We start from the raw sequence: 72,089 nt of genomic DNA, 5'->3' as shown, positions 1-72,089 counted from the left end.
ATTGGCAAAAGTGAACAGATGAAGAGAGGGCAGGATTCAGGACCCTCTTCTATGATGGGCAAGCTGAGAGGAACTTCTCACTAAGGGCAAGCAAAGAGTTCATTTATTCTTAATAGATTATTGTCATAATTGTGAAACAAACTGGACCAGCTGAGGGTGGTGGTGCACCCCTTTAATCTCAGTGCTCAGAAGGCAAAGGTAGGTCAATGTCTGAGTTCAATACCAGCCTAGTCTACAGAGTGAGTTCCAGGACAGCCAGAACTACCTAGTAAGACCCTGTCTCAATCTCAAAACAACAGAAAACAAAACCTGAAGATCACCAGTACCAGCTGAACCTTAGATTAAAACTGAGCATCACTGAATGTTGTACCTAGTGGAGGAAGACTCAGATCGTCACAGATAGGAGAACACGTTCACAGAAATGACTGGAATCTAGAGTGTATGAGATGTTTAAGAATTAAGTGTTGCTCAGCGCCGGGGTAGCGGGAGCGCAGGGTTGCCTGACACCCACCAGCTATCCACGACCCCCGCCGCAGGATTTTGGGACTGCTGGTGAGTGGAACACAGCTTCTGCTCCAATCCAATTGCGCGGGACCTGAGACTGCATTAGTTAGGGAAGCAGAAACCGGCCTGAGTAGGGCCACAGGCCTCATCCGGCCGGATCAGCGCCGGGGTAGCGGGAGCGCAGGGTTGCCTGACACCCGCCAGCTACCCACGACCCCCGCCGCAGGATTTTGGGACTGCTGGTGAGTGGAACACAGCTTCTGCTCCAGTCCAATCACGCGGGACCTGAGACTGCTCTGGTTGGGGAGAGAGAAATCCGGCCTACATAGGGCCACAACCCTCTTCTGGTCAGAAAAGCACCGGGGCAGCTGGGGCGCAGGGTCTGCTGACACTCGCCAGCTACCCACAACACCCGCCACAGGATCTTAAGATTTCTGGTGAGTGGAGCACAGCTTCTGCTCCAATCCAATTGCGCGGGACCTGAGACTGCATTAGTTAGGGAAGCAGAAACCGGCCTGAGTAGGACCACAGGCCTCATCCGGCTGGATCAGCGCCGGGGTAGCGGGAGCGCAGGGTTGCCTGACACCCGCCAGCTACCCACGACCCCCGCCGCAGGAGTTTGGGACTGCTGGTGAGTGGAACACAGCTTCTGCTCCAATCCAATTGCGCGGGACCTGAGACTGCATTAGTTAGGGAAGCAGAAAAACGGCCTGAGTAGGACCACAGGCCTCTTCCGGCTGGACCAGCACCGGGGTACCGTCAGCTACCCACGACCCCCGCCGCAGGATTTAGAGACTGCTGGTGAGTGGAACACAGCTTCTGCTCCAGTCCAATCACGCGGGACCTGAGACTGCTCTGGTTGGGGAGAGAGAAATCCGGCCTACATAGGGCCACAACCCTCTTCCGGTCAGAAAAGCACCAGGGCAGCTGGGGCGCAGGGTCGGCTGACACTCACCAGCTACCCACAACACCCACCACAGGATCTTAAGACTTCTGGAGAGTGGAACACAGCTTCTGCTCCAATCCAATTGCACGCGGGACCAGAGACTGCATTAGTTAGGGAAGCAGAAAAACGGCCTGAGTAGGACCACAGGCCTCTTCCGGCTGGACCAGCACCGGGGTACCGTCAGCTACCCACGACCCCCGCCGCAGGATTTAGAGACTGCTGGTGAGTGGAACACAGCTTCTGCTCCAATCTTTAAACAGTGACAACGATAACAACTAACCCCAGAGATTACCAGATGGCGAAAGGTAAACGTAATAATCTTACTAACAGAAACCAAGACCACTCACCATCATCAGAACCCAGCACCCCCACTTCGCCCAGTCCAGGGCACCCCAACACACTGGAAAAGCTAGACACGGATTTAAAAGCATATCTCCTGATGATGATAGAGGACTTCAAGAAGGACTTTAATAACACACTTAAAGAAATGCAGGAGAACACTGCTAAACAGGCAGAAGACAATAAAGAGGAAGCACAAAAATCCCTTAAAGAATTGCAGGAGAACACTGCTAAAGAGTTACAAATCCTTAAAGAAAAACACGATAACATAATCAAACAGGTAGAAGTCCTCACAGAAAATAGGAAAACACATCCAAACAGATGATGGAAATGAACAAAACCATACTAGACCTAAAAAGGGAAGTAGACACAATAAAGAAAACCCAAAATGAGGCAACACTGGAGATAGAAACCCTAGGAAAGAAATCTGGAACCATAGATACGAGCATCAGCAACAGAATACAAGAGATGGAAGAGAGAATCTCAGGTGCAGAAGATTCCATAGAGAACATCGGCACAACAATCAAGGAAAATGTAAAATGCAAAAAGATCCTAACTCAAAACATCCAAGAAATACAGGACACAATGAGAAGACCAAACCTACGGATAATAGGAGTGGATGAGAATGAAGATTTTCAACTCAAAGGACCAGCAAACATCTTCAACAAAATTATAGAAGAAAACTTCCCAAATCTAAAGAAAGAGATGCCCATGAACATACAAGAAGCCTACAGAACTCCAAATAGACTGGACCAGAAAAGAAATACCTCCCGACACATAATAATCAGAACAACAAATGCTCTAAATAAAGATAGAATACTAAAAGCAGTAAGAGAAAAAGGCCAAGTAACATATAAAGGCAAGCCTATCAGAATTACACCAGATTTTTCACCAGAGACTATGAAAGCCAGAAGATCCTGGACGGATGTTATACAGACACTAAAAGAACACAAATTCCAGCCCAGGCTACTATACCCAGCCAAACTCTCAATTAACATAGATGGAGAAACCAAAGTATTCCACGACAAAACCAAATTCACACATTATCTCTCCACGAATCCAGCCCTTCAAAGGATAATAACAGAAAAAAACCAATACAAGGACAGGAACCACGCCCTAGAAACAACAAGAAGGTAATCCCTCAACAAACCTAAAAGAAGACAGCCACAAGAACAAAATGCCAACTTTAACAACAAAAATAACAGGAAACAACAATTACTTTTCCTTAATATCTCTTAATATCAATGGACTCAACTCCCCGATAAAAAGACATAGACTAACAAACTGGCTACACAAACAAGACCCAACATTTTGCTGCTTACAGGAAACTCATCTCAGAGAAAAGGATAGACACTACCTCAGAATGAAAGGCTGGAAAACAATTTTCCAAGCAAATGGCATGAAGAAACAAGCTGGAGTAGCCATTCTAATATCTGATAAGATTGACTTCCAACGCAAAGTCATTAAAAAAGACAGGGAGGGACACTTCATACTCATCAAAGGTAAAATCCTCCAAGAGGAACTATCAATCCTGAATATCTATGCTCCAAATACAAAGGCAGCCACATTCATTAAAGAAACTTTAGTAAAGCTCAAAGCACACATTGCACCTCATACAATAATAGTGGGAGACTTCAACACACCACTTTCACCAATGGACAGATCATGGAAACAGAAACTAAACAGGGACACAGTGAAACTAAGAGAAATTATGAATCAAATGGATCTGGCAGATATCTACAGAACATTCTATCCTAAAACAAAAGGATATACCTTCTTCTCAGCACCTCATGGTACCTTCTCCAAAATTGACCACATAATTGGTCACAAAGCAGGCCTCAACAGATATAAAAATATTGAAATTGTCCCATGCATCCTATCAGATCACCATGGACTAAGGCTGATCTTCAATAACAAAATAAATAATAGAAAGCCAACCTTCACGTGGAAACTGAACAACACTCTTCTCAATGATACCTTGGTCAAGGAAGGAATAAAGAAAGAAATTAAGGACTTTTTAGAGTTCAATGAAAATGAAGCCACAACATACCCAAACTTATGGGACGCAATGAAAGCATTTCTAAGAGGAAAACTCATAGCTCTGAGTGCCTCCAAAAGGAAACTAGAGAGAGCACACATTAGCAGCTTGACAACATACCTAAAAGCACTAGAACAAAAGGAAGCAAATTCACCCAAGAGGAGTAGAGGGCAGGAAATAATCAAACTCAGGGGCGAAATCAACCAAGTGGAAACAAGAAAAACTATTCAAAGAATCAACCAATCAAGGAGCTGGTTCTTTGAGAAAATCAACAAGATAGATAAACCCTTAGCCAGACTCACTAGAGGGCACAGGGAAAGCATCCTAATTAACAAAATCAGAAATGAAAAAGGAGACATAACAACAGATCCTGAAGACATCGAAACCACCATCAGATCCTTCTACAAAAGTCTATACTCAACAAAACTGGAGAACCTGGATGAAATGGAGAAGTTCCTAGACAGATACCAGGTACCAAAGTTGAATCAAGATCAGGTTAATGATCTAAACAGCCCTATATCCCCCAAAGAAATAGAAGCAGTCATTAATAGTCTCCCAACTAAAAAAAGCCCAGGACCAGATGGGTTTAGTGCAGAGTTCTATCAGACCTTCAAAGAAGATCTAATCCCAGTTCTTCACAAACTATTCCACAAAATAGAAACAGAAGGTACTCTACCCAACTCATTCTATGAAGCCACAATTACTCTGATACCTAAACCACAAAAAGACCCAACAAAGATAGAAAACTTCAGACCAATATCCCTTATGAATATTGATGCAAAAATCCTCAATAAAGTTCTTGCTAACCGAATCCAAGAACACATCAAAACAATCATCCATCCTGACCAAGTAGGTTTCATCCCAGGGATGCAGGGATGGTTCAATATACGGAAATCCATCAACGTAATCCAGTATATAAACAAACTCAAAGACAAAAACCACATGGTCATCTCGTTAGATGAGGAAAAAGCATTTGACAAGATCCAACACCCATTCATGATAAAAGTCTTGGAAAGATCAGGAATTCAAGGCCCATACCTAAACATGATAAAAGCAATCTACAGCAAACCAGTAGCCAACATCAAAGTAAATGGTCAGAAGCTTGAAGCAATCCCTCTAAAATCAGGGACTAGACAAGGCTGTCCACTTTCTCCATACCTATTCAACATTGTACTTGAAGTCCTAGCCAGAGCAATTCGACAACAAAAGGAGATCAAAGGGATACAAATTGGAAAAGATGAAGTCAAAATATCACTCTTTGCAGATGATATGATAGTATATATAAGTGACCCTAAAAATTCCACCAGAGAACTCCTAAGCCTGATAAACAGCTTCGGTGAAGTAGCTGGATATAAAATTAACTCAAACAAATCAATGGCCTTTCTCTACACAAAGAATAAACAGGCTGAGAAAGAAATTAGGGAAACAACACCCTTCTCAATAGTCACAAATAATATAAAATATCTTGGCATGACTCTAACTAAGGAAGTGAAAGATCTGTATAATAAAAACTTCAAGTCTCTGAAGAAAGAAATTATAGAAGATCTCAGAAGATGGAAAGATCTCCCATGCTCATGGATTGGCAGGATCAACATTGTAAAAATGGCTATCTTGCCAAAAGCAATCTACAGATTCAATGCAATCCCCATCAAAATTCCAAATCAATTCTTCAACGAATTAGAAAGTGCAATCTGCAAATTCATCTGGAATAACAAAAAACCTAGGATAGCAAAAACTCTTCTCAAGGATAAAAGAACCTCTGGTGGAATCACCATGCCGGACATAAAGCTTTACTACAGAGCAATTGTGGTAAAAACTGCATGGTACTGGTATAGTGACAGACAAATAGACCAATGGAATAGAATTGAAGACCCAGAAATGAACCCACACACCTACGGTCACTTGATCTTCGACAAGGGAGCTAAAACCATCCAGTGGAAGAAAGACAGCATTTTCAACAAATGGTGCTGGCACAACTGGTTGTTAACATGTAGAAGAATGTGAATCGATCCATTCCTATCTCCTTGTACTAAGGTCAAGTCTAAGTGGATGAAGGAACTTCACATAAAACCAGAGACACTGAAACTTATAGAGGAGAAAGTGGGGAAAAGCCTTGAAGATATGGGCACAGGGGAAAAATTCCTGAATAGAACAGTAATGGCTTGTGCTGTAAGATCGAGAATTGACAAGTGGGACCTCATGAAACTACAAAGCTTCTGCAAGGCTAAAGACACCATCAATAAGACAAAAAAACCACCAACAGATTGGGAAAGGATCTTCACCTATCCTAAATCAGATAAGGGACTAATATCCAATATATATAAAGAACTCAAGAAGGTGGACTCCAGAAAGTCAAATAACCCCATTAAAAAATGGGGCTCAGAACTGAACAAAGAATTCTCACCTGAGGAATACCGAATGGCAGAGAAGCACCTGAAAAAATGTTCAACATCCTTAATCATCAGGGAAATGCAAATCAAAACAACCCTGAGATTCCACCTCACACCAGTCAGAATGGCTAAGATCAAAAATTCAGGTGACAGCAGATGCTGGCGAGGATGTGGAGAAAGAGGAACACTCCTCCATTGTTGGTGGGATTGCAAGCTTGTACAACCACTCTGGAAATCAGTCTGGCGGTTCCTCAGAAAATTGGACATAGTACTACCGGAGGATCCAGCAATACCTCTCCTGGGCATATATCCAGAAGATGTCCCAACCGGTAAAAAGGACACATGCTCCACTATGTTCATAGCAGCCCTATTTATAATAGCCAGAAGCTGGAAAGAACCCAGATGTCCCTCAACAGAGGAATGGATACAGAAATTATGGTACATTTACACAATGGAGTACTACTCAGCTATTAAAAAGAATGAATTTATGAAATTCCTAGCCAAATGGATGGACCTGGAGGGCATCATCTTGAGTGAAGTAACACAATCACAAAAGAACTCACACAATATGTATTCATTGATAAGTCGATATTAGCCCAAAACTTGGGATACCCAAGATATAAGATACAATTTGCTAAACGCATGAAACTCAAGAAGAATGAAGACCAAAGTGTGGACACTGTGCACCTTCTTAGAATTGGGAACAAAACACCCAGGGAAGGAGTTACAGAGACAAAGTTCGTAGCTGTGATGAAAGGATGGACCATTTAGAGACTGCTGTATCCAGGGATCCGTCCCGTAATCAGCTTCTAAACGCTGACACCATTGCATACACTAGCAAGATTTTGCTGAAAGGACCCAAATATAGCTGTCTCTTGTGAGACGATGCCGGGGCCTAGCAAACACAGGAGTGGATGTTCACAGTCAGCTATTGGATGTATCACAGGGCTCCCAATGGAGAAGCTAGAGAAAGTACCCAAGGAGCTAAAGGGATCTGCAACCCTATTGTTGGAACAACATGATGTACTAACCAGAACCCTGGAGCTTTTGTCTCTAACTGCATATGTATCGAAAGATGGCCTAGTCGGCCATCAATGGAAAGAGAGGCCCATTGGACTTGCAAACTTTATATGCCCCAATATAGGGGAATGCCAGGGCCAAAAGAATGGGAATGGTTGGGTAGGGAAGTGGGGGGCGCTATGGGGGACTTTTGGGATAGTATTGGAAATGTAATTGAGGAAAATATGTAATAAAAATATTAAAAAAAAAAAAGAATTAAGTGTTAGCCGGGCATGGTGGTGCAAGCTGTTAATCCCAGCACTCGGGAGGCAGAGGCACGTGGATTTCTGAGTTTGAGGCAAGCCTGGTCTACAAAGTGAGTTCCAGGACAGCTAGGACTATCCAGAGAAACCCTGTCTCAAAAAAAAAAAAAAAAAAAAAAAAAAAACCAACAAAAACAAAAAACAAAAACGAACAAACAAACAAACAAAAAAGAATTATGTGTTGTGCTGGGTGTCAGTGGTGCATACCTTTAATCCCAGCACTAGTGAGGCAGAGGCAGGCAGATCTCAGTGAGTTCCAGGATAGCCTGATCTACAGAGTGAGTTTCAGGACAGGTAGAGCTACAAAGAGAAACCCTGCCTCAAACACAACCACCACCACCACCACCACCACCACCACCACCACCACCACCACCCCCACCACCACCACCACCACCACCAAAACAAACCAAAAAAATTAAATGCTGTTGCTGCAGAAGAGGGTGCCTGCATATATAATGTTATAAGTTAGAACATCTAAATGCGAGGATTTTGTAGCAAAAGGCCGCACTGAGCAGTCAGCTGGAGGTCAGCTAGAAGTGAAGGCACTTCCCAGGACACTGGATTGAAAGAGATAATAATAAAAAAATATAATAAGATAATGGGAAAATTAGCAGACTTCAGTTGAATAGATTCTTTTTGGAACTTCGTTGCTGGGGAAGTCTCAGAATCACACAGAGAATGAACAAGAAATGTGAGGAATGTTGTTGTTTTGTTTTGTTTGTTGTTTATTTTTGTTACAGAACATGTCAACTAGTAACAAAGTTTCAAGTTTAGTACTAGAGTTCAAGTGACACCTGAGAAACGGGGAGTTTTCTTGTCTTCCAGCCAGACCAAAAAAAAAAAAAAAAGAGAGAGAGAGAGAGAGAGAGAGAGAGAGACAGACAGACCTTCTTTACCACAGTTCTCACTTTCTTTGAGAGTTTAAGTGGTGACTTCAGATCAGCTACTGGCCATCAACAAAGGATAGAGAAAATTACACGATATTTTCCTGTTAGACAAGACGTCTGTGGGAATCCTGTTACAGCCATGATACCCTGCCAGGGTTTACAGATAACAAGGCCTCTTGGATCTTATTACACCAACTTAGAAAGGTAGCAACCTGCACTGTCAATCATGATGTAAGGACACTGGAAGAACATTAAAATCAGCTTAGAAATAAGACAGAATATGATAAAACAATAGATGAGATCTTATAAACGTGGGCTCTACAAAGAATAATATAGATATTAAGAAATATTTTGGCCAATGGGTGGCGGTATATGCCTTTAATCCCAGCACTCAGAAGGCAGAGAGGCAGCAGATCTCTGAGTTCAAGGCCAGCCTCATCTATAGAGGGAGTTCTAGGAATAAATAGCCAGAGCTACACCTGTCATGGAAAAAATATGTTTTGATACCCATTTCTTTTTTTTAAATAAAATTAACCCATTCCTTGAGGCTTGGTGGCAGACATTTTTGATCCGAGCACTCGGGAAGTAGAGACAGGCAGCTCTCTGTGAGTTTGAGGCTAGCCTGGTCTACCCATTGCATTTGAAGATAGTTCTTGTACTGGCTATTTTTGTGTCAACTTGACACAGCTGAGTTATCACAGAGAAAGGAGCTTCAGTTGAGGAAATGCCTCCATGAGATCCAACTGTAAGGCATTTTCTCAATTAGTGATCAAGGGGGAAAGGCCCCTTGTGGGTGGGACCATCCCTGGGCTGGTAGTCTTGGGTTCTATAAGAGAGCAGGCTGAGCAAGCCAGGGGAAGCAAGCCAGTAAAGAACATCCCTCCATGGCCTCTGCATCAGCTCCTGCTTCCTGACCTGCTTGAGTTCCAGTCCTGACTTCCTTGGTGATGAACAGCAGCATGGAAGTGTAAGCCAAATAAACCCTTTCCTCCCCAACTTGCTTCTTGGTCATGGTGTTTGTGCAGGAATAGAAACCCTGACTAAGACAAATTGGTACCAGCAGAGTGGGGTATTCCTGTGACAACCTGACCATGTTTTGTGGAGGACTGTGGAAGGACTTTGGAACTTTGGGCTTGAAGATCAATTCGTTGTTAAGAGCTCTGTCAGATGTTGTGTAGGAGCTTGGAAGATAATGTTGAGAACAGTGCAGAAGATGGAGGTCTGGTTTGTGAAATTTCAGAGGGAAAATTAAAGACTCTTTTCAGGGCCGTTGCTGTTTTGATTGTGAAGATTTTGTAGTTCTGGTTAGCTGGGGCTGAAGAATCAGCTGTGATTAACAAGATACCAGAACTACTAAAGCAAAAACTTTGCATTACTGGGACTATCGATGCTGGTTAGCTGGAGCTAAGAAATTAGCGGTGATTAAGAAGAGACCAGCATCGTTGAGGTGACATCTTCTGGGAAGTGTTTTCTGAAAGCACAAAGAGGCTGTGTTCCAGAGATAGGCAAGGTTGTACTCCTTCTGCAGTGGGACTTGGTAATGTGTAAGGGTCACCCAGGTGGTACTGGTTTTGAAGGCATGAAGGGGTCTTGCAGAGCAGCTGAGGCTAAGCACTGTGAGAGGCCATGGAAGGCCATTGGTGAAGGTGCAGCCTCAGTTGTAATTGAAGGCCCAGGACTGAAGGGGTCATGCAGTGTTTTGGAGATGCCAGTACCACGAGATGACCACCAAGAGCAGCAGCAGCAGTGGAGTACAGGCATCTGGAGCCCAGAGGACGACGTGTGTGCTACAAAGGGCATGGCTGGAGAAGTGACCCAAGCCCTTGGAGGAGCCCAGAAGATCGTGAGTTGGATCCCAGACGTTGGACGGTTGGAGATTGATTTTTGCTTTGATTGTGACTGTGCCCTGATATTTTCCCTCTTGAAGGAAGAAACTGTTTTAGTGGAGCCCACAGTTAAGAGACTTTTAATTGTAAAAAGACTTTGGATTTTAAAAGAGATGGATATTTTAAAGAGTTTCAAATTTTAAGAATATGTAAAGACTGTGGGACTTTTAAAGTTATTTAGATCTTGGGGATGAATAAGAATGTAAGGGTTGAGGCTTACTAGTGATGTGTTTGTGTGTCAAGTTGACAAGGGGTCAATTGTACTGGCTATTTTTGTGTCAACTTGACACAGCTGAGTTATCACAGAGAAAGGAGCTTCAGTTGAGGAAATGCCTCCATGAGATCCAACTGTAAGGCATTTTCTCAATTAGTGATCAAGGGGGAAAGGCCCCTTGTGGGTGGGACCATCCCTGGGCTGGTAGTCTTGGGTTCTATAAGAGAGCAGGCTGAGCAAGCCAGGGGAAGCAAGCCAGTAAAGAACATCCCTCCATGGCCTCTGCATCAGCTCCTGCTTCCTGACCTGCTTGAGTTCCAGTCCTGACTTCCTTGGTGATGAACAGCAGCATGGAAGTGTAAGCCAAATAAACCCTTTCCTCCCCAACTTGCTTCTTGGCCATGGTGTTTGTGCAGGAATAGAAACCCTGACTAAGACAGTTCTATTATATTTTTTATCTTTTATTTGAGACAAAAATGTTTTTTTTTCTTCTAGAAGAGGAAGTGGAACTTTGGACATGTCTTGCACAGTAGCTGTTCAGCCTCAGTTTCTATAATCTGCCCAGGTCTTCCATTCTATGGGTTAAACAAACCCAGGTTGAAGTGTGTACCTAACGTGTTTCCTAGCAGCCTCACCTCTGATACTAACTCACTTGATTACTGTGAGGTATGACTAGCCCAGACTAGGAGGGTTTGTGCCTCTTTTGTTCTCAGTACCACGCTGCCGTTCATGCACTTCTTTTTTGATAGCTGCATCCTTCAGACACAAGAGCTTAGACTCACCATGGAATGGTGCAGGCCAGTGATGGTGTCTACTTTCATGTTCATAAAGGACTGGCTATAGAACCGGCCTTCATAAGTGCCATCCTGGGGAATCGGCCATGTTTATTCAAGATGTCCCCAAAGACTCTATAACAAGCAGAGAACAGACAGAGTGTAGAGTCAGGCTATACCTGTCTAGTATTGTTTAATGGGTTTTAACATTTCAAGTAGAAGATAGAATTCCTGAAGTCAGAGTGTCTTCAACGCTCTGCTACTTTTGCCCTAGACCTTTATCACAGCGTCTAATGGCTGAAGTGTATACATAGGACATCCATCTTTCACATACACGAGCTCTAACTAAAGCTCACGTGGACATTTCACATTAACTGTGGATCAAAGATGCTCTTACTCCCATGAAAAGGAGAAAGAACCACCCAGGACTGGGAACAGTGGCCACAGGATCAGCCCACGCTAGATCTGTTCTTCTCTCTCTTCTCTTGTGAGAGCATGCCAAAACCCTAAACAAACAAATACCCTGACCTGAAACCCTATAGTCGAAGAGAAGTTATCTACGTTCTTTCAGCATGTGCTGTCACATGATGAAGAGGTTCATCGTGCAAGAGTGGACATCATCCCTCCACTTCGATATCCTTAAATGCTCTCGAAACCCTTGGTAACTTTCGTGATTTTCTTTTTGAATTTGTCACATTTAAAACCAGCTTTGTATAAGGCTTCGTACTTCTCTATATGGTGGCCATTTAAAGTAAGCGGGACAATGAAAACTGTCTTATTAAGTAATTGCATTGAATACATCCTTTCAAAAACACTTGTTTTTGAATTTTAGGCACTCACACATTACATTTTCTTAAAAGAACGTTCACCTGATTGTTATACATTGGAAATTATTGGTACCTAAGGTTTTGATGATTTAATCAGAATAACTATTATATTTGAATATGATATGTAATAACACTTCAATTAATTTTGCTAGTCATGAAGGCCTTAGCCAGGCAGTGGTGATGCATGCCTTTAATCCCAGCACTTGGGAGGCAGAGGCAGGCGGATTTTGAGTTCGAGGCCAGCCTGGTCTACAGAGTGAGTTCCAGGACAGCCAGGGCTATCCAGAGAAACCCTGTCTCGAAAAAAACAAAACAAACAAAAAACCAAAAACAAACAAACAAAAAAAACCAACTTCCCCCCAAAGCCCCAAAAAAACCAAAAAGAAAAAAAAAGAAAAAAGAAGGCCTTGCCTTGGAGCAGTGCTTGTGAATTAGCCCCTGTGGTGTTTACTAATACCAGTCATGCGATGGCTCGGTGCTTATGAGTGCTTGCTCTTCTTGAAGAGGACCAGCATTTGGTTCCCAGTACTCACATATTTTGGCTCACAACAATTTGATACCTTCTGCTGGCCTCTTCAGAAATTACATGCACATATGAATATATACTCTCAGTATACATACCCCCTACCAACATGTACACAAAGGCTAAGCAGAGCCCTGGCTTCAGGATCCTTTGAGTACTTAATGACTCTTTCTGTATATTAAAACATTACTAGGTACGATACTCGAATAATGGTGCAATTGTGTTTCTATAGGTCCAGAGACTTGCTACAAAGTAACAGGTGTGTATGTTATAAACATTGTAACAGGCTGTGATATGATGTATATGCTCTTTGTAGTTGTTTGAATGAGAAATGCCCCCGATAGGTTCAGTTATTTGAACACTTGGTCCTCAGTTGGTGACTCTTTTTTGGGGACGTTATGGATCCTTCAGGAGCTGGAGTATATTGCATATATATATATATATATATATATATGAAGTATACATATGTATTTAAGGATGTCAAAGTGGAGAGATGATGTCCACTCTTGCATGATGAACCTCTTCACCATGTATATACTTATATGAAGTATATTATATGTAATGTATGTGTGTGTATATATATATATATATATATATATATATGTATACAGATACACATATATGTCCTGATGGAAGAAGTATGTTTATGTATTTATGTACATACACACACACACACACACACAAATGCGTGCGTGCACGCACAGACACAAACACGCAGAGGCTCTGAGCATATAACTCACTCCACTTCTTGCTGTCTCTTGCTCTGCTCCCTGTGTGTGGACAACATGTGATCTACTTCTTCTTCCTGCTACCATGCCAGGACATTCCACCATTAATGAACTCTAGTGCTCTGGAACTACTAGCTGAAAAAAATGCCTTTTGTCCTTAAATTGCTCTTGATCATAATAGTTTATCACAGCAATGGAAAACTAACACTGTTAATACCCTCTTAAAAGAAAGCCATGGAGACCAAGGGGATAGCTCAGTGGTAGAGTACAAGACCCTGGGTTGGATCCTCAGCACTTCAAACAAAGCAAAAATCAGCAAACAAAAAAGTTGTGGGACTTCATCACTTCAGTTTAGAAAGGCCTTAGTATATTGAAATGGTTTATATAATTTGTATCTTTCTACTTTCAGAATCTTTAACATTGGGTTATTATCAAATAATAATGCTGTGATGATGCACAGTATAAGAGAGTTTCACTGTCTCTTCCTAAATTTTCTAATGTTCTACATGAATCTGTGTTAACATATAGCCATAAAAACAAACAAACAAACAAACAAAAGAACCAAAGATAAGAACTGAAGGATGTGTACTAGAGCTTGACATGTTTTTTTATGAGTGAACTGACAGCTGGGTTCATCACTCATGCAATATGGCTCAGGGAGGAATCCAGGAACTCAGCCAAGGGCAAGTTAAGTTTTCCAACAGGAAGCGACATGGAATCTGCTTTGGCTATCCGAGGTTGCTGGTGCAAAGCTCCAGATCTTCTGGGGAAAGATGATGCCTTCCTTTGTAGTCAGAATGTCGTGCAGAGATGCAGTTGGGAGCCAGCTTTGTGTAGGGTGCTCAGTTTCACTGACAGGCAGAACCAGACCGAACTAGTTGGTTTTAGCATGCACTATGACATTTAGTGCCAGATAGGATCAAGAACAGATCAATGCTTCTAGGCCATAGTGCTTCTATGTGCCTATCACCAAGTATCTTGTCTCCACTGGATCATGCCTACAAGTGAAAGCACCTTTTTTCATTCATTACAAAAGGTTACATTGGAGGAGACACTAGCAATTTGTTTACTAAAATATCCATGTGACGCCAGGCCTGAAAATCCCAGCTACTCAGGTTGTTGAGTCCTGATACTCAGGTGAGCCCACAACTCAAGGCTTGCCTAGTCTACAGACTGAGTTCCAGGCCAGCTTGAGTTAATTTAGTTGGATTATCTCAGAATAGAAAGTAAAAACTGGGCTGGAGATGACCATAGCTCAGTGTGAGACTGCTTGCCTGGTGTGCCTGAGGCCCTGGGCTCAATGGCCAGGGCTATAAACACAAGCAAGAAATAAACGTTTTTCTGGGGCTGTGAGAGGCTTTCTCTGATGCTTTCATAGGCGTCCTTCGAGATAGGCTGTGTTCTGTAACTTGGCAGCCTGCTGCCTTGACTCTTTTGTATACTGTCCTCCTTTCTTTTCAACCTTGAATTCTTCAAGAATTTGCATCAGAACAAGTCTACAGCAGGCCTCAGCCTTGGCTATCCTTAGCCAGCACGAGTTTAGATTGTAACTTTTACCCAGACTTTACTGCTAAGAAATATAGATGTGATTCCTGTATGGATCCTCTGGTCTAGCAGAAGAGATGGGCATTACTTAACTATAACCACACAAATGAAAACGGTATATGTGGGCAAGTGTGTCAGAGAAAAGGCAGAGTCCTCTCTAAAGAGGAGTGCACTTCACGGAGGGAGTTAAGACAAGACTTCCAGCAGAAGTGACAACAGAGAGGGCAGGTCCTGGATTCTGGGCAGTCATAGATAAGGGAAACAGAAAAGATGCATAGGGCTGAAGGCAGAGTGTGAGGAGGCAAGGTCCGAAGCAGGGTCAGGCTCTGAAAGAGAGAACAGCATGGGAGTAACGAAATCAAGACAGGCCTTGAGGAGAACCACAGGATTTAAGCAGGCGAATGAGTACAAGTGTCTGCAGGTACACTAAACGTGCTTAATAGAGCAGGTGCCATAGCCATAGGAACAAAGAAAGTGTGTGCAGACTGAAAGGAAGGACTTTGTAAACTAGACAAATTTATGATCTTTAATTTTACAAAGATTTATTGTGTATATGCATATATGTATACACATATGTATATGCATATACTCTAATGCATGCATGTCAGTGTGCATGCAGTGTCCACAGAGTTCATGGGTCCCCCAGAACTAGAGTTATAAACAGCTGTTAGCTGTCATGTGGGTACTAGGAACCTAATCTAGGTTTTCCAGAAGAGCAGCCAGTGCTCTGTTGACCCATCTCTCCAGCCCCATAAACATATTTTTTTTAATAAAAAATAAGAATGGGAAGCAACATCTACCACAAAATGTTAGATAGATGTTCAGTACACATTATTACTAGCCCAAAGTGAAAACAACCCACATATCTATCAACTATAAGATGATGAGTAAAATATATTATATGCATAGACTAGGATCATTATGTCATTAAAAAGAAATGAAATCCTGATTCATGTTTTTACCTGGATGGCCCTTGAGGATAATGGACTAAGTGAGTAAACTGACAAAAGGTCATAAGCTATTTAATTTCATGAATATTAAATACCCAGATTAGGCAAGTTTGTAGAGACAAAGATTATTAACACTTGCTTAGGACTGAGGGTGAGATCGGGGATTACTGGATGCTAATGGGTGTTTTTGAAAAACGGGAGGACAAAGTCAGTTTGAAAATTAGATTACAATGCAGTTTATTAGATTACAACACAGTTCTGTGAATATACAAAAGACATGAAAATGCATGACATGTAAGTTATATTGGAGTAAAACTACATATATGTATATATTTATATACATGCATGTGTATGTGTGTATGTAAAAGATGTTTTGAAAGACTCTAAGAACTAAGGATTCTATAGGAGCTCTTGCATTTCTTTTCGCTTTATGTCCGTCCATAGCATTCCAAACAGCTAGCACAGGGACCACAATCACTTCCCTGCTAGAGTAAGTTCGGATGATTTATGATCCCGTTAATATGTTTGGAAGGTAGAGTTGAGTCCTCTGTTTGTCTAAATTAGCAATACCAAGCAGCTGCTTCTATTAATCATTATGAGAGCTGCAGATTCCAAAAAAGCACTCCAAACTAGCCTTTAGAATAACCCTATTTGAAGGAGTGGGGAATTGTTTTTTAAAGGCCTTGTTAAAATAATACTTCTGGCACATTTTTCCCTTCTTACAAAGTAACCTTAAATCTTATTAAAAGTAAGGTGTTAACTTTCAGATGTTGTCTTGTTTTGATCAGGCTCATGGCAATGTTTTGGATGTAACAGTGATTTGCAGTGGCTCCAGAGGAAGGGACCATGGGGCTGAGCAGGTGGCCCTACTTCCGTTTTCACACCCAGCATTTCTGAGGCCAGAATTTCTGAGGAAAGCATTCCTGGTATCTGGCTCACAGTTACAGTCTCTCAGTTGGTGTGTGAGGTCCGATTTCACTTGGCCTGCTCAGCCCGCTGACTCTTGAGTCTTTCAGAAAAGTTCATTTCCCTCTCCGGCTTACTCTGCCAGGGCAAGCTTGACAAAATGGAATTCAGTCTTAGCCAGCCTGTGTGGAGACCAAATGGCCTTGTTTTATGTACCAGGAAGTTGAAACTCAGGACCATAAAGAGGCTTGCTTTGTGCTTGTCACTAGTTAGTGGAGTGTTTACTTCCTTATTTCTTTCGTTTTTAATTAAACTCTTTTTTTTTTTTCAGCCTCCAACCCCTCCTTTCTAATCTTACTCCAATAAATATCTACAAAGAACACCATTTTATGTTTGTTTAGAGTTAACTTAGAGATGCGGCTACCTGTGTAGTGAAAATGGAGGACAGAAAGCCAAAGTCAAGAGGCCTCTCAGGCCATTCGCTTCTCAAGTAGTTTAAAACAACAAAATGATTTAAAAAAAATCTACGTATTTTAAATACAAGTCAGCAGCCAGCACTTAGGGCTCTGACTTAACACATTTTGGAGACTGTCAAGGTCATTGAAAATTGGTTCTCACAGGATTGTCTCTCACCTAGTTCCTTGTTGCTTCAGCTTCTGTAAAATTCACTCTCTACAGGGAAGAGCTTACTACTTTTTTTTTTTTTTAAGCTAATTGTTATTGTTCCCCCTTTAAGAAAAGCAAGTCTTCAAAGCTTTTCATTGTAGACTAAACTCCCAGTTCTTTTCTTGGTTGATGAAGCAGTAAGGGAATCTAGCCTCTATTATCATCCCAAGTTTATTTCTTGTTATTCAAATGTGCTAGATTAGATCCCGATTTGGGGCTTGTGAACTATCATCCTACTTTCTGCTAGCCATGTAGGGCTGCTATCCAAATCACTGCCTGAATCTTTCCTCCCACAAGGGCACCACCCCCAAGCAGTGGCCCAGTTGTAACCACCACCATCAGATGATGATAATCTGCGAGTTAACGCCTACAGATATCCACCCCCCCCACCCCGCCCCAGCTCTCAACAACCTAGTCTATTTGTCTTCATAGTGTTCAATAGACAACCTGGAATTATGCCTCAAACGTGTAAGGAAAGCAGCCAAAGGCTGTTGAAGAGAACGAAGATATGACTGTACTCTTTCTTGTCTCTTTCCCCTAAAGAGGATAAAACAAATAAGGAGCATCTACTTCAAAATGTCTTTCTCATCTCTCGGCCAGTTTGAGGACCGTATGTCCTTGAGGAGACCATGCAACATGACTGCACTGATCCCTCCGATTTAAACAAGGAATCACACAGCTTGTCACCCAAGGCTAGGCTTCTTGGTGGTCAAAGCCTTATTTTCCAATTTCAATGGCCGGTGGGGTTGGGAAGTGCACTGCCCTTTAGAATGACTCCAGAGGTTCCGATTGGGCCCAAGGCTTTCCCAGTGGTTTTCCCTGGTGATGTTGGGAACCGGGCAGACCCATTCTGAAGGATGGGCTGTGCCTGGACCCCTGATGTCGTGGGCTGCCACTGGCTGTGGGAAACCAGCCCCAGGAAGGTCTAAGGGTGGCGGATGGGATGACAGCATCCTGGGCTCGGGCGCTTGCCAGAGGAAAGGGTTAAGCCGTTCCCAAGGCAACGCACCAGGAAGCGCGCAAGACGTCAGCCGAGAGTTCGTAGGTCAGCTCGAGGTTTAAAGCTCCCACGGGCCAAGGGCCGCCTGGCCAATGGAGAGGGCGCCTCCGTGTCACGTGACGGGCGACCCGCAGCTTTGCCCTCCAGAGCACGTGGGAAGATATTTCCCCCCACCCCTTGTTCCTTTTGCGCGGGCTCGGCCACGGGGTCGTTCTCGCGAGAGGTGCGACGGCTCTCGCGAGATTGAGTGGGCGGCGTGGGGAGGCGGCGGCGGTGGCGTCGCGGGCTGGGGCGGGCAAGGGGGAGCGCCGCTGCGCTGCGGCTCGCGCCACCGGGCGTTGCGGGCCGTGACGAGAGGCTGACATGCCCGGGAGCTGAGAGGCTGCGTCGCCGGGTGAGCGGGGCAGGGACCGGGGAGCCAGAGGGCCGGGTCCAGACTGCGGCCGGGCGCCGTGGCCTCGCTGCGTGGGGCGCGGGCAGGAGGACGGTGCACTTTGTCCTCCGCAGCAGCATCCTTCCCTGTCAGCGTCCGAGCCCGGGTCCCTGGCGCTGCCCTAACCCCAGATGCCGCTGTTTGCATCGCTGTCACGTCGCCTCCAGGCTGGCCAAGCATCCGAATTGCGCTATCAAATAGAAAATGGGCTGGCCAGACCACAGTGTCGGTACAGTCTAAACCCCTGGTATGGCTTGGTGACAGCCCTTTAGCTCTGCTTACGGTCTTTAAAAAGAAAAGAAAAAAAACCCTATTAGTTGGAGGTGGCTTAGCTTTAGGCATTAAGGCATTTCGCGGTGAGCAATACTGCTGAGACACATCGCTAATGGCCTTGGCGCATACTGGAGTTAATATTCGCAGTTCTTTATAGCCTTGTGATTATTCATTTGCTTCTAAATCGCTTGTTTTCCTTTGCATCTTTCTCACCTTGTTAGCAGTGTTATTTATATTGGTACTCAATTTTTTTATGTATGAAAATATTTAAAAATAAGGGTATCAGGAAAGATGGAGTATTTATTCATGCAAAGGTGATATTGTTTTAATGTCTTCGCTTTTGCTTGGTGTGTGTGTGTGTTGGTGTGTGTGTTGGTAAAAGGCAGCCCAGTGCCTGGTATGATTGATGTCATTTTAAATAGTGCCACCTAATCTTTCAAACTATAGAAGCATTTTTTTTTTCAAGGAATAACCTGGTTATTCATACTTGATTGTGTTTTCCAGGCAGGACTGTGAATCATGGGTTGGCAGTAAATTAAGCAATTAGTTGTGTAGTTAGCAACTGACTTATGAGGGATAAAGGGATGTGAGGGAATTGGGGAAGACATGGGTTTATAAGCTGAGCTGTGGCTAATGTAGATAGCTACAGAACTGCTCAACTGATCTGCCTGGAAAGGAATTGGCAGTATATACTCTGTGCCCAGTGATGTTTCTCAGTTGTTGAAGATACTGAAGTTGGAGGCCTAGAACTGTAGTGAGAGATTTGCTAGCCTTCTCAAGCCTCTGAATTCCAGGGCTTCGTCTAGGAAACAGAAGAAAATCCTCTGGGAGAAAGGATGGTACATTTTATTTTAACTCCAAAGACTTAGTGTCTGGGAAAGGAACTCAGCCAATTCCGATCATAATGCAGCAGGTTGTGTAAAGGGAAATTTCCAGTTATAAATAGGGGAATTCTAGTTCGCACAGGAAGATATGAAAGACTTAGGTGAATGGGCAAAGGAGATAGCAAAAGTTAAAGTGAGAAAGAAAGACTTTGTTGCTAGTCTTTCTAACTTGTGGCAAGGGTTTCAGACTTTTAGAGCAATGGTTGCTTTGTCTTGTGTTTGGAAAGCAAATTGAAGTAACTTTGGATGGAGCAATTACTTAGGTAAAGTGTTGTTTTTTGTATTTTTTTTTTCACTTTTTCTTTTTGTGAAGTGGCCCCAATAGTTAATAAATAAATAAATAAAATAAAAATTAACCACTCAGAGAGAATGAGTGTTGAGCCAGGTTAGAGAACTCTTGAGTTTAGCTTGTGTGGAAGTTGGGCATACCCTCGAATTCTGGCACAGGGAAAACATGCTTTACCATCTTAAAAGCAAATCCATATATTTTCATTTTTTTCTGTTCATGCTTACAGAAAGAAATTAGTTGAACATGACCTCCTGGAGATAAGCATTTAGAATGTATGGGTTATTGACTAGACTTGACAGAAGGAGGAAGCATACAGATTTTGGATTAGCCTCTGCTTACTTGGAGCTTTTTCTTTGACCCTCCTTAATGGTTTGAGGATTATTTGGCTGCCAGAATCAAAAAGCCATTAGAATTAGCTTACTTGAAAAAGGCATTTGTCATATTGTTAGAGCACTGATGCTGAGGTCCAGTTTGTGATTCTAGCTCAGTGGCCTGGAGACCGGAAAGTCTTGAGGTTGAAAGGCACCAAGTTTTCTCTTCGTTCTTTACTACTAGTTGCATGCTCTATTCAGTTGTCAAACACTGGCCTTCTCCTGAGACCTCGTGGGCTTTTTCTTTGGTTTGCAAGAGTGTTCACATCAGACCCACCTTGACTTTGCATCATGATTTCTAACAGAGCTCTTCCACTCTCAGTTCTTAATGTCTGTGTATCGAGAGAATGTCGTGGTCAGCTTTCCACTTCTTGTCAGGTTGGTTGTAGCGTGGATTAGGAAGATGGGACTAGGAGATGGAGGGTGGGGAGCCTTTCAGACTGCTTCAGCAAGGTCTTTAACATGGGGATTTCTGGAGTTGGGAGGAGATGATGGATACCTATGGTGTACTGTAGTATCTTGGAGTTTGAGTTCTTGCCCCAAGCCCAGCATTTCCCTGGGTCTCAGCTATGTAGAGTTGTAAACTGCATTCAGTGGTCCCTTTCCAGGACAGGTTATCTTGGGTTTGTTAGGTTGTACAGGCTGCTTAAAACAGTTTATATAATGGGCATAATGCTACCGTGAGAATTCTAGATGCACATGTGTAAACTGTTGTTTCCAGCTGGCAGATGGCAGTTATGGTGCAGAAGTATGTTGTGTACTGTCTTGTTGCTGACTGTGGACTGGGCGTCTGGAGTGTTCAGAGAAGAAATTGGCATTTTTCTTTTCAGTCTAGTGCTGTGCTGACCATACAATGGTTTAAGAACTATTTCTTAAAAATTTCTACCACCTGTGTTTTAGATTGCCACGTAATTGTGGTTCCCCATTGCTCTCTTCTTCTTTTTACCTGCCTTGAACCATTGATGGTAGATTATTCCTTTAGATTTTGGTTAATCTCATATTCTCTTCTACTGTCTTGGCTCAGCTTTAAATTCTGGATATGTGAATGATCCTGAGAGTAACGTTTCCAGGTTTAACAAGTCTGTTCATTAGTTCATCTTTGGATACTACCATATTGATGGAAAGCACCATCTTCCAGTCATTGAGTAATTGGTGAAGGCTCTGCTTTTCTTTTTTTTTTTTTAAAGATTTTATTTTTATTTATATGAGTACACTGTAGCCATCTTCACACAAACACCAGAAGAGTGCATCGAACCCCATTACAGATGGTTATGAGCCACCATGTGGTTGCTGGGAATTGAACTCAGTACCTCTGGAAGAGCAGTCGGTGCTCTTAACTGCTGAGCCATCTCTCCAGCCCCTCCTCTGCTTTTCTTAGGTTCAAACCTTAACTTCATATTTCACACTTTTCCTTTTTTAATTGCTCCTTATATATCCTATTAGTGAATGCCCTATGTGCAGGCTTGTATGGGCTCTCCTGTGAGCCAAGCAGCACGCCTTGTGTGTCAGATTCACTCACTGAGTTTTGCTCCTCAAAGCCAGGGGCAGAGGCTTTCTGTATCTGCAGTGTTTTTCATTAATGTTCGTTAAGTCAGGGAGTTGCAGGTGTTCCATGATTCGAAAAATCTACCAGGATTTTGTTTAGAAACAATCTTGTAGAGGATAATGCATAATATTAAGAACATAACTGTGTGGTCTTGACAGCATGATCACACTGATAATAACTCTTTTTTGTTTGTTTGGTTTATCGAGACAGGGTTTCTCTATGTAAACCCTGGCTGTCCTGGAACTCACTCTGTAGACCAGGCTGGCCTCGAACTCAGAAACCCACCTGCCTCTGTCTCCCAAGTGCTGGGATTAAAGGTGTGCGCCACCACCGCCTGGCTGACAATAACTCTTAAGGTTTAAGTTTGTGTATTTTCTTTTTGAAGTTGTATTTACAATCGCTTTAGAGGGAGTTACAGTTCATACTTAATATCTGTCAAAAGGCCCCGATACTTGAAACATCAGTGGCTGGCTGTGCTTAAAGAGAAGCCAGACCTGGAATGCAGTGGGAAGGCCAGTGACATTTTTCTGTTTAAGAAAACAAATATGGTTACCTTCAAACAGTTCTTGTCTAAGTGCCTGGCTTGTCATTCAGTGATGTCACCTGTTAGCACATGTCTCTCAATTTCATATGCTTGACACTTCCTTCATCTTCCGGTTTGTTCAGTTCAGTAAGTATGGTTTTGTTTTTGATAAGGCCTTTGAGGAGTGCAGAGAGATAAGTAAGGCCTGGCCTTGGGTCTAAGTGAACTCTTGATTGAAAGGCTTTCTGCTGGTGTATCTTAGCCACAGTTACTTAGATACTTAAGGACTGGCAGGTGAGTGTTGCTAGTCGTTAATGCAAGGCATAGATGTGTCCATTTAATTGTAATACAAGGCACCATAGTTGTAAGTGCTAAAGTTAGCTCTGCTCCGCCAGCTACTTGAGATGACTTCTGGAGAGTTGATTCTCACAGCTGGGTGGGTCTGCTGGCATCCAGAGGACAGATAGGTCCACCCCTTCAGCAAAGACTGATCTAGCCTAGCCGTTACGGTGGTAAGAATAAGATGTATCTTGTACATGCAGGAATGGGTTGACTTAGGAGTAAAATATAAAAAGCCAGAAACTATCAGAAAGCAAATGTCTTAGTCATTGTAGAAATGTTCTTTCTTCTTAATATAATTGGCTATTGTTTTGGAAGGCAGAGGATAGTTGTGGTATTTTTAGATTTAGTAAGTCAAGCAGCAGGTCTGTGCCTGAGGGAGGAACCAGCTTGTGAGTCCTGCCTTTCCATGCTATTGTCAAGCCGTGAGGTGAGGTGAGCCTTAGCCTTGTCTCTGCAGGAGAGGATGGCATCACTCGCATCCTCCCACTGCTCACTGTTTTTGTTAATTCTGTTGGTTTCTCTGGTGGTCACTGTAGGGTTTATAGCTTTAGCTCCGCACAGCCTGTTTTCACACAATACATTTCATACATGACATTGCATCTAATGGCTGACTTCTCACTGCTCACCCACCACATCCTTTGTTCTCTCTGTCGTGCTTTTCACTTCAGTGTTTAATCAATTGCTATTTTTATCGTTATTATTTTAAAAGCAACTACGAACTGAGGAAATAGTCTTATATCTCTGTTTTTAACATTTCATCCTTCATTATGACTTTGGTAGGTCCAGGTTCCATCTGGTATTGTTTTTATTTGTCTGAAGAATTTCTTTTCATAGTTAATTTCTTGTGATCAGCTGATGATGAATCCTCACAGCTCTTTGAGTAGTGAGAAGAATTTTATTTTGTCTTAATCTTTGATAGGTAATTTTTTTAACATGTGTGTCTGTTAACACTTTCCCCTCTTTCCATTGTTAGAGCTGATGTCATTGGCCTGCTTCGGGCTGCCTAGGTGTCAGGCCTGCTGGCCCCCTCACTCTCTTTCCTCATTGCTGGGAAAATGGTCTTTTGTTTCTAGCAATTTGGTTATGATTCACATGGGTGGTTTTTAATTTGTTAAAATATTTATTGGATTTTCTTGGATCTGCCATTATTTTCATCAAATTTGGTGCATTCTAGACCAATTCTATACTGCTTTGCCTTCCTGCTTTTGATTCTGTCCTCCATCCGACCTTTAGGAGACCATGTACCTACCTTTTTTTTTTATGATGCTTAATAGATTCTGATGCCGTGGAATTGCCTGTTTTTAAATTCCTGTGTTTTGCTGAGATATTTTCTATTATATTATCTACAATTTTACTTCAATATATAAAGTTAATGCATCTAGTATGTTTTTCATTTTAGAGATACTTCCCTTATTTTTAACGTTTTTATTAATATAGGAATTACACAATGTCACGACAGTTTTGTACATGAATATGATGTATTAATCATATTCACTCCATTAACTTATGTCCTCCCACTCCTGGTGACTCCCTTTCTCTTTCCAACTCGTCTCTTTCTACTTTGATGACTTTTTGGTGACCCAGTGAGTTTCAGTAGGGTTGCTTACATAATATAGGTGAGGCATTGTTTGCAGGACTGTAGCTCCTCACCAGTGACTACAACACTAAAGGAAATCTCTCACTGTCCCTCCCTCATCAACCATTTACTGCCTATCCGTTGTTGGTGAGGGGGAGGTCTTGTGGGGCCCTATTCCATCACTACTTTTAACTGCTTATAAATCCTCAGGGAGGGCTTGAGCCTTGTGAGTCCCTTCTTTGAAACAAATGTCGATGGTCTAAGTCAGTACAGCTTCTTTGAGTTCAAGAGTGCCATGCCAAGTCATGTAGGGAGTACAGCATCCTCTCTGTTGATGTTCTCTGAGTTAGAAGGATAATGTAGATCTCCTGAGCATTCAGTAGTCAGTTATTCTCATCATTGTCTGGTTGTTAGGCTGAGTTTATCACTGTCCATCATTGATCTGTGTAGCTAAACAGAGTATTTAGAAGATAATGTGGTGGGCACATCATTCTGTAAAACTATAGCTATAGCTTCCTCACTAGAGCCTGTGACCCACCAGCTATTAGGGCCTTTGGTTTGCAGTACCAGATGTGAACTCCCTCTCGTTCCAGTTAGAAAGCCATTGGTTATTCCCATAATTTGCCTTTATTGCATCAGTGGGCAGATCTTGCCTGGCAGGTTAGTAATGTAGTACAGATGAGTAAGCCTGTTGATGAAAATTCACCCCCAACAACCTACATAGCACCTTCCAGCACTATTAGAGCTAACCAGCAGGGAGGAAACTTCTATTTCAGTTCCATGCGGTATCTTCAGTAATATGGCCTACCAGCAACCACCAGCAGAGGCAGTTACCTGTATTGTTTTGTTGGCTGTAGAAACTCCTTGACTAACAACTCATAAGGAGGTATCCCACCCTGGCATTGAATTGTTCACTTAATAACCTGTGCAGGCTGCCTCTTCATACTCAGTTTTATCAAGCATGTATATGGCATTTTTCATAATCTTTGGTTTTGTTTAACCCTTCACCTCATCCTCTTTCCCATCTCCCCACCCACTCCTCTCAGCTTAATCTGCTCATCTGCAGGGTTCCCCTTCTTGCATTCCCAGAAGTTCTGCTTTAGTCTGCTGTCTTGTGTTTCTTCTTTTATCGTGATCATGTTTTCTTCCTTCTTGACTGTATGGAGCACAGTGTATTAATTGATTCTCTAGAGGAACATAATCTATTGAATGTGTTTATGTATATTAAAGGGAGATTTATTAGTGTGGCGTACAGGATGTGGACTGGCTGTCCAAAAGTGGCCACTCCTAAAGAAAAATCCCAAAGTCTAGTAGTTGTTCAGACCTTGATGTTTACTGTCTGGCTAGTCTTCAGTCCACGCTGGAATCCTGCAGAAGTAGGCGCTAATATCAATTCTAGGTGTGCAGTTGTTGCCCATTTTTCTCTCCCTGTTAGATTTCTCTCCTTTGCATATTGTCTGCCCACCCTTGAGTTTTTCCTTATTGCTTCCTTGAAGTGTATTTTTCCAGAGAGCTGGCTGCAGTTGGAATGCACAGTTAGATTATTTGTACTCTGTAGGGTTGTTTCAAGGTCCATGTTTAGGTTTTGTTAGTGGTGACGCTTGGATTTCCTAATGTGGACAGCTTCTGTGGAGGCTGCATGTTGTCTGATGGGCTACAGGAGTTTTGCTTTTCCCTACTCAGTTGGGGAGAGTATGAAGTATTCCAAACCCTGTTTGGTCCTAAGTGTGGCTTGGTATACTGCTCTTGGATCCCTTCTCAACCTCAGATGCTCAGTGTGTATTTAGCTAACAGTTCCAGGAAACCGTTCTTCAGACCTCTGCAGCACTTGCTGCCATTGCGTTCTTCCTTTAATACGCTGTTCTATAACATGAGCCAGCATTGTCTCCAAGACTCACTGTGTTGTGACCTGGAAGTAGCTGGCAGGCAGTGTTTCCTTTCTGAGGGATCAGCTACACCCTGCCTTGCTGCTGTCTGATGTTTAAAAAACCAATGTTTTATGTGTATGTTGTACTGATTTATTGTAGTTCAATGGAAAGTTAAATTTAACACTTGGCCATTTGGTACGTGTTGAAATATATTTAGAACATTTATTACATATCTCAAACATAGTAGAACCTGCTAATAAACTTAAAAAGACATTAAATGTAGGCATACCTATTTGAACATTTAAGTATACTTTGCACTTTAAATAAGATTACTTTTTTTTGAGAGTCTTGCCTAGACCAGTCTTGACCTCTTAGTCCAGCTTCAACCCTGAACCTAACATTACAAATGTATGCAATCATAAGATTGCTTTTTATTTAGCAAGCAGTTGAGTCCTACCATTTTCAAATACAAATTTAATCTCCTGAGTCACAAAAGAGATGTGTACAAACAGTGGCCCGGAAGAGTAACGGATAAACCACTGGAGAGCATAGAGGACATGGTGAGTGATAGGAAAGATGAGGGATGAGGTAAGCTTTCCTCAGAGGTCCTGGAAGATGCATGAAAAGTGAGTGGACTTTTAGAGCATAATAGATGAGGGATTTGTAACTGATTAGCTGAGATCACCAGTAAGGATTGAGGGAAAATCATGCTTGACTATAGAGTTGATTTGCTGGTTTATAATGAGATAACAATGGAGAGTGTTTAAAGAAGCTCTACCCAGGTTTTAAGCATACTTTTTGGTTTTTCGAGACAGGGTTTCTCTGTATAGCCCTGGCTATCCTGGAACTCACTTTGTAGACCAGGCTGGCCTTGAACTCAGAAATCCACCTGTCTCTGCCTCCCAAGTGCTGGGATTAAAGGCGTGCACCACCACTGCCTGGCTAAGCATACTTTTTAATTCACATTTGTCTATTTAGGACACAGGGTTTTTCTGTGTGGTTCTAGCTGTCCTAGAACTCCCTCTAGGGATCAGGGTGGCCTTGAACTCAGAGATCCACCTGCCTCTCTGTCTTCCAGTGCAGGGATTAAAGGTTGTGCAACCACACCTGGCTTTAAACATAGTTATTTTCATTAAACTATACTTGGCTTAGTCTGTTTTGTGTTGCTCTAACAAAATACTTGAGGTGAGTTGTTTTCTAGAGAGAATAGATTTATTTAGCTCACAAATTTAGAGAATGAAAGTCCCATTTTTGAGCAGTTCCACCTTTGAGCCCCTGGTCAGGGCTTTCTGGGTAACTCACTACATAGTAGATAGTATCATGGCCTGTGTGTGTGCGAGGGGAAGAGATTGAGTGGTGGGACTGGAAGCCAGAGAGCTGGAAGGAGCTTTTTTATAGCAGCCCTTGGAGTGCTTGCTGTGGTCCAGTGGGAGCAAGAACTGCCGTGGAGCAGCACTAATTCATTTGTGATGCAGTGCCTCCGGGGCCTAGAGGTCCCCAGAGTCCCAGCTCTACCATTCCACCACCTCTACCATACTGGTGACCAGCTCTCTAGGATGTGAGCCTCTGGGGAACAGCCCGCATCCAAACCATAGCAAAGATCCTTCCATGTTTAGTTAGAACGTTTAGATAAGAGGAATTAAAACTAAAGCATGGGATTGAACTGAAACTCTAAACTAGGAACTTAATTGTGTAGTTCAAACCACAGGTAAAGTATCTTTGGAAAACTAAGTAGAAAAAAACCAATGGGGACAAGGAATTAAAAACAAAAGTGTTAAGCTGGGTGTGGTGGCGCACGCCTTTAATCCCAGCACTCGGGAGGCAGAGGCAGGCGGATTTCTGAGTTCGAGGCCAGCCTGGTCTACAAAGTGAGTTCCAGGACAGCCAGGGCTATACAGAGAAACCTTGTCTCGAAAAACCAAAAAAAAAAACAAAAAAAAAAAACAAAAAAACAAAAAGTGTTAAAGCTGGACGGAGGCTTGAAGTGCTAGAATGGGGGTCCCCATAGGGGGGAATAAGGGGAGGACTGTGGAGGGGGGCCAGTGAGCGGGATGTAAAGTGAATGAATAAAATAAATAAACAAAGAATAGAATTGATGAAATTGGATCTTGTGTTTGGCGTTAGAAACAATCTGATTTTCAAGTTGTTATTTGAGAGATAGTGCAAAGGGGTGAGTCATGGGGTACAGTTACTGTTAGAAGGTGTTTTACACCTGAGTCCTGATTATAAAAAAGGTCAAGTTACAGGTGCTATTGACTTGAATGGTTCTTAAGCTAGAGATGAGGTAGGAAGGCGTAGGAAGTTGTGTTTGTTTTTCATTTGTAATCGTTAAGGAATTCATTTGCTTCTAGACAATTACAAGATAAGTTTGTCCCCATAACCTGTTCCCCCCCCAAAAAAAAAAAAAGCCAGAGGCCCACCTGGGGTGGGTGGGCAGAAAATATCCAGAGGCATGCAGGCTACTAAGCCATGTGGCAGGGGTGGGCTGAAGACACCAAGAGACCCACTGGCTGCATGGCTTGTCCTCGGCCAGAGCCACTACAGGTGTGTTGGACTGGGGGGAAAGACAGAGAGGTGGAACTGGAGACTCAGGAGGAGAGGAATAACCTGATGTGAGGAGCCTGCCCCACCTCCTGAGGCAGGCCATGGGGAAGTCCCAGCTTCATGAAGCAGTAGGGGTCTGTGTCAGTGTATGTGACCCATTAAAAGCAAAGGCCATGTGGATGATCTTAGTCTGGGCTGTTTCTTGGGACAATGTTGTAGTTCAAGGGCTGTGCAGAGCTGGCCCTACCTCTCACTGGCTGCAACACTCTGGAAAGCTGACCATGCCCCTCAGTGGCTACAGTACTTGGGAGAGTGGCTGGGCACTTTGCTTAGGCAGCACAGTAGAGCTGACTCTGGTGTTGGCAGCATGGGTGAGCTGGCTAGAGGATATGAGCACAGGAGAGCTGGCTCCACCCCTCATCTGCTGCATGGTGATGTGGGATGGGGGCAGTGCCCTTCTCTACTTTGCTCTTGCCAACTGCAGCAGACTGGAGAGCTGACCCCAGGCTCATAAGAGCTGAAGAACAGGTCCTGCCCCTCATTAGCTGCAGCACTCTGCACCTTTCCTGAACAGCACATTTAGAAGCTGGCCCAGCCCCTTGTCTGTGGCATTGGGTGAGCTAGCCTGGGCAGTGCTGGAAAGCTTAGCGTGGTAGTGTGGGTTGGGGAAAGCTGGTGGGCTGACCAACTCAGCTGCTACCCAGGCCCAGATCCAGGGCTTTGATCAAAGTTGACTCACTCCAACATCTACCTCAACTAGGATCTGCTGAATGGCATGAAGGTGCTGCTTCCACAAATCCAAAGTTGCAGGATATCCATGACACAGGACAGTGGGATATCTGAGAGAAGTCCTGGTGGTGATACAGTATAGCAGAAGCCAGAAGCCTCAGACCAGACCAATTGCAATGAACATTTGCAAGTAAAGATGTGTAGACAAAAGGGTGTACTGTGAGACACACTGACACCAGCTTCCAACGAAATTTTTGTTTGTTTTTGTTGTTTTGAAGATTTATTTATTTTTATGGATGCTCTTTCTGCATGTGTACCTGTGTGCCTTGCCACAAGAGGGCATCAGATCCCATTATAGATGGTAATGAGCCATCAATCATATGATAGCCAGGGAATTGAACTCAGGGCCTATGGAAGAGCAGCCAGTGCTCTTAACCACTGAGCCATCTCTTCAGCCCCATTTTTTATACTCTTTTGTGGGGGAAGGTTGTGAGGACTGAGGGCAGATATGAAGTGACAGGGAGATGAGTGAGATTGGGTGCATGATGTGAAATTCATGAAGAATCTATGAAAAAATTAAAAAACCCCACTACCTGTACCTATTTATAGTGTGTATATATGTATATGTATGTATCTATGTACAATATATATTTTTTACATACTTATATTTTATATTTATACATACTTAAAGATTTTACACTGAATGGGATAATGGATACATCCTGGAACTGGCATTATTTTGATAATTTATCATCTTCCCATAAATCGGATAGGTGAAATTTTGTAACATAAAAATAATCCTCATTATCGGTTTCCAGCACTGTCTTCAAGATGTTTCCTATGCTTGTGCAAATATTCATATATAATGATGTCAGTCTGCTAATCTGAAGTCATTTGTAGCATTTTGCAAACCTGCTTCTTCACTTCATGTGTACTATCAAACTCATCATTTCCCGCTGCTGGGTAATATATAATATGTGAATTTATTTGGATCAATGAGAAATTAGATTATTTTTAGGTTTTGTTTCTGGTTCAGTGACTAGCCTTCCACTGTGCTATATTTGGCACTGTATTTTGCAAAAGCATGTGTGAAGGGAGGTTTCAGGGTTGTGAAGGGATGCGAAGTTGCAGGATCGGAGGTGTGCATATTTGTTCAGTGCCCTGTAGCTCTGGTCTTTGTTTTTTATAGTTGTTTCTCTGATTGTTTTCATGTCTCTTTATAAATTTTGTGATTTTTTTTTAAATTCTAGATATGTATGTATGGTTAACAAATGTGTTAAACTTGTTTTTCCCGATGAATATTGCTTTTGTACTGTTCCTCAGGAAATTTACTTTATTGGTGGTGTTTTATTTTCTGGGTTTTGCCTGAGCTCTAGCCATTCCACTTCCAGTTGTTGCTCTTCTGCGTGGCTTGTCTCTGATGACACAAGCAGGCCTTCGGTGTGGCACTTGCGATGGCAGTAGTTTAAGGGAAGATGCATGTTTGCTCGTGTGCAACTGTAACTTAGGAGTCTTCCTAGATCTACAGCTTGAGGGAATCAGCCCTCGCTATTTCTCTTTGTCCTCTACATGCTTTTGGATTTGCAAAGGCTTTTTTCTCTTTTTAAGAAGAGTGCCATGTTATTCCAAACTGGTTCTCTCTTACATTGCACAGATAGTCTTTTGGTAGGTGTTTGGCTTAAATTAAATACAAAGTGACATGGCCCCATGTTCCTCACCGTGATGATAATTGACTAAATACCCGAAACTCTAAGCAAGCCCTCAGTCAAATGCTTTCTTTTACAATAGCTGCCTTGGTCATGGTGTCTCTTCACAGCAGTAGGGCAGTGACTGAGATGATGGGCTCATACCTCTGTAGTAAGAGTATGAAAATAGAATATAAAATTAGAACCTTAGTAAAATTTAGCCTTTTTAAATTCTGGGGCGGGGACTAGGATGAAGTTGTGCTGAAGACACTGTCTTGGATCCCTCAAATAGGCATGCCTTGAAGTTTGGTTAACTGAAGATAATTGAAATTTATGTGAGATTTTCTTAAATATTTATTGCTATAATTTTCTGTATTTTGTTACTTAGAATTCAGTTTTCTACTTCCAGGCCTTTACTATAATCAGATATTTCCCTCCAAGGCTTGGGTCCAACAAGACCGCTGTCTTCTCACCATCCTCACTGTGTGTGGTACAGGCAGACCTTAGTGAACAGATAGTTTTCTACACTGAGATAGAACAGTTGGCTGGCTGTGTAGTGTTTGAGTCCATTGAAGTCCCCAAAAATTTTTATGAAAGCATCATGTAGAAGTGAGTATTGAGGAGTTCTGTGTGTAAGGTATATAGCTCTACAGCTCGTTTTCTGAGTTCTAGTCACTGGTATACTCCGAAACTTCCAGATAACAATTGTGTTTGTGTTCATCTGTCATTTTATAATATATGTACAAATTTTACATTCTTATTTATATAGTTCTAAAGCCTTTTGTTGAAGGGGTAATAGTACCTGCCCCATTTAGTGTTGCTTCGGGGATAGATGAGTGACTCGGGCTATGAAAATGGCTTCCTTCTGTGACAGTATCCAAGTTTATAAACGTTTTCCCAGTGATATTTGTTAAGATTCTGCAGCTAAGGTGGCAGTGCAATTGAATGTAATAGCAAACTATAGTTGTGATTCTAAAAATATTTCATAATACTTTTGTATTTCATTAAGGTGCTCAGATTCACCTTTCATCCCCTCCCCCATGTCCATATCCATGGGTGCCAAAGAGGCTTTTAGGTCTTAGTGTTTGTGTTCAGGGTTTTCTTTAAATGCCTACATTTGAAGAGATGATGGAGCATAAAATGCGTGCTTGAATCACACAGATGAGTAAGTTGTTTTCTTTACTATTCTCCTTTAGGTGTTGTGTGGATTTACTCTTCAACAATATTGTACACTGCAGTACTACAGTTATGGCGGCTTTCCAGCCTCTCAGGAATCGTCACCTAAGGAGTAAAGCGTCTGTCCGAAAAGTAAGTCCTTGTCTCAGGTTAAACATGTGGGTTTGGTTCTTTTAGAGTTTTTAAATGAATCTTAGTATTTATGTAAATTATAACATTAAAATACTCTGAAGACGAACGTGTATGAAAGTAGTGATGTCAATCATTACAGTACAGTACCTCTGCCCCATTTCTTCTTCACACATCTTTTTTACCTTTTTTATAAAAAAGTAAACTGTCCCAGGCAGTGGTGGCGCAAGACTTTAATCCCAGCACTCGGGAGGCAGAGGCAGGTAGATTTCTGAATTCGAGGCCAGCCTGGTCTATGGAATGAGTTCCAGGACAGCCAGGGCTACACAGAGAAACCCTGTCTCGAAAAACCAAAAAAAAAAAGGTCAACTGTCTTACATACTGTTAGAACTACCGTAAAGGTGTATAAGAAGTATTGAACACTCATGTATTCAGTATCAGTGCATTTGAATGCTTATGACTTGTCATACTACACTAGATGGTGAGCCAATGAAAATTTACTTTTCTTGTGTTTGTTGTACCGTGGATTAAACTCAGGGCCTTGTACATGCTACATAAACTGCTCTACCACTGAGCTGTGTTCCTAGTTCCCACTTTACATCCTCTTCCTTCTTGACTTCTTTTGATAGAAAGTACATTAACTAGGCTGGCTTTGAAGTAGCTCTTTATCTCAGAAAAGACTTGAGCTTGCCATTGCTTCTGCCTAATCCTCTCAAATAACCAGGACTAAAAACCTGGACTGACAGCCTTGGTCATTCTTCCTTCATGAAGATCTTCCTTTGCCCGCAAAGACCATCTTTGAGTTTCATGAAGTTGTTTTCTTTGCTTTTTTTATTCTTTTCTCTTTTGACAGCATTTATAAAGGGAGAAGATAGTACACCTAAGGATGGGTAAAGGCCTTTTAATTGCCAGTTTATGACTTGTCACTTCTTGTGCTGGCAAGTACATAGTTACCCTCCCCCACTTCTTAGTCATTTGTATTCCTCTGGACTCACAGGCTTTTACAATTCTGTATTTATTTGTAGCGATTTCTGCCTATAAATACCATTTGTTTTAGAGTGTCATGAATTTATTCATATTGGTAGTTGAAGTTCATGATTTATTTGTGTGTGTATATTTACAAATTAATGTGAAAACCTCTATTCATTAATGAAAACAAAACTATAAATACTAATGTTTTAAAGTCTACCAAAGTTGGGAAAAAACTCAGAACAATGCACAACTCATACATTTTTTTACCTTCTGTTAACATCTTTTTACAACCATTCTCTTCTCTCTTTACACCTCCATTTCCCTTTATAATTGTGTGTGTGTGTTACTGTCATTACCACTTCTAAGAAAACCTTCATCTGTAACTTCATCTGACGTGTAATCTGATAAGTTCCCCCCAACTTGTCTCAAAATTTTTCTTGTAAACCTTTAACTTTTTCTTGTTCCTTTTTTGTTTTTGTTTTTCAAGACAGAGTTTCTCTGTATTGTCCTGGAACTCACTCTGTAGACCAGCTGGCCTGGAACTCAGAAATTCGCCTGCCTCTGCCTCCCAAGTGCTGGGATTAAAGGTGTGCACCACCATTCCCAGCTTTTTTCTTGTTTCTTATCTAGAGTCTCCTCAAGGTTTGTTACATACTGCATTGAATATTTTGGTTACCTCATTCTGGAACCAGTCCAGTGGTCTAGATCCTATTTTCATGACACTATATCTTTGGAAAAATCTGAGCTAGCTCTCCTGTAGAATATACCACATTGGTTTTCACTGTAGTTTGTCAGGAACATCTCAGAGGTTTCCTGGTCTTCATTGCTCTCACGTCAGGGCAAGAGGTAATATCGTCAGTGCTCTTGAGGAAGTGGTCAAGGTTGTAACCATCTGCTGTCTCCAATATAAATGCAAAATAACTTTGATTAAATGCTAAGTTAAGGAAGCTATGTGATGATAGTTTGAGAAATGTAAGTAGCATATCTCCCAATAGCTTTTAACTTCATAGATTTAGAATATACTAATAATTCTTTCCAAATCAGTATGTTTAGCCTTACAAAGAGGATGTTCTAATGGAATCAGCTTGCCCCTATTTGTCATCCAGCAATCATAGGCAAAGAACACTATGACTGAACTCAGGAGTTAGGATGCATTACCATTTCTGTTCTTTTTGGTGCCCTGCTTGTTCCAGATGTAGCCAATGGGGATTCCTGAATAATACAGTGACTTCTGTGTTCTTTTGAAATTGCTCAATTTAGTCTTTGAGCACTTCTCTGTATTCTGGCACAGTTTGATGGTATAGTTTCTTTTGTATGTTCTCTCTGTCCACGATCTGGAACCAGACATTTTTCTGAGGAGCTCTGGTTCTTTTAATTGCTGGTTTGTGTTTAGAAACCACAATCTGGATATGTGATCTGCTCATTGTTATTTGAGGGTTATTGATTCTAAGACCCTGCATTAGAAAAGGTAGTATTTTAAAAATATAGGCACATCTTGATAGGTGAGATTGAAATTTAACGTTACATACCTTTTTCTTGAATTCCTTAATATTATCTCTTAGATTACAGATTTGAGTTATATGAACTTTTTATGGTTAGCAGCTGTTTGTTGACTTGATATAAAATGTGAGGAGATAAAGTGAATGGAATATTATAGTTTTTGTGATACAGTTCAGTGAGCAGAGAAGATATACATATGAATATTGTAATTACAATATGTTATAATACAGATCAAGTGACCTTAATCTGCAAACAGTAAAGGAGAAATTTAGACTAAAGGGTGAGGACATCGTCTTCAGCCTTGGTGTGATAGGGTTCTATAGGGCAGGATTGTGGTATAAGGCAGTCCCACAGGTGAGGAAAGCAGGTCACATATGAGAAGAGGAATACTGGAGTTAGTGGGAAGTTAGTGTTATCTTTCTGTCCGACTGTAATATTCATTGTCTCCTGCATGCACTTGGCATTTTTGACAACTTTCTTTCCCAGACACGGAGTGTCTTACCTTATTTTTGTTATATAGCTGCTTTAAGACCACTAGGAAGTCTTATTTTTAGACTTTTATTTTTTCCTCTGTCTTTTAAGGGAAGAATAGTTGATGCTAATGTACCCTTTTCTAGCTACATCATTTCACTCAGTATACAAATTGTTTCTGTTCTGCTAGTGACTTGGAAATAATATATGCAGTTTGCTAATTTTAGTGTAAGGCAAAAATTTTAACCTGTTCTCTCTTGACCCCCTTTGTGTGTGGGGGTCACATCTGTATTATCCTACATATCAGATATTTGTATTATGATTCATAATAGTAGCAAAATTACAGTTATGAAGTAGCAATGAAATAATTTTATGGTTGAGGGTCACTACAGCATGAGGAGCTGTATTAAAGGGTCACAGCATTAGGAGGGTTGAGAAGCACTGGTGTAAGAGGTAAGTCTAAGTGAATCTGGAGTATAGGTCTGTATGGTTTTCCAGTAACTTGAATTTTCTTCTCAGCAGAATTGAGCTTAACAGATAATTTAAAAAATATTAATTGGTGAATGAGTAACTGTAAAACTTAAATATCTGCAAGTTTTCTTACTTGTCTTAGAGTTAAATTGTCTTGTTTATTTATTCCACAGAGCTTCAGTGAAGATGTGTTCCAGTCTGTAAAGGCTTTATTACAGAGTGAGAAGGAGCTATGCAGTGTATCAGGAGGAGAGTGTTTAAACCAGGATGAGCACCCCCAGTTAACTGAGGTTTGCCATATGCCTTTCTGAACCCTTTTGCAATTGTGCACAATATGTTTTCATGGTCTTCGTATAACTTCAGGGTCTGTTTTTAAAAGCTGTACATAATACTAGTGATTGGGAAGCAGTTGGGTTATTTTGAGGGTATGACTTGTAGGTTGACAGTGCCCTCAGACAGGCCTCATAGTGGAAAGTATTTGGGCAACACAAATTGAACCTGAATTTTTTTTTTTTTTATGATACCACCATGTTAGGTGGGTATGGGGTTGGGAATGAATCTGGGATTAATTGGGGAGGGCAAATATGCTCAAAATACATTGTATGAAATTCTTAAATAATGAATAACAATGTTATTTGAAAAGAAGTATCTTTTAAATAATAGCTAACATCATTGACCAACTGTTACATTAGCCTTTTTATAAGTGTACAGGTCTTACTGACCTCTCACTGGGCAGGTAGGGCTTATTCAGTGGCTACTACTTTAATGCTGTTTCTTTAATTCTGAAACAAAGTACATTTATTTCATGTAATCACTTTTTAAATCCTTAAAAAGGGATCAGAAATGGGTCAGAAATCTTTCCTATCCTTTCAAGTTTCCTCGATGAACACAAAAGAGAAAATACGATGACCTTGGGTCCTGGAGGTGCCAAGGGAGCCTGTTCCTTCAGGTGATATGGAAGGTCTCATAGAGCAGGCTAGAAGGACAGCATGAGGACAACTAGGGATCCGGGCTACAAAGCTGAGGGTGTGTGTGTGGTATATTTTACATATACATCTTGCTTGCTATTTCTCTGCAATAGCATTTTTCTTCATCTTTGTTTGAATTCGTTGTTATTAAAAGGAGTGATTTTTTTTTTTAAAAACAGCATCTGTAGTCCATCATCACATTCATATTACAAACTGGAATCTGGTATAGGGGGCTGAGAGTATAACTTAAGAGTAGATCATTTGCCTAGCATGTGCAAAGCCCCAAGGTTAGTATTAGATCTTCACAGCTTAAAATTGGTTCTCCTATCTAGATCTGTCCTTTTTGAAGGCAGGTTTGTAATAAACCTTGATTTCTTCCTGGGTGGGAGGTTTCTGTTCTTGGAGGAATTCTTTACTTGAAAAGCTTCTTTCCCTAGAAAGAGGAGCAGGCCTGCTAAGTGAGTAGTGTTCTGCCATCTGGGTCTCCCCCTTGCTTTCTCTCCTCTGCCTCCCTCTTCTACTCTGTCTCTGTAGGGCAGAGCTGCTCTTCCTCCGCCTCCTGCCCAGCCCTCAGCTTTGTAGCCCGGATCCCTAGTTGCCATCATGCTGTCCTTCCAACCTGCTCTATGAGACCTTCCATATCACCTGAAGGAGCAGGCTCCCTTGGCATCTCCAGGACCCAAGGTCATCGTATTTTCTCTTTGTGTTCAAGGAAGCTTGAAAGGATAGGAGAGATTTCTGACCCATTTTAGGGTATACATATCTCACATATCTAAGTTTTGGGTTTTTTTTTTTTTCTTTCCAGTTATACTGGTTCATTTTAAGTCAAGTACCTGAGCTGACTTAAATATTTTGTTGTTGTTTTCAGTTTCATCTATCTATCTATCTATCTATCTATCTATCTATCTATCTATCTATCTATCTATCTATCTATTACCTGAAAAAATCTCTCCCTAGAAAGAGGAGCAGACCTCTCATATATACATATAATATATGTATTTCAAATCAAATTCATATATATAATTTCAAATCTGTACTTTAAATCCCCTACCTTCCCTTCTCTTCTGTTAGCCTCTGTTTCTCTAGACCATTTTACTTCTCCTTTTATTTAATACATGAATACATGCTTTTATGTAATTGTATAAAATCTATGCACTAAATATCTGTTTCAAAAAAGGAAAGAAATTAGTGTCTATGTTTTAGGGAGGGATGCTCTATTGCCTGGAAGTGTTCTGAGGAAACAGGCTGCTTCTCCTGGAGAACAGATTGCTAGATGCCTAGAGGGCACCTAACACTCCACTGGGTTAGTAGCCGTAATTAATAAAGTGCCAGGGTAATTTAGATTCTGACTGGCTTCTTAGTCATCAGAAAGAAATCAAAGTATATTCAATGTAGTCTTAGATTTTAACCATCCAGTTTCTCTCCAGTATTATTAATTGCTATTATTTAAATATTTTGTATTTCTAGACACAGCACTTACTTGGTAGATCATTTACTTTTTTCCCCCTAATCAAAGGGGGCTAGCATGATGACAAGTATATAAATATAATCTAAAAAAATAACTTTTCAGTCTCTGTTCTTTGTAGGAAAATGAGAGTACTGAAAAATTTAAAAAGAAAGTGCATATTCTTTATCCAGTGAATTAGGTAAAGGAGCACACAGACAGAAGGAGAGGAAAATTAGGCCACAGGAAGCTTTCCAGTTAGTCACTGCTAAATAGTCCAGTGTATTGCTTTTCACTATTATTTTTCATGTATGTGTTTTTAAGAATAAGGAAGAAATTATTTGCATAACACATCTTTTTTAGAACTTGTTCTTCTTACTTACTTTTACTTAGAGCTGCCATAGATATTTGAATTGTATAACGGTGTGTAGGGAGTAGTAGATCTGTAAGAGTGTTAAAGGGAATATTGATAGAATCATCTAGTGAGGAGGGAGCCTGGGGGAATCTACAGAGGGAAGGATGGTCTCTAAGGAGGCTGCTGGAACTTACAGGAACTTGCAGAATGAAGAGGAGCCAGGCCTAGATGTGTCTGAGGAAGAGCTTTATTCCAAGGGGACACCACTGCAAGAACCTCAAGTAGTCATGCACAGGGCATGTGCTAGATGTAGAAAGGGGTCTCATGGGTTTGAATGAAATGAGGACAGGCTGAAGGCATCCATTAACAACCATGGCAAATGGACAAGTGGCATGGCTGTGGACAGGTCCAGTGATGGTGGAAGTAAGAGTGCATGGCAGTGATGATGGGGATGAGGAGGGCAAGGGAAAAGTGAATGGTGAGGTTCAAGAGCTACAGTGTGGTAGAAACCTTGGTCTTTAGGAACACTGCCTGCCCTGCCCAGTGTTTAGTGCCTTGCTTATTGTGCCTTGTCCACATTCTGACCCAGGACTTAAACACAGTAAACTAATGGAGATTTTTTTTTTTTTTAATTCAGGTCACGTTTCTGGGCTTTAATGAAGAAACAGATGCTGCTCATATGCAGGTGGGGTCAGTTTATTGAATGGCAGATTGTGGGGGACTACTTAAATTTTGAAGACTGAAAACTTTACTTTAGTACTCAAATTTTACACTGATTATAAGGTATCTTTTAAAGCTAAAAGATGCTATTTGAAGCCAGGCATCATGGTGCATTCCTTTAATTCCAGCACTCAGGAAGCAAAGGCAGGCTGAACTTTAGTTCAGGACCAGTGGCTGGTCTGTACAGTGTGTTCTGGGCCAACCAGGGCTACGTAGTGAGTCCCTGTCCCTACCCTGATCCCCTCAAAACAAAGATAACATTTGAGTGTGGTTTGTACATCTTCAATTTCAGTATTTTTATTAAGGATTCCTTTGTTGTTATTTGTGAGACAAGGTCTTGTCAGATATCCTTGCTGTGGCCTTAAACTTGTTGAAAGCTTCTGCCTCCATCTCCCAACTGCTGGGATAACAACTGTGTGCTACCACCACTAGCTTTTGTTGATATAATTTTTGCTAAGGAAAGCAGATTTAGATTTCACAATTAAAATCATTTATCTGAAATCTTTAAACCACAGGCTGTTTATTTCATTCTGTTCATTATATTGCATGTAACATTTGTATATTTTAATGGCTTTCACAATTTGATTTCAGTAGTAAGGTTCTTGTATTTTTAGTGAAGTAGAATTAAATATAAAAGATCAGATTTGTAAAAGGTCTCAATTTTTGCATATTTATAGATTTGTGTACAAGTTTATAGCCCGTTTCATTTAGGCATTTATAGGGAACTGATACTTGAGGTCAGGATCAATGAAAGGTTGCCTGACAGTTGCACAGATCACTGCAGATAGTTTTTCCTTGTGCTGCTGCTGCTGCTGGAACACTGGCAATTCTGCATTAGTTCTCTCTGGTGAATATACCTGCAAACTCTGTAGTCTGGAGGGAACCCTGCGCTGGAAAAAAATGCCTTTAAAGAAAAGGCAACAGAAAAGAAAGCTAGCTTTCCTTAAACCTGCATAAACTCTTTGAAAGCTTACTACAATATCTTTGGAAAAAGTAAACTTATATTTTAAAGAGCTAAAACTCAGTCTCTGAAGAAGGGTGTTCAGTAGCTAAGAATTCTATATGAAGAACTCCAGCATCAACCCAGAAGACCTGAGGGTGACAACTACTAAAAGCATTTAAATGCTGATCATTATGGGTGTGTGAGGTGTCCTGTTTAAGATTGATGAGGTAGCTCAGTAGCAAAATGTTCGAAAGGCTACAATACAAAGCATTAGTAAGTGACCTGTGCTTTATTTGTGAGTTAAAAATGACTCTGTAGATAAACTGTGTGTGTATGTGAGCTGTTACAAAGCAGACAATTTATTGACCAGTACATTTCATGAGTTTTGGGATGTGGACACCATTGTGGAAACCTTGACAGTGTTACTCTGTAGTATTGTTCATTACTGTCACTGTCACTGTTATTTAAAATTAGGATCTAGCTGCAGTTTCACTGGAACTTCCAGATCTTCTGAATTCGCTCCATTTCTGCAGTCTAAGTGAAAATGAAATCATTTGTATGAAGGATACCAGTAAATCGTCCAATGTAAGCAGTAGTCCTCTAAATCAGGTAACTGGTGGATCATTTCTCATCTGCTTTTTCAGGGCAGGTTTTTAGTATATTTGCTCAGTAATAGTGATCGAAGCGTTTCTTGATTTAATTTAGTCTCCAGGAAATGGTATGGATGAAAAGTCTCTCGCGCAAAGCATTGCCAGCCTTGAAGTATAAAATAATTTTGATCATGGCTTTTAAACTAAATTCCTGCCAATGAAGTACTGTCAGTGGTATGCAAACTTTTAGTGAAATATTTCTGTTCAGATGTCTTGGATGACTGGAGGGACTGCTCCTGCTTTATGGCCATTCCACATTTGTATGTGTTGCAAGCTGAATGCTATAGAAAATGGACTTCCAGTTAACTTTCTGATTAAAGACCTTCCATGTAAAATGTTGTTTTCATAAAACAGTCTTTAGTTCATCACTAATTATTTTTGATAATGTATCAAAGAAAAAGGTTTTATGGAGTAAGACATTTACAGTTGTATGAGTATGTTTACAATTTGGAGAACTTACTCCAGCTATGAAATAGTGCTTTGTCCTTTGTGAGCTCTAGTGATTAGAGCTATGCCTTGTTTCCTGGATTGTGTTACTCAGTCTTAAAAAACACTTGCTTTATTTGCTAGGACATAAAGGGCAATTAGCTGTTATATTTGGTTTCTTTTTTTTTTTTAATTATTTATCAATGTCTGCATTTAAAATGCATTGTGTGTGTGGGGAAAACTAATGGCTGTGTTCTTAATCAAAGCTATAACCATGATTGTATGTTTTAATAATGGAGAAATACAAGTCAAGAAATAAGGACAGTTCTTTTGTGGTAGAATGGAAGGTGACATGTTGGGAGCTACAGGAAAATGGAATAAACAAGTAAACTTTCTGTCCATCCATAGTGTTGTAGTAGGTGAGATTGGCAAATATTAAAGAGGACATATTACAGACATACAGTAATAAAAAAATTGCCCAAGAGACTAGAGCGATAGTAGGTTCTATAACATCCAAGGGGTTAGATTGGGGAGACTTTGGGTACATAAGAGAAAAAAGATTGGAAAGGAAAAATAGTAAAAGTGAGATTTAAATAAAAACAAATATATATCTTTAGATAACTTCAGGAAATTAATTAAAATTATTAAACATTATAGAATGAAGGAACCTTTCAGGGTGCATGCATTTCTTGCCTCCCCCACCCCCCTTGAGGTTTATTTTTAGACTTCACTTCCAGAAGATGTTTTATATTTAAAATTAAAACTGATTTTTATCATCTTTCATCTCTCCCAAGAGTCATCATTCGGGAATGCTTTGTGTCATGAGAGTGTCACCTACATTACCAGGACTCAGAATTGATTTTATCTTTAGTCTCCTAAGTAAATATGCTGCTGGCATAAGACACACCCTGGACATGCACGAGCATCAGCAGCACCACCTTGAGACCACTGATGAAGATGATGATGATACCAACCAGTCTGTGTCTTCCATAGAGGATGACTTTGTCACTGCTTTTGAGCAGTTAGAGGAGGAAGAGAATGCAAAGCTATATAATGATGGTGTGTGCCTTTTCTTAGACTTTTCCTAAAAATAGATTGAAGTTGAAAGTTCGGTTTTGAAGTTTTTAAGGAGACTTAACAATTGAAATTTATTTTGAAAGTTGACCTAGATTATACGTTTAAATAGGTTTTTTATTAAAGGAATTCATTTTCCTGTGATATTTAAGGTCATTGTAATGATTGTATTGTTCAAGCCTTGATTACCTCATAACCTAGTATCTAGCACTTTGCTGTGTTCAAATGTCAGAGCGGTTAGCTGGCAGTCACTAGTAATTTTTCTAACAAGGAGTTGACTTTCCCATAGGCATGTATCTGAAGGCACAGGGTAAAATGGGATTATTTTATTAAAAGGTGTACTTGTGTTACTGGGGATGAACTTTCAGTTAAATAGCATATAGAAAACATTCATGATATAAACATTTTGTGTTTAAAGTCAGTGTTTTAAAATAATTTTTCTAGAATAATGTAAGAATTTTATTCTTTTCCTATAGAAATAAATATTGCTACACTAAGGAGCCGGTGTGATGCTGCTTCTCAGACTACTTCAGGCCACCATTTAGAAAGCCATGATTTAAAAGTGCTGGTTAGTTATGGATCGCCGAAGTCATCGGCTAAGCCCTCGCCTTCAGTAACTGTCCTGGGACGCAAGGAAGCTGCTTCTGTGAAAACGTCTGTTACAACATCGGTTTCAGAGCCCTGGACCCAGAGGAGTCTCTACAGGTCCCCCAGTGCCTCAGATAAAGACAAGGACACACAGGAGACATTCTTTCCTTCTCCTGTCTACTCCTCAGAGTCTGAGTGCTCAAGCCCAAGTCCTGTGATTTTTTTGGATGAAGAGGGATATCAAAAAAGTTTAAAAGCGAAACTTGAGCTGCCTGAAATTCCTGTGACAAAAGATGATGTAGAAGATTCAGACTCAGAAGTGAGTGAATTTTTTGATAGCTTTGATCAGTTTGATGAACTAGAGCAAACTTTGGAGACTTACCTGCTCATGGAAGATCCTATCATAGGGAAGTCATCACAGAAGATAGGGCACAAATATGAAAAATCTTGTATGAATCCTCAGAAATTCAAGTTTGAGCGTCCGGCTCTTCCAGCTAATGTTAGAAAGCCAACTCCTCGCAAACCTGAGTCTCCATATGGTCACCTGTCTGACGCTCCAGATTCCCCTCGTCCGGTGATGACATCAGAGGACAGTGGCTTGTTCAGCCCTATTCGAACCTCAGCTTTTAGTCCTCCTGGAAGCTGTACTCCTGCTGAATGGTTTTGCCAAACAGATACTGGTGAAAATAGGAATCATGAAAATTACTGCACTTATGAGGATTATGCAAATAATCTTTCTTGTGAAGTACTAGGCTCAGTTCTTCATACTCAACATGCAAACACAATGTCAGATATTAATAGTATTAAAAGGGGAAGAAATAATACTGTAACTTTTAAGCATGGAGACTCTGATCAAAAAAGTACATGTAAAAAATCTTCAGTGATTACAGGTAGTGTTCAGAAGTTTGCAGCAGATCTTGTGGGGAAAAGTTTGGGCAGTGCGTTTAAAGACTTACAGAAAGGAGTTTCTTCATATACCAATACATTGTGCCACTTAGCTGTCAAATTGACATCATCTGTATTTCAGACGGCATTTAATGAACTTAGAAGGCAGTGTGCATTTTCACTAAAAGAACGAGCCATTGGTAGCCTGGCCAGTCTTTTGGTGAGTGATGCCTTATCAAATGCCTTGAAAGACTTACAGTATGTAAAAAAGCAGATGTTTACAAACACAGTTGCTAGGTTTGCTACGGACCTTGCTGAAGAACTTGTTTTTGAAGGTATCATGGAAGTGTGTCAGTTTTCATGTCCTCAAACACCCGCATCTTCACAGTGTCAGTCACTTGACTTTGAAGACAAAGTCGTGAAGTCCTACGCCAAAGATTTGTCTGAATCTGTAATACAAGAAGCATTCATAGAACTGTCACAGACTAACATGACTTTTACAACAAAGGCAGCAGTTAATGTTTCTATGGGTAATGTCAAGTATGTGAGTGCAGAAAGTGTAGTGTCCCCTACACAGACCTTTACATTTTCTTCATCCTTCAGCAGTCAAGCAGTTATGATGACAAAACCAATGCAGGAGCATAAGAAGGAATACACAGTGCAGCAGGCTTTGTTTTGTACCTCAGGAATTGTCACTTCTATACCAGTGCCCTTGGCAGGTAGTGCCCTTCTCCCGTATCATATGTCATCTACTTTGTATCCTTCCAAGTGTCTTTCATCTGAGCCTAGTAAAGCAAGTGGTGGCTCTACCCAAGAACACATTGCCATAGAACGCGGTGCAGAGGACGTGGATTGTCTCAGAAATACCTGTCTACCTTCAGAACTCAATCCATGCAACCAGAATGACTTCAAACCAACTAACGGTGATATTGACAGGCAGAGTCCTTCAAAGTTAATGAGTGGCCCTGTAATTATTAGCAACTTTTCCGCAGCGATGGTACATACAATAGTAAATGAAACCTTAGAGTCCATGACATCCTTCAAAGCTACAAAACCTGTTGATACAAATGCAGATTATTTAACTAAAACAATAAAGGGAAAAGCCTGTTCTCTTTCCCTTTGTGATCAAGCAGCACCACAACAGAACAAAGCTAGCAGTAAGGACATGTTTGCTGAGCAGTTATCAAAGTCTATTATTAAACATTCCCTGGATAAAAGCAAGTCAATGCTTCCAAATATAGATAAAAAAACAGATAGTAAGGAACACATGCTTGATCTTGGAAAAGAATCACAGATGACCTTGGGGGAAACTCCCAAATTCCTTGACTTTTCAGATAACTCACCTCACCGTTCACTCTTGGTCGGAAACTATTGTGTCCCAGAATGTAAAGATTCTGTGAGTTTTGGATTTTCTCTAGAGACACTGCCATCTTGTTCAATGATGACAAATCAGAAATCTGACTTGAAGGAAGTTGTGAAGGACAAAGCAGTGACAAGGCACAATTTGAATAATACTGCACTTGAGCCCATGCCTTTTGGACAGGAAAGCTCTTTCCGTCACTCACAGACTTTATCATCTGCAGTGCTTACCTGTGTAGATGGTTTGCATGTGGAAGATAAGCAGAAAATCAGAGACAGCAATGTAATACCTGATACTCCCCCATCAACTCCTTTAGTGCCATCCCAGACTAGTTCTGAATGGGACATCAAAAAATTAACCAAACAACTCAAGGGGGAGTTAGCCAAAGAATTTGCACCCGCAACACCACCTTCAACGCCTCACAACCCATCTGTTGGTAGTTTGTCTGAGAATGAGCAAACTACTATAGAAAAGGAAGAGTTCATGTTGAAGCTCATGCGTTCTCTTTCAGAAGAAGTTGAGAGCAGTGAAGGTGAAGAACACCCAGAAATGCATGTAAAGGCAGAGCACTCGGGGAAAAAAGTCCAGTTTGCGGAAGCATTAGCTACACACATCATTTCTCTTGCAACTGAAGTGGCAGCCTCCCACTTAGATCATGAGACCACTCAAGAATTCAAGGTCCAAAACCCTCACTTAAATGTACCAAGTCAAAGAAATGTGCTGTCAGCTTTAAGTCATTCCGATGAAAGCATACAGACATGCACTTTTGCAAGTGATATGGCAGCTGATGTCATTGCAGAAGCCGAGAAGATTGCAAACGCTAGAAACTGTATGCTTTTCAGGCATGAGAGGAACATTTGTCATGTTGAAGGTGACCGAGGTAAAGCAGAAGAGAAACTGGATGTGGATGATGTTGCACATCCAAGAGAAGTCGATACATGTGTTCTTTCATTACCAAGTGGCATGCCAGGTCTGACATACAAGTATCCCAGTTGTGAAAGTGTGACTGATGAGTATGCAGGGCATGTTATTCACGTGCTCCAACAGGAAGGTGGCAGTGGTGAGCTGATCATGGATCAGTATGCCAGTAGACTAGCCTACCGGTCTGTCAAGTCAGGAGTTCGGGAAGCAGCTAAGACAGTAAGAATGAAGTGCAGTTCCAAACTGTTCCCTCTGCACAGCTGTCATGTGAAAACAAACAAGGAACTGTTGGTGTTCTCAAGTAAAGAGCGTCACCAAGAAGTAGATAGACAAAGAAAAAGAAATGGCAGCCATCTTTGCAAATACCAGACATGTGAAAGGACACAGGATCCGTGTAGAAATGAACTTTCGGAACTGTACAGTTTTTCAGCCTCTCTTGCTAGCAGCATAACAAGAGATGCAAAGAAACAACTCACAACACCTAAAGTTGACTTGCCAAAATCCTCAACAGATGGTTGTTTTTTTGAAATATCTGAATGTGTTGACAGCAGTGAGAATGTTGCTGGACCAGAACTTTCAAAGTCTTGTCAACCTTTGCAAAACCATGGATTTTGCCAGAATACAGGCTATCTAAGTGGATATAGTTGTGCAGAGAATGCTCAAGCTATAGAACAGTATGCTAGAAAAGTAGTGGGTGACACTTTAGAGCTAAGTTTAGGACCCACGGTTTTTCATAATTCAGAGACCACAGCATCAGCAGATAGGATTACTTACGCAGAAAAATTGTCACCGCTTATAAATGAAGCTTGCAGATACTGTGACCTTAAGGAATTCCATGGTTGCACCAGAAATTCTGCTCAGCTCTTTTCAAAGCAGAGTCCGTGTGCTAGTGCTAAGCCAAGTTCACGTTCAAAACTTAGTAGCATTCGTCAGAAATCAAGAATTTTTCATCTTGATGTACCTCAAATTCATGTTAATCTTGATAAAAGGGCGGTGCTTGCAGAGAAGATAGTTGCTGAAGCTATTGAGAAAGCAGAGAGAGAGTTGAGCAACACAAGTTTGGCAGCTGATAGTGGAATCGGACAAGATGGCATTAGCTTTGCTGAGAGCCTTACCACAGAAATCATGACAACAGCTGTGACAAATGCCGGGCATGCTGTTAGCAGGTAGGTTTCAAATTTTTTGTCAAGTCTTGTAATAGAATGAATAGTTAACTTTGCCCTGTATGTTTTAGGTTCTGTTCATAAATACTCTACTTATTTTCATCCTAACTTAACAGAGGTCTTCTCTGTTGCATTTGTATGTAGCTTCATGTCCTGTGCTTGGTTTTCATATGAAAATTTTTGTTTCCCAGTTCCTTTTGTGAGTAATTATTCATTTACAGGGCTGGAAGATGAGAGAAAGCACAATAACATCAACTAAGAAGCAGGTAATTAGAATAAAAGAAATGGGTGAATTTTATTCAAGAGTTTAGACTGGTATATTTACTACTCTGAGATTAATGTCTGTTTCTATGGTCGAGACAACTTTCTACACATGTCTTGGATGGTTTTTATTCTTCCTCTTCTATCATAGCAGCTTCAGACCGGGCGTGGTGGCGCACGCCTTTAATCCCAGCACTCGGGAGGCAGAGGCAGGCGGATTTCTGAGTTCGAGGCCAGCCTGGTCTACAAAGTGAGTTCCAGGACAGCCAGGGCTATACAGAAAAACCCTGTCTCGAAAAACAAACAAACAAACAAAAAAACAGAAGAGGAAACTAGATGGTGATTCCTAAGCCCTCACTCCCAGGACTCAGCAAATAACTCTGCTAGTCATTCTTCAGACTACTCATTTTCTTCCTAGACCTGGCCAGCAGTGTACCCTGCAGTCTTCCTTAAGCTTGTTTGAATCCAGACTGGTATTTGTAGGCTCTCTCTTTGTACTTTTGTTCCCAGGCTTCTGTAAGAACTGCAGAGTCCACTTAGTTGTATATAATTCTGCCTTACATTTTATAAAGTGAAAATGATTTACACTTGAAGAATGATTGATTCAAATAGATTATTCACTAAGATGTTAACTAAATTGTTTCACTAATGTTTCTTTTCTCATAACTGTTTGATTAATGGTAGAATATATAATAGGACGTTACAAACCCATAACGCTCAGCTGGGAGCCATATGAATTTCAAATATGGAAAGCATATGATAGTGGAATTTTAGAATAATAATAGATCTAGACTTTATTTTCAATTACCATGAGTCCAGTTACCTAGCAGTCATTACAAACCCTCTTTTACCCTCCTCCTGTGAATCATTTTCTTAAAAATGTGGTAGGTAACAGGAAAAAGTGTTAAATAAAATAAAGTTGTGGTGGAAGATATCTGCATTTGGAATGCCAAGCCTAACTGAGTTGTCAGATCTTAAATGCAAAGTGAGAAGTGCTTTAAAAATGGGAAGGGCAGTTCAAGGCTTATTTTAGGTGTTAGGGATATAAAAGAAATTGAAACAGGCAAAAAACAAAAAACAAACAAACAAAAAACCCCAAAACCAAACCAAACCAAACCAAACCAAACCAAAAACCACTTTGTTCTGCAAGAGCTGGGGGTTCTGTGTTCTGTGCACTTCTGTAGAGTGACTCAACTTGGAGGATGGCAGTGAGGGACCAGCTTATACATATATGATGTTTGGAAATCAATGGAAAGTTTTGATCAGAAAACTGATACTTTTTCTCTTCCTGCTTAAGCATCACTCTTTAGAACTGTGTTGATGATATACAGATAGGGCAATTAGTTTAGTTTCTCTAAATGGTCCTTTTTTTTTTTACAGTGTTATAAAAATATGAATGTGTCTGTTAAAAAAAAATTTAAGACAGGGTCTTACTATGTAGCCTTGGCTAGCTTAGAATTATGTAAATCAGGCTGGTTTTGAATCACAGAGATACCTCCCAAATGCTGGAACATCAGTTTCTGCTAAGAAATATGTTTATGATTCATATTATGAAGAGATTTGTCTAGTTTGAATATAGGCTTGGTTGACACAGCTAGAATTTCAAACTGCATTTCTAATACTAAAAGCCAGAAGGAGGCTCTTTTAGATTCAAATGAAGGTAGTATTTTTATAGGTCAGATGATTCGCTTAGAACTTCTAGTGAGGTGTACTTCTGCTCAGTGTCCTGTTGAACGTGTAAAGTGCTTTCAACTGAATGTAGATGCACAAGGGTATTGTCTAGGTAGCAGATGCATTCCTTGCTGTGCTGGTGTTCAGTCTTCATTATGTGCAGATGCAGTGATGTGTTCAGGGGTGTTAGTGTCACTGGGGATATAATTCCTTAGTGTCAGCTTTATCATCTTCTTTCTTTGTCACAATTTGTGATGCTTCAATTGTTTTTTAAATTATTACCATGTGATCTTTTCCTAGTTCAAGAGAAATAGAAGATTTTCAGGCAACTGAGTCACTTGGCAGCCAGCAGATGAATCTCAGTGTTGGTGAAGACAGCACAGGTAGCTGGTCCAACTTAAGTTTTGAGGATGACCATCAAGATGAAAGCAGCAGTTTCCATCATCTCAGTGAAAGGTAACTCTGACTGTATAGTTAAGTGTGTGAGAAAGGTCTCTAGACTTAAGAAAAGTAAGCAGTGGGTTTGCGTTATTTACAAATTCTCAATTTGGAAATCTGTCTATACTTCCAACATTTTATTATTCACAGTGTGGCTTTTTTGTTGTTTTTACTTTAATTGTTCTTGAGGGTATGGCTCTCTTCTGGTGTGGCCCAGTCTGGTCTTGAAGTTAAGTTTTTCTCTTAACTTTCCAGGGTCTGGATTATAGGCTTGTGGATTATATTGCCATCCCTGGCTTCTCAATGGCTTTGACACATATTAAATGCAGTGAGGGAACAGAGCAAATATCTTCGGATATACTGACAGCTGACCTGTATTGCAATATTGAATTTTATTTCCATGTTAGGTTTTCATCTATGTTGTGGAAGTATAATTTATCACTTTAAAGAGCATACCTTCATTAGAAAAGTATTCATGAGAAGGACAGTTAGGTGTCCGTAAATGGCATTACTATAACCCTGCAGTTTCCTGATACAAGCTATAATAAATAGTGTCTCTAGGGACAGGACTTCTGCTAGGAACAAAATATTTTATGTCGCTTCTTGGATTGAAAATGCAAACATTGTATAGTCTTAGATTTTTTAAAATCTACTTTAATAAGGGTTACTAAATGCTTTAACCTCCCTTCTAGCCCTGAGATAGTGGAAATGAAAGGTTAATAGGGCAAAGGGGAGTGTGGACCTATTTAGAAATAGTTCTTTGGGGTAATTCGAGTCTTCATTGTCAGGATATCAGTGGTTTAGTTCATGTGAATCAGCAGTAGTACTCCATCCACTCACAAACACCATTCACAAACCAGCAACGGCCGTTCAGTCCAAGTAACTGACTTGGAATCTGAACCACTTTCATAAACAGGAGCAAGAGGGGTTTCCTCAGAAAGATGTCTGCATTGTATTCTTTAGTTACTTAGATGTTACTTGTCATGTTCATTTAAAATTTAAATGATGAATTTTTATTATTAATTAGATTGAAAATTTATTGTTAGTAGAATATAAGTAAGAATTTTAATTTTGTGGTTTTCATTCTTTAGAAAATCATTTTCTTAAAGTAGATAGGGTTTGAGATTCTTCTCTCTCTCTCGTTGTTTATAGTTGCCTATTCTGTGCTACTGAATTTTCTGTGTTTTAGTTTGTCTAATGATAGACTGAGGTAAACCTCTGGTTGTCTTTATGGTTTTATAATGGAACTAGGCTTGTTTTAATATATGTTGAAAAATGACTTTGTTTTAACTTAATGCATTGTAATTTGTGAAAGTTTGATACTGTTAAAGTAAAAATGGATACGTAATTTATTTGGGAATGCTTAGAAACTACTTAGAACCTTTGTTAATCATGACTTTGGTTACCTTGACAACACTTACTGATGCGCAAGAAGTGAGTTCATGTTAAAGAGGCAACCTTCCGGATTGTATGGATGCTAAGTTCTAATTGACTAGTAGAGAGTGGGAAGTAAAAAGCTGCTTATCGTGCAAGCTTACTAATGTGCTTACTAATTATCTTAATAAATAGGAGGGAATAGAATATTTAAGTTGCATGTTGAAATTTTTAATTTGAAAAGTAGCCTATAATTTTATTTTTGAATATGGTTACTTTTTTTTTTTCTCCAAACAATGCTTGCTGTAGTTGTAGATATAGCTGCCTTCCTCTTCTGGCTAGGTAATATAAGAAGCTAGAGCTATGTGTGACTTTGGTGACTAGCCAGCCATGCAAATGTATTGCTTAAATAAGCCTTGCTTATTCTAGCTTTCTTTTGAAGAAAATATGTGCTATTTGCCAACTGCTTAGTTTGTGTAATGTCAGAAATAAAGATAATTGGCATGTTGATGTGATGATCTCTTTGAAATAGGAAGGTGAGGGCTGTTTGAGATAGTTTCTCCTACACCTTCCCATTGTTTTGTACTGTTCAGAAATTTCAGAAGACCTCAACTTAGGTCTTTTTACTTTTTAATTTTTCTCCAAACTGAGGAGTAGCAAAGTATATTGCCCTTTTGGTTGTTTTTAATAAGTTACATGTTAAGGCTTGCCATGAGATACTCATTTTATCATGCAGTCATTTGCCATCCTAACAGTCATGTTGTTTTAATCTTGAAAATAAATGTAAGTTTAGAATGATTCCATATTGTTTTGAGGACAATGAAAAGATTCCCTCATCTCCAGCCCTGCCAGTTATCCTTTATGGACTAGCAGTGACAGTGTCTCACCCCCTCTGTGGACGCTCCACTCCACTGTGGCAGCTTTAGGACAGAAGCTGTCCCAAGGAAACACAGGTGATCTTCACTGTTCACTTTCTAGTTCAGCTCTGTTCTTTTCTCCCTCTAGCAGTAATGGTAACAGCAGTAGCTGGAGCAGTCTTGGTTTAGAAGGAGATTTGTATGAGGACAATTTATCCTTTCCAACATCAGACAGGTTGGTCCAGTTTAGACACTTAACACTGATGACTCTTTCATCACTAATGCATGATGTCATTATTCCTAAGAGAGCCAGTATGTATCAACCTGCTTTCCTCCTGAATTTTGACATGATTCTGCTCAATATATTTACATCTAATGAAAATTTCAACTATCTAAAATATGACTGACATCTAATTGCAAAATGTGTGACTGTTTGCATGGGTTGCTCTGCTTGCTATTTTTCATTCTACCAATGATTTCATTAAAAAGAGCTTGCTTCCTACAGGATTTCTGTTTATTTTGTTTTGTTTTGTTTTCCTATGTAGCTTAATTTCATATATAATAAAAGTATAGGAAAATTGTTTTAAAACAATAAATGGCATTAGGAGAAGCAATAGTACTTCATCATTCATGACATTCTATGATATTCAGATAGTGTATTACTTAAAACCAGGGTAGAATACTTCACCTGAAGTTGCTTGGCTTTAAATGTCATGATAAGGTAGGGCTTCTGTAGGTATCCTGTGCAATTCAGACTTTAACATGAAATAATGTGAGAAGCAAAGCTTCCTTTTGGTTGCCATTTTCTCCTCTCTAAATGTCATATGTCATATTGTAACATTTCATTCCTTACTACTCTCTGAGAAGTGATTTTAATTCAGTACTAATTAGGCTCTCTCTTTTGTTTTTTAAAACTACTCTTGTTCTCTTTGAAAAGTGATGGACCGGATGATGGGGATGACGAGCAGGAGGACGGTGCGGAAGGTTAGTCACAGTTGCGCTCAGTCTGTGTTTGTGTAACTCTCTATGGCTGTGTTTATGCCTCTCACAGATAAGCTCTGGGTTGTTGCTATGAAATCTCACAAATCACCGCAAAATCAAAAAGTTTGAGGAAGAGGCTTAGGATATATTTCTCTTTTTAAAATTTAATCTAAAATCCTTCTCATGTTATAAAATAAATTTAGTGTAATTACAGCATATTTTTTATTACTCTATTTATTACTTACTTTCTCTGGCTGTGACAAAATGCTTGCCAAATGGGAAGGAGTTTCATGCAGGGAGGACATGGCAGTGGGACTGGTAGCTAGAGGAAACCAGGCAGGAATCCCACAGGAGCGGAGGGAGGGGTTGTGGTCCTCACAGCCTACCCTAGGGACCTACTCCTGTCAGGTCCATGCAGCAATGACCTCACAATGTCCCAAACAGTGCCACTTAGCTGGGGATGAGGAGCTCACTCAAACTGAAACTCGTAGTTTCCTTTAAATTGATAACTTATAGAATTGGTATTTTTGTCAAACTTATATGAGCCAAAAAGTAAACATGGAAAGGAACTTTAGATGTCCCCACAACTCTCTTCCACTTCTAATTCTGTACTCACACTTATACTTACTTAAAGGAAATAGCCTTCTTTAGTGAACAGAGTTCTTACTATGCCAACACTAGATATCATTGGCTGCAAAGTCTTGAACATAGTTTGTGACCTTAATTCTTATAGTGGAATATCCAAGTGAGCCTAGAGACTTCATTCATATTGAACCTAAATTTTTATTGTATTTATATAGTTTTTGAATGTCCTTCTCAGGTCTGTCTTTTTTAAAATTATAAAATGATAATATTTTTTATAAAAAAGCATATTTAAATTAAATATAATGTTTTATATAATTATTTTTGAACTAATGAAAAATTATTATTTTTTTTTTTAGAAGTAGAAAAACTGAGGGCTGGAGATAGCCTAGTGTTCTATGTTGAGAGTTCTATCTCGTACCCTCCTACCAATAATGTAGGTACACTGAGACTCTATAAAATGTTGATGAGAATTTCTTGAGATATAACCCTCAGTTTCCAGCCACTTTATCCACACTGTTCTTGTTCAGGGAAGTTACATAACTGATCTTAATTTAAAATTCTCAGATTTAAAATTATTGTTATTTAGTGGTTTAAAATTACATTTATTTGTTTTGTATGTATGCCTGAGTGTGCATAAGTGTAAACACAGGAATGCCACATGTCATGCATCTCACATGGAGTCAGTTTTCTGTCTACCATGTGGGACCTGAGATGTGAACTCAGGTTTTTCCAGGTTGGAAGCAAGTGCCTTTACCAGCTGAGCCATCCCACGGTTAGATTTATTTTTATTTTATGTTACTGGGTATTTTGCCTATATCTGTGTGCAGTATCCAACAAGGCCAAAAGATGGCATCTGATTGCTCTGGAACTGGAGTTACAGACGGTTAAGAGCTGGCATGTGGATGCTGGGTGTCAGATTTGGCTCCTGCAAGAGTAGCCAGTGTTTTTAACTAGTAAGTCATCTCTCCAGCCCTTACTCTACATTTTAGAGTTAGTGATAATCTAGGTAGTATTTGCTTTATTTTTGTTCATTAATGTGTTGATCTTTAAAAGTCATATACTTCTAATAACACTCATGAATATAATTATTCCAAAGACTATCTATCTGTATGTATGTATTATGTAAGTTGTGGGTCTTTAATAGCCTAGTTATTACTTAACTAACTTTGTTGAGGAATAATTAAGAGAAGAGGTACAACTTAATATAAATAAAATAATTCATTAAAAAAAATAGTAGTAGGCTGAAAATGTCTTCTGTTACTGTGTAGAAACCAGGAGGTTAATTATATTCAAATGCATCATTCCTTAGCTCTTGAGATGATGGGCATCTCTCATGTATGAAGTTGTAGTGAACTTTTGAAATTTGTTCCATTAGAAGATAGATTGGTTTAGATTGACAGAAAGCCTCAAAATTAGGGATTCCTACAATAGTAAATATCTGCTTTTTAAACCTTCTTTCTTTCCTATTTATTAATTTATTTATTAATTAGGTGGCATCAGCCTTGACCTCTGTTGAAGTTTCCCATCAGGCCAGGTAACCAGCAGACCCTAAGCAAGGAAACCCTAGCAGTGTAGAAAAGAATTAACTAACCCAGCTTCCAACCCCAGGAACACTGCAGGGCTTACTAAGGGCCTCACATACAGTATCTTGTACCATAGTATTTAAGACCTCCTTTAGAACAAATAAACATATACAGACCATTTACTAAGTTAATTTTTTATGTTTAACATACAAAGTGATTAATGATTGCATGTGTTGATTTCTGAATATGTATCATTACACTTTCATCTTCCTCATTGCTGTTTCCCATTGGCCCCATTCCTCATGCTTTCCTTCGGCTGCTGCTTCTCCCTACCAGACAGTCCTCCCTCCTTGCCGGACAGTCCTCCCTCCCTACCAGACAGTCCTTCCTCCCTGCCGGACAGTCCTCCCTCCCTACCAGACAGTCCTCCCTCCCTGCCGGACAACCCTTCCTCTGCTCATGTCACCTTACTCTTTCTCTCAGGGGTCTTACTTCTCTTTCATGGCTCACACAAACATGAATGTATGTAAGTACACATACACAATTTTAAATGTAGACTGCATAGGAAAGACAACATACACTTACTTTGATCGATACTGGCACAAAGGGCAAAAAAAGATAAATTCCTGAGTATAACATGGATCAAAATTTTTACATTAAGAATAGAAGGGTAACACAAATTCTAAAAAAGATTAGTAGTGGTCTAGAGTGCCTTATATACTATAACAGAAAAGTGTCCATCAACCACAAAGAAATTCACCAACATTTCCATTATCAGTCCATACCGGCTGGCTTAAGGACTGGCAGCATGCCCTAGATACTTCTTGTACTCAGTTATCTTTGAGTGGGAATGTTAAACATGACACTAGTTCACAGGACATTGGTTCCATCATCCAGCTAGAATGTCTCCTTTGTATTGAAAACATCATTCTCATTAACAAGAAAGTAAAACTGAGAACAGTTCCTCTTTGTCTTATACTTAAATTCACTCCAAATAGTATTTTACATTTGTGCCATCAGTAAATGATCAAAAATATTCCTTTGTTTTAGCATTATTTTGTCCTTAAGAAATGCTTTATTTGACATTATGGTATAGTTAAGGAAAACAGTCACTGGAATCTTAAATCAAAACTAGAGTTTTGAAAGTTGATCGGATAAACTTTACTTCCTATTGTTTAAATTTACTACTAGATTTGCAGCAAAATGGAAAGACTCTGCTAATTATGAACATTGACATGGAGCCTGGAGCTGTAGACCCGCAGCTAAGGATTATTCTTCAGTGGCTCATTGCCTCTGAGGCTGAAGTTGCAGAACTTTATTTTCAGGACTCTGCAAAGAAGGAGTTTATATTAGTAAGTATCTCCCTTCTAGAGTGCTGGTGAGGAAACAGTAACACCACTAAATAATCCTAACGACTTTGTTGCTTTAGCAAATGCTTGTTGATTGCAGGATATTAGTATGTAGGAGTCTTACAGTTGGGTTTAGATTTGCCACTTTCCAGTAGGTATAACCTTGGGCAGATGAGTTAGTGAATGTCTCAGTTTCCTTAATTGCATGTGGGATTAGAGTCATAGAGAACTTACCTTGCAGGTTTGTAAGGATTAATTATAATACTGTAAAGAACAAGTACTTAATCTAACATCCTAACCCTAGAAGTTAGATGTCAGTAATAAGCAGCTCCAGAAATTCTTAAGAAAAGATATTCTATTTCTGTGATTCATAATTGTACCTAATTAATTAGGTCTTTCTCATCTTTATGTGAATAGAAGGCTGATGCGATGAAAAATCAAAATAAGGTTAGATACTTTTTTTTAGTATGCACCAAGCATACTGTTAGTAGGTATTTTCAGTTTTTAGCGTTATGAGTGTTCTTCCCCAGTTTTCCATATGAAAAATTATAACCTTACCATAGTATAAAACAGTCCAGTGACTAAACAAATAGATGAATCAAAAAAGGACAGGAAAGGAAAACCAAGATACTCAATTTTCTAGTTCAAAATTTACAATAGTATTGTCGAAGATGTCTGTGAAGGATGTGAATACTCCGAAGTGGAGTTTATTAGCTTGAGACTTCTGTTTGAAGGAGGAGAAATACTCAAATGAATTATCAAGTGGAAATGTGGCTAGGGAAATTGTTAGAACTTAGGCTTAAGATAGACCTCGGTCGGCTACATGGGGTTGACATGTGGTGGCTAGAGGAGGAGGCCTTGCTATCGTGTAACCTAGCCCAGGGATCTTTGCCTGATTGGGTCAATTACAATGCTCAGTTGTGGATGGCAAGGTTTTATTATATTTACGGCTCATTTTTACTATTGGCTTTCAGAGATTGTGTCTAGCTAGGACTCCATAAGGATATGGGGATATTTGAAACAGTTGAGACATGTACAGCTTATGTTTGGTAGTAATAAGAATAATAGAAATACTTTCTGTTTTTCTGGATCATACATTAAAATTTAACATTTTCATTATTAAATAGAACAAACAGTATTACCTTGAGGATAAATAGAAGATGGCATACAATTGTATTTCAAAAAAATATAAACATATTAGGTAGTAAAAGAGAAACTACATAAATGACTTGTACTGAAAGACTTTGCCAACAAAGCAAGAAGACAGTTCACATTTGAGAGGAAATGTTTATAATTTTGTATTTATAAAGTTCTTAGTCCTAGCATGTACAAAGGACTTCATTTTAAAAATAAAAAGGCACATAATACAGTTTTAAAATGGACTTAGAGTTATTAGTGCATATCTTTGGAAAATAAAAACACGAAAGGGTGTTCAACTTTACTAGCCATTAGGAAAATGCAAATCAAAATCACTACACACTTTAGCACCAGCAGGGTGACTGTCCAGGTGGTAACAGCAAGTGTGGGAGGACACGAGATGCTGCGTTCTTCATAAAGTTCTTAGTGAGAACCTAAAGTGGTGAAGCTGTGGTGGAAAACACCTGATAGTTCCCCAAAATGCCAAGGACACATTACCATGTCACCCAGCATTTCACTGCTTGGTGTACACTCGGGGGAACAGACACCTTCTCAGACATGTCTATGGCAACATTACTTATGTTAGGGAAGTGTTAGGCTTGGTGGGATAGGTCTGTAATTCCAGCACACCAGAAGCAGAGGATTACTGTATGCTTGAGGCCACCATGGTCTAAATCAAGCAAGTTCTGGTCATAGTAAGACCCTGTCTTGAACAAACCAGAACAAAACAGTGAAAAGCCTCCATCTGTCTTATCAGCTAATGAATGGAGAAGGAGCTTTGTTGGTTAGTAGAAAGTAATGAGGCACCAAGCCCTGCTTTACTACAAGATACCTATGATCCGCCCAAGACCACACACAGAGCGTACAGTTCCATTTCTATGAAATATCCCCAAAGAGGCAAAGCTCTGAGGCCCCAAGTAGATGAGTGCCATACTGGAAGGTGCTATGGAGGATGGAGAGGGGCTTCTGAGTCAGAGGGCTTTTTTCCTGGTGTGAGGAAAGAGCATCCAGTATTGATTGTGTGATAGTTGTTTTCAGTTCAGTGATGCTAACACCCATGGCATATGAATTATATCTCAAAGCTGTTTAAAGAAAAGAACACTTCTAGTAAAATAGTTTTTCAACATTTATTTTACAGGTCTTTTAAAACTTAAGAACTCTTAGCTAGTTGAGTAAACAAACAAACAAAAAAAAATGAATAAGGTCCTGTTCTGCTTTGCAGTGGTAGAGTTTGCTTAAACCCCATTTACTCTTTTGCTTGCTTTTTTTGTTGAAACATTACATTTCTTAACTTAGAAAGCCATGTTTCTGTTGAGGTGGAGTGTTTTCCAGAGTATAAATCACACTATATGCTGTGGAAAGGAAAATCTACATCCTTTTATTAACCTTGACATTGTCATTATTATTTTATGTTTCTAATTGAGGGTGTGGCGGGTGTTAGTTAGGTAAAGAATTTTCCTGTAGACAGTTACTCTGTGTTCCCATGCATACTGTCCACTGCCAAGATTTGGGTTCTGTTTCTAGCAATCCTGAAGTGTCATTCTGTGGAGATGTGTTTCTGAAGGTTAAGAAAGGAAAATGTTTAATTTGGGCAAAGGGCGCCGGTGGTTGAGGGGAGATCTCATAACTGGGAAAGAATATTTCATGGTAAACAGCAGGATTTCCAGTTTTGCCTAAAGATAAAAACAAAAATTTTGTTGCCTCAAATGAGTTTCTGTTAATGTGTGTTAATGTTTCTGTTAATCCTTCTTTCTTAGCTTTCAAAGCAGTTACAAGAGAAAGGATGGAAAGTGGGAGATGTCCTGCAGGCTGTGCTTAAATACTACGAAGTGGTGGAAAAAACCTCAAGGGAGGAAAGATGCAAGTCGCTGTTTGATTGGCTTTTAGAGAATGCCTAGAACAGGCTCCAGACCAGTATGTTTTATTGCTTGTTTTAGAAAGTAAAGAAATTGATGATTTACATGTAGGATAAAATTCAAATGCAGAATATTAACATTTTAATTGAATTGAGAGGAAAGTAAGAAGCTTTTAAAATGCTTTCTGTCATTACACTGTATATAGTTCATACTTTTGTAATCTTTGTCAAGATATTCTCTTTACTTAATCTTCTGTACATGTGTATGTGTTCTGACCCTGAGATAATATTCTGTGAAGGACGATCTGACCCCGCCTGAGGCTGGGGCATTGTCTGACAGCATTTGTTTGGATCCACATAGTGCTGCTGCTGCTGCTGCAAACAGGGCTGAGGCGGCCGGCCTGGCCCAAGTTATCCCTTGGTTCCTTTGAAAACAGGTGGCGTCTAATGATAAGTCATCTGACATCAAGAAAGAAAACTGAGGCTGATATTTTGTTGTTTATTTATTTCTGATAAGTTTTATTCTTTATGTACTGTTCCTTAAAACCAGTTTTATTTCCCTAATTCAGCTATTGGTACTTGTAGATTTCCCCAGACCTTTAATTTCTTAGCAGACTCCTGACTGATTTAGGTTTCTGTGAACATCATAAATGAGTTCCCCTTGCCTTCCATCAAGTGATGTTATTTGCTAATACTGCCAATTGTTCTGAAAGGAGAAGGAGTGGGGGGCGGAGGTTTTTAGAGAGAGAATGTGTGCGTGCGCATGCGCGCACGAGGATAAACTTTAACCTTCCTACTAGTTTATTCTTTTATTTTAGTGTTTTCTTAGTTAGAAAACCACTATTAACATTAAATAAAACGTCTAAATATTGTGCGGTAAGAATTTTGTCTTTTTTATTTATTCCACAAATGAAAATTCAGGTTGTAAAATAAATTGAAATTTTAAAATTTAATGTAGAAATGCATTCAGAGGAGCCTAATAATAATTTTCTATGTTGGATTTTTGAAGAAGGAAAAAAAAAACCTCACTTCACCAAGAGTAATTTCTTTTATCTAAGTGGTTCTCAACCTTCCTAACACTGCAACCCTTTAATACGGTTCCTCATGTTGTGGTGACCCCCAACCATAACATTATTTTGCTGATATTTCATAACTGTAATTTTGCTACTATTACTTGTAAATATTGGTGTTTTGTGATGGTCTGATGGGGGTCATGTAGCCCCAAAAGAGGTTGTAACTGCCATTTCAGCACAGAAGTACCTCTCCCCCAGTAAAATGTATCTGGACTATTTCGTAAAGTTTCCTCTCATGATCTTTTTTGGTCTCTACATTCCCTACTGTGTTTTTAGAGACTGCAGGCTGCTCTGCGTGAGGTGACCAGGCTGTGTCTCTGTGTCTGAGATGTGTGAAGATGGGAGGGTCTCCCCTAACCGATTCTGGAATCTAAAGCAGGTCATATTGCTTGGGGCTGGTGATTTTTCTTCATTACATTTTCATTTTTCCTCAAGCTCTGACTTTTTTAGAGGCTACAGTGAGTAGAAGACACAGCACCTATCAGGGGACTTAGGTGAATTTGAATTAGTAATTATGGTAAAGTTATTTTTATAGAGATGTCAGATTTGCTTTGACTCCAGAAACAATTTAAGTATTTTGAAACTACATTATAAACTGTAGTTTTTCCTCAATTGAACATAGAGACACGGGGCCTGCCTTAAACATACATTTTTAAAAGTTTCTTCAAGTATTTTCCAGAGTGGGGAAATGCAGGGAGTAATACCCATGTGCACTCTCCTGCAATTCCATGAGGAACCAGCACACCGAACTTATGTAATTTGCATGATATGTATTGCTTAGATTAACAGTAAAACTGACTTCTAAATTTCTTTGAGGTGCAAATGACAATGTTGGTTTTCTAAAGCTGAAAGTGCCCAGGTGTGTTTCAGCTGCTGGTGGAGTTATTTGAGGCAAGCTTTAACTCAGCTCCTGTTTCAGTTGCTGGTGTAGTTGAGCTGAGCTTTAACTCTGCTCCTGGTTCCTTTGCATTCTGGTGAAGCCAAGCAGCGCTCACTCAGTGTTCTTCATTCAGTGCAACATAGACAGAGTGGACCTCACATTGCATCGGTTCTGTGCAGGGACACGGAAAACAGAAGTATCGGCAGGATGCGCAGAAGTGTAGCTTGACCTTCCTTAAAGAAAGCGTTTGAGTGTAGAGCAGTCCTGTGGGCCGGACACAGGGGAAAGGAGGCTGCTTTAAAGCACTTTGTCTTTGGAGCATCTCTGTTGAGATGCTCCATCTTATCACAGATTTCTTGACATATTTATATTGGAATTTGTATACTGTCATATGCATTTTGCTCCTAATGAAATACAATTTACTCAAAATTGTTAAAAAGTTGTGATGTGCAATGAGCTGATTCTTGATTCACCAGTTTTAAAGGTATTCTATGATCCACAGACAGAGACCTCTGCCAGAAAAACCAACCAACAAAACACCCACAGAAGAAATGGCAGTAGAGATGAGCTGCCTCCTTGTGGTGTAATCTAACATTATGACAGCCTTCCGTGAACACCTGTAGTACCTTTGTACTTTCAGAAATGCTTCATTTACCCCTAGAGATATTTAATGTGAATTAATTCAGTTCATGCTACTCTAACTCCGCTTAGCAAAGGACTTATATTGCTGGTGGGAAGCTATAGACTGAGTGCACTGTGTGGAAAGTGACGAGTTGGCCCATGTGACAGCGGGCAGCTCTGACAGTGGTGGTGCATGCTCTCCATCCTTGTCCAGAGCCTCGTGGTTACCTGCTGTCCACCAGTAGTGTTTCTCCACAGCTACTTGCAGCAGCTTCTAGTCAATGTATTATTTTGTAATTTTTCAAAGAAATCTTTACACAGAGTTTAAATATGTTGGGTCCACACACGGGTAGGGAAAATGCTCTCCACTTAAAATCATGTCTGCCTGTCAGCAGCACATGAGAACTGTGGGAGTGTCTGTTGGAATTGGAAGTGGCGTACTCAAGTCAAGTGCGCGTGGCTCTTCAGCACAAGCCCTGTAGGCACCCCTTGTTTACTGTGCGCCTGCTCTGCACACACAGACGCGGTGCTGGTCACTCCTGCCTCTCTATTTATTTATTTTGACCATCTGTACATTCCTTTCATAGAGTTAGAACTGCAGTTCTGCAGGCTCCTATTACAGTCTGTTGTATGGTTTGGATACTATTTAATGCCAGGTTTAGATGTTGCTGGATTTGCTGCCTTCAGTTACTTGTGCTGTGTTCCAAGCAATCTGCATTCTTGTTCACTTAATGAATATTTAGTAGAAGTAACTTTGAATAATTGTGGCCATTTATTTGAGTTTGCTCATTTAGTGCACTAAGGTCTTATACTATGTAATAGTAACTCCTCTTTTTGCTCTTGAGTAATTTAATGTTCATTTACCAAACTTGGAATTTCAAGATGCACTAAAGTTTTATTTAGCGGTGGCTCAAAAAATGTTTCAGAACTTACTTTTGTAATAATTTGCAGTTAATTGTTCTTTTGTCTTTACTCTTGTTCAAGCCTGTGATCTTTCCTCTCCCAGCCAAAAATTATTCAATAAATTTAAGAAATGTCAAGCCATGGTTTTCCTTCTGTAGCATCCTATTCATTCTTTGCTGAACTAAAACAAAGGCATTCAAGACTGGTATGTTGGAAGACATAAAAGGAGCTATGTGCTGATATCATGGATTTTGAGGACAAGAGAAATTAGAAATATTTTTAGTTGAATACTGGATTCTATCTATTTCAGAGATGCCTTTAATGGGTAATATAGGAGACCTAAAAGCTAGGCTGCTCATTTTGGATTTAATGCAAGTTGAAGGCTATTGCCTCAACACGTGTGCATGATTCTGAAATTCTTCTCATCTGGCTTCAGCATTCCTTGGTAGTCTACAGACATCATAGCCCTGACACATAGGTGGATGTGAAAGTTAGCTCTTGGTTGTAGGTATTAGCAGACATGCTAGCAGAGTAGTGCAGCTCTACAATTACATCAGTGTGAACAGGAAAATGGAGAAAACAAGTATTGATGAATGTGAAGGTGTGGGTTAAGTTTATAATGAGATTTTACTAGTAAAATTTCAATGCTTTTTATTTTTTAGAAATACAGGGTATAGAGAAAAAATTTGAGCTGAAAGTACAGTTGATTCACTTACACCTCACACCTCCTCCTCACTGCCACATGTGAGAATGAAGCATACTACCATCTCTGAGCCTACATGCTGTTACTGGCTAAGGCCCATGAGTTCTATTAAGGTTTACTCTTAGTATTATACATCCTGTGATTTTGGGTTTTTTTGTTTTGTTTTGTTTTTTTTGTTTTTTTTTTTTGTTTTTTTTTTTTTTTTCGAGACAGGGTTTCTCTGCGTAGCTCTGGCTGTCCTGGAACTCATTTTGTAGACCAGGCTGGCCTCGAACTCAGAAATCCGCCTGCCTCTGCCTCCCAAGCGATAGGATTAAAGGCGTGTGCCACCACGCCCGGCCATCCTGTGATTTTGAACATGCATGTAATGCATTGTAGGGCCATACAAGTACAATTGTTGCCTGATGAGCATTTAATACCCAGAAGCTGGAAAAGAGCTCATTCGTGCTTCAAAATGTTTGGGAATAAGGGCAGACACATAGCCTTGGGTGTTAAACACACTAAGGAGGATTCCAAGAAGAGAATGGACCTAAAGGTAAGACATGTAGCAAAAGGGTTTTGAATGGTTTAAGTCAGGGGACCACTTAGGACTTGTTTTCTTGGGAGTACAGAATTGAGGATGCGGTGAGGGCTTGAAGTATCTACACGGTTCTCTAAGTGTGAGAGATTGCATATGCAAGGGTAAGTACCACATGTTGTCCTGTGTTGTGAGAAGAGAAAGGGACGGTCCTGAAAGCTGCTCAGTGCTCGTGACGTTGTGCAAGCCATGAAGAATGCAGGGGACATCTCTTTTCCTCATCCTTTGTAATTTTGCAGTTGTCATACACTGACTTTACTCCTGTTGTACAGGCCGAGGATGAAAACTTGTAGATTGGAACAAAGGAACATTTGAGAGGGAATTCAAGGCCCAGTGAGATGGGAAACTTGCTTATGGAACAAGGCCTGAAAACTTGAGTTCAGTTTCAGGTCTGATGTCAAGGTGGAAGGAGAGAACTGATTCACAAAGTTGTCCTCATACACAAGTACACACATACACACACACACACACACGCACACACACGTGTGCCTGTACACTTTTGAGTTTAAAAACTAATACAAATTTTAATTTAAAAAAAAAGACTTAAAAAAAAGGACTTACGCCCCAAGATTGAGGTGTTTGATTTTGGCTCTTCCCTCTGTACCCATCCTCTTTTAAGTAAACACTGGAATGGGTTTCTTTTGTAGTATGTGGTTAAGACTGAACTGGAAAAACAAATGCAACCCCCCCATCCCCACATTTTTATGTTGGGGCCATAGCATTCATGTTGAAATCAGAGAACAGTCTGTGGGAGGTGATTCTCTTCCCTGTTGTGGGTTCTGGGTCACAAGTGCAGGTCACCAGGCATGGCAGCAAGTACCTGTACCCACTGATACACCTGTTGGACCAAGGCTGACCTGGTTTATAGAGGCCTGCTGATAACTTTTAGCTGATATAAGCTCTTTTAAGGTAAGTACTCATGAGGAGATGCTATGTTTAAATTATGCTTGGAGTTGCCAGTTTTACTAATTTGAATGCTCAGGAGCACTGGTCAGATTGTCAGTGGCAATGTAATAATAATAACAATAATAATAATAATAATAATAATAATAATAATAATAATAGTAATAGATAGGAGATGAATGATGGTTGCCCTTGTCCCAGGATAGGTTCTCACTGCATCTGGAAAGTCAAACTCTGTGTCTTGGCCCTGTTTCTTAAACCTGTGCGTGGAAGTGGTGCTTGGTTTTGTTTTGAAACAGGAACTCCCATGGGAGTTCCCAGGCTAGTCTCCTAGCTAGAGCTTTTCTTGCCTTAGTTCCTGAGTCTTGGAGAAGGGAGGGTCATTTCTGAGTTCCAGGCCAACCTGAGCTACATAGCAAGATTCCATCTTAAGCCTGAATAATTTAGGTTTAGAAAAGAGACTATATTTACAGGAGGAGAGTTAGTAGGGCAGGCGGGGAAAAAAAAGAACTCTGCAAGTTTCTGTTCAACCTTAGTAGTGAATAAAGGCAGAGAGAGACACATCCACCCCAGAGTTCATAAGCTAGTTCCATGTAAGCCTGTAGCCTCAGTTGACCCTAAGTGGGTGGTTTAGAATGTTCAAAGCAGGTTGTTGCTTTAACATTTTTCCGTTAACTCTCCATGCCTGTCAAAGACAAAACAAAAAACTTAAGGAGCTCATTTTCAAATCCAAACCATAAAAAGATAGAAAAATGAGAAATAAGTTTTAGGGTTTATTTTTGGTTTTTGTTTTGTTTTGTTTTGTTTTTAGAAAAAGAACTGTAAAACCATGAGTGAGAGTGACCGAATTGGAGCCCACTCAGTCCGGCATTAGGATATAAAGTAGTTGTGTTTGATGCTTTTAAGACAGGACCTGACAGGATCTGAGTGGTTGTGGTGCACCCTTTTAGTCCCAGGACTTGAGGCAGAAGCAGACTGCAGACGTTAGGTTAGTGTTTGCTGGGAGCCTGGGGAAGAAGGCAACGGGGAGTGACCATTAAGTGCTACAGGGTTTCATTAGGTGTGATGAGATAGTTCTGGAATTAGATCTGATGATGTTATCCAGTTCTTTGAATATACAAAAATTCATTGAATTGAGTATTTTAAAACAATGAATTTTATCATATAGGTAAATCCCCAAAAGCTTATATATGTAACAAGGTAAATAGTTTTTTAAGCAAAAGAATCTTTTTAAATGTGAGGTAAAATCATTGAGACTTGGCATTTGTGTTTGACAGCAGAGTAGACACAGCTAAGAGAGAATTAGTGAATTGGAAAAAATTACACAGAATAGTTTTCAGAAAGTCAGTAATGGGGTGGATATATAAAAAGAAGTGATGTAAGTTTGTTAAGGGAGAAGGGTCAAATTTGTGTAGTTCAGAAAAAGGAAAAAAAGTCCTAAATAATGGAAAAGATTGGTGCAAAAATTACAGAAACAACCATGCATAGACTTAACATAAGAAAACTCAAAACCTGTATTTTCTAGGGATGCATGCATGCATGTATTTCTACTTTTTCTGGATTACTGAATAAGGAAGCTAAAATGTCTAAAGTGATTAGTAAAAAAAAAAAAGAAGTTGTATTAAAAATTTGTAGAGAAAAATGTATCTGAACTAAAAGGGAGAAAAAGAATCCAGCCATACCACTGTAAAAGCCTCAATATGAGTTAGGCTGCTGAGAATGGGAGGCTGTGAGTGCCAGTCCTAAGTTGCTGTATCAACCCTCCATGGCTCAGGGGCAGTGGGAGAGGGAGCTGGAAGAGTAAGCCAGAAGATGAAGATAAAGGCTGTCTCCTGTATATGGTATGGTCATTGCATGGCCACTACACTTAATAACTCAATAGCAGCGGCAGTTGCTTGCACATGATCAAGACAATTCCAGCATGGATGAAGCAAGGGCTCTTGAGGTTCTATCTCAAACTGATGAGCTATTTTGCTGTTGGTAGCTCAAGGGGTGGATGATTCAATGGGAGTATTTGCCCATGTTCATATAGTTCATGATTGGGGTCAGTAGAATTATAAAAAAGAAAAAAATCAAGAGGACCTAAAGGTGGGAGGGGTAGTATTGGGGAACTGGGGGAGTGGGAGGGATGTTAGGGGTGTATATGATCAAGATACCTTTTGTGTTTATGTATGGGGTTGTCAAGGGATTACTAAAAAATAAGAATTTAAAGAAATTGCATACCCCTCAAAAATAAAGAAGATGCCAGATCTGAATCTCAAATTCCTGTTTCCTCACAGTTGTTCCTGGGAGTCTTCCTCAATAAGCGTTCTCTCTCTCTCTCTCTCTCTCTCTCTCTCTCTCTCTCTCTCTCTCTCTGTGTGTGTGTGTGTGTGTTTTGGGAGGATCCAGTTTATGAAAGTACATATTAGTCAAACCACTTTGGAAGATAATTGGGCATGACTTAAGTTGGACTTGTATATGCCATGTGACACACAGAATTGTTACATATAAACTCCAAAGAAAAGAGACTGTGTGTGTGTATGTATATGAGGTATGTAAGAAAATGTGTAGTGGAATTGTTCTCAACAGGAAAACAGGATATTTATCAACAGACAAATCTATAATATTTATCAACAAATGTTGATACACAGTTGTCTTCCCCTTGTACTTGTTGAGAGTTCTGCATTGGAGAAATAACTGGGGACCAAGATACAGAAAAGTGGCATCTGCAGCTAACATGTAGAATTCTATTTTCCTAAACAGTGCTGTTGAGTAATTATTTAAAGGGTATTATAAGCAATCTAGAAGAGATTTAAAGTATGTAGGAGGATGCACATAGGCTATATGCAAATATGACACTTATAAAAAGAATTTACATATCTTAGGATGCTGGTGTCCACAGGGAAACCTAGAACCAATCACAGGCATGGAGGAATGACTGTATTCATCTAATGGAATTTAAAATAGAAAAAAAATGGTACAGCTATATGCATCAGTCTGGAACACAACATAGCAAAAACATCACAGGTATAAAAAACATAGAAGAATCAAACAGATAAAAACCAAACATGATGGTAAATAGCGTTAGACACATAACTTGATAGTCATGTGTATGTGTAGACATGTATGCACACACACACACACACACACACACACACACACACACACACATATATATGAATGAGAGTTATATTGGTATATGAATGTTGGAGAAGATTAATAGAGAATCCAGGGTAACTTCCTGTACAGGTGAGAAAAGGAGGGATATACAGCACAAGTGTCCGAAGCAGTAGTAATAAACTATGAAGGGTGTGCCCTGGATAATTCTTTTCAAATTATATTTTAAAAGCTTTATATTGTGGTTTAAATGTGTTTGTGCTCATGTTTGCAGCCTTCATACATATAATGCATTTTGATCATACTCCAACCACATTCCTCTCCATAATTTCTCCTGGATCCACATGCCACCTTTTATTTCCTCTGCCAACTTAAAAAAAAAAAAAAACAGAACAAAACAAAATAACTCACCAGGTACAGTTTGTACTGTTCATTAATGTATGTGTGTAAGGATATCCAGTGGTGTGTGGTCAGCCTACCAAGGACCTTATCCTTAAAGAACAAGTACGTTTTCTTAGGATCTATCATCTCTCAAGAGCCCCTGCCCCATCTGTGCTGTAATGGTGACTGGCTTGTCTTTTAAAGCCAACTACTGCTTCCGTGAGTTTGTAAATCCAGTGGTCCTGTCATGGCTAGAACACTTTCACCCTGGCCGGTAGCTCTTAGGGTTTTCCATCCCCTCTTCACTATATTCCCTGAGCTTTGGGAGTAGAGAATGTCACAGTAGATGATCAAAGGCTCCTGAGACATTTTTCACAATTTGACCACTTTTGAGTTTCTGTATTAAGTGCGGTCCACTACAGCAGTTAGAAAATTTCTCTGATGGGGACCAAGAGCTGCACTAATCTGTGGGTGGCCTAGGGTGTCTGTTACTGTGATGAAATAGCATGATCAAAAGTAAGTTGAGGAAGAAAGGGTTTATTTGCCTCATTATTCATTACTGCAGGACATCAGGACAGGAACTCAAACCAGGCAGGATGGTGTCACACAGGTTCATGGCAGCCCTTCCTCTGAACATACCACATGAATGTTTTGCATGCTCTGTGCTGGGCATTCATTCCACAATGTCCATGCACATTGCCTGAAGCACTGTGCTCGAATTTGAGGCTGTTGTGCATGATGAATGAGTGTTTCAACTGTACACACAGGGTTTTCTACTCGCAGAAGCATGTTGGCTTAATCATAGAAGGAAAGCACTTTTGCATTTTCCTGTTATCATTCCTCAGTATGTAACTATTTAATCAGCATATCTTTAGCTTATACTATATCAGAATATTTGCGTTTTAAATTTGCTGTTTGAGTCACTAACTTGAGTTTCATTTTTTAAAGAATCATTAAATGAGTTACAACTTCAGATCAGAACAGAATTTCATATAACTGCTGAGTTACCATTAATCATGCCTCTGCCATTATTACTATATTCTTATTTGAAGCAGCATTCTCAGCACTGAAGAATATTAAATAAAAATACCAACCAACTCTAAAAACCATTTCAAGTTGTTCTGGGCCCTTCCGTATAAAATAATCAACCAAGATTTAATACCTTTTAAAAGATTAATGTTATTTTGATTTCTCTGTGTTTGTTTGTGTGTGTATACATATACATATGTGTGCATGTGCTTGAAGAGGGCATCAGACCCCCTGGAGCTGTTGTTAGGGGAAATTAATTGTGAGCCACTCAAAGTGACTGCTTGAAACCAAATTCTAAGATTTAATCCCTTACATAAAAATAAAGACACTTATCCACATTAGTAAAAAAAAAAAAAAAAAAAAACCCAGGCAGGAAGCTGGGAGCTGGAGCTGATTCAGAGGCCATGGAGGAGTGCTGCTGCCTGGCTCCCATGGCTTGCGCAGCCTGCTTTCTTACAGAACAAGACCACCAGCCCAGGCATAGCACTTCCCACAATGGATTAGGCCCTCTCCCATTGATAACTAATTTTAAAAAATGCCTTACATTGGATCTTATGGAGACAATTTCTCAATTGAAGCTTTTCTCCCTCTCTGATACCTTTAGCTTGTGTCAAAGTGACATCAAACTAATCTACTGAGGGCAGTTTGACACTTTGCTCACTTAGGAAAATAACATTGGGTTTACCTCTAGGCTCTGAGCTCCCAGCCATGGCCTCTTGGTTAGATTGACGGTACCAAGCATATATTTCCTTCCATGGAACTAGCTGTAAAGCCACTCAGACAGTGATTTGTTTATAACTGTCATATCACTACCACATATACATATACCACAGTATCATATACACATACCACAGTAGTGTCTTGTCAGGCTAGTCTTCATTTAGCTCACTGTGTGCGCAGGTTTTCTCCTCCAGCAGCCTTTATAAAACTTCCGTGGTACTATTAAAGCTAGAGGGCAGGGAGGAAGCTGCCGGGTCAGTGCCAGCTTGGTTTCTGCATGTAGTAGGAACAAAGTGTAGAGTGTTCTCAGCAAAAGGCTCTTACCATCAAGTTCTGGTGGGCATCCAAGAACAATAACGGTTGCTTGTGATGTTTTAGGGGTCTCCAGGTCATCCTGACCAGTAACTCAAGATGAAGTATCCCACACCTGGCTCAAACCTGGAAATTAAAAGATGATAATTTGTATAAAGAAGTCATGGATATGTTAGATAGCTTCTGAAATTTTTGTTAAAAAAATGAAATGAATAAAAAGAAAGCTGAAGAGGTTTAACTACAACTGAAAACTATTAAAATTAAAAACACTATCTCTATACTTCCTAAATGGCATCCTCACAAAAGTACACATTCTGGCTGCTAGTCCTCTTCCACAGGCCAAGACGACGCTGCCTCTACCGTAATGCCTCGGTCCTACATCTACCTGAATAGAGACCCGAACTCCAAACCTGGGTCAGCTCTGAGGTTGGAAGGAACACAAAAATGTCCTGTAAAGATAATGGATTGGAGGAAGAGGTGGTAGGGCTGGATAGTGTCTTAGGGTTATAATTGCTGTGATGAAACACCATGATGAAAGTCACTTAGAGAGGAAAGGGTTATTTGCCTTACCCTTCCATAGTGCTGTTCATCACTGAAGGAAGTCAGGACAGCAACTCAAACAGGCCAGGGACCTGGAGGTAGGAGCTGATCCAGAGTCTGAAGGAATGCTGCTTACTCGTTTGCTCCCTACTGCTTGCTAGAACCAGGCTCACCAGCCCAGGAATGGCCCCACCCACAATGAGCTGGGCCTCCCCCATCAACCACTAATTAAGAAAATACCCTACAGGCTTGCCTACAGTGTTTTATAAATTGAGATTCCTTCCTCTCAAATGACTTTAGTTTGTGCCAAGTTGACATAAAAGTAGCCAGCACAGACAGACAGGATCGAAGGAGGCTTTTAGGCTAGAGAGATGGCTCAGCTGGTAAGAATACTGACTGCTCTTACGAAGGTCTTGAGTTCAATTCCCAGCAACCACATGGTAGTTCACAACCATCTGTAAAGAGATCTGACTCTGTCTTCTGGAGTGTCTGAAGACAGCTACGGGGTACTTACATATAATAAATAAATCTTAAAAAAAAATGGCAGGAGAGGAAAGCTGTCCTTGTCAACGAGAAGGCAAAGTTGCGCCCTGG

General features: G+C 40.2%; 1 protein-coding gene across 3 annotated transcripts; it reads left to right on the top strand.

Moving 5' to 3' along the window:
* Window positions 1-18,913: 18,913 nt before the first annotated feature.
* On the top strand, window positions 18,914-63,368 carry Akap11 (A-kinase anchoring protein 11). Of its 3 annotated transcripts, none has more exons than XM_029468778.2 (12): window positions 18,914-19,124; window positions 32,704-32,815; window positions 36,400-36,516; window positions 39,631-39,678; window positions 41,131-41,265; window positions 42,527-42,791; window positions 43,283-47,726; window positions 49,956-50,111; window positions 52,476-52,559; window positions 53,262-53,308; window positions 56,605-56,765; window positions 59,657-63,368. In XM_029468778.2, exons 1-12 carry the CDS (start codon window positions 19,009-19,011, stop codon window positions 59,795-59,797), a joined length of 5,826 nt encoding a protein of 1,941 aa, XP_029324638.1. In that variant the 5' UTR covers window positions 18,914-19,008; the 3' UTR covers window positions 59,798-63,368. The 3 variants fall into 3 exon arrangements, with proteins under 3 accessions (XP_029324638.1, XP_029324637.1, XP_029324639.1); XM_029468777.2 differs by having other exon boundaries at window positions 52,473-52,559; XM_029468779.2 differs by lacking the exon at window positions 52,476-52,559.
* The last annotated feature ends 8,721 nt before the right edge of the window (window positions 63,369-72,089 follow it).

Source organism: Mus caroli, unplaced genomic scaffold, assembly GCF_978045245.1.
Source record: "Mus caroli unplaced genomic scaffold, Mus_caroli_1 scaffold_12, whole genome shotgun sequence".
Classification (NCBI taxonomy): domain Eukaryota; kingdom Metazoa; phylum Chordata; class Mammalia; order Rodentia; family Muridae; genus Mus; species Mus caroli.
Note: the sequence above shows the minus strand (reverse complement) of the source record. Positions and strands in the feature narration are given on the sequence as shown.

Coding starts and splice junctions, on each gene's coding strand:
- Akap11 (XM_029468777.2), top strand. CDS start 19,009: ATGCCGCTGTTTGCATCGCTGTCACGTCGCCTCCAGGCTGGCCAAGCA. Junction 32,816..36,399: donor GTAAAGCGTCTGTCCGAAAA/GTAAGTCCTTGT, acceptor TTTATTCCACAG/AGCTTCAGTGAAGATGTGTT. Junction 47,727..49,955: donor GCCGGGCATGCTGTTAGCAG/GTAGGTTTCAAA, acceptor ATCTTTTCCTAG/TTCAAGAGAAATAGAAGATT.